This window comes from Drosophila gunungcola, assembly GCF_025200985.1.
Source record: "Drosophila gunungcola strain Sukarami chromosome 2L unlocalized genomic scaffold, Dgunungcola_SK_2 000007F, whole genome shotgun sequence".
NCBI classification, from domain to species: Eukaryota; Metazoa; Arthropoda; class Insecta; order Diptera; family Drosophilidae; genus Drosophila; species Drosophila gunungcola.
In genome coordinates, this window is record NW_026453162.1 from 2,307,501 (window position 1) to 2,364,882 (window position 57,382).

The 57,382-nt window shown below is 35.9% G+C and overlaps 3 protein-coding genes and 1 pseudogene across 3 annotated transcripts; 2 read left to right on the forward strand and 2 right to left on the reverse strand.

Moving 5' to 3' along the window:
• Positions 1-6,259, reverse strand: part of LOC128253209 (pickpocket protein 19-like) — a 22,342-nt pseudogene extending 16,083 nt beyond the window's left edge.
• Positions 6,260-10,127: 3,868 nt separating this feature from the next.
• On the reverse strand, positions 10,128-14,635 carry LOC128253210 (pickpocket protein 19-like). The gene is made up of 4 exons (XM_052981439.1): positions 14,309-14,635; positions 13,667-14,255; positions 10,324-10,912; positions 10,128-10,252 (listed from the first exon to the last, which is right to left on the reverse strand). The coding sequence occupies exons 1-4, from the start codon at positions 14,626-14,628 to the stop codon at positions 10,128-10,130; spliced, it is 1,623 nt and encodes a 540-aa protein (XP_052837399.1). The 5' UTR covers positions 14,629-14,635.
• Positions 14,636-17,345: 2,710 nt separating this feature from the next.
• On the forward strand, positions 17,346-39,261 carry LOC128253216 (pickpocket protein 19). Its single transcript, XM_052981446.1, has 5 exons — positions 17,346-18,530; positions 18,611-18,743; positions 18,811-18,864; positions 18,927-19,169; positions 38,920-39,261. Exons 1-5 carry the CDS (start codon positions 17,577-17,579, stop codon positions 39,243-39,245), a joined length of 1,710 nt encoding a protein of 569 aa, XP_052837406.1. The 5' UTR covers positions 17,346-17,576; the 3' UTR covers positions 39,246-39,261.
• An 8,393-nt stretch (positions 39,262-47,654) lies between these two features.
• Positions 47,655-49,276, forward strand: LOC128253217 (uncharacterized). Its single transcript, XM_052981447.1, has 3 exons — positions 47,655-48,154; positions 48,210-48,684; positions 48,761-49,276. Exons 1-3 carry the CDS (start codon positions 47,787-47,789, stop codon positions 49,172-49,174), a joined length of 1,257 nt encoding a protein of 418 aa, XP_052837407.1. The 5' UTR covers positions 47,655-47,786; the 3' UTR covers positions 49,175-49,276.
• Positions 49,277-57,382: the final 8,106 nt, after the last annotated feature.

Consider the following 57,382-nt stretch of genomic DNA (forward strand, 5'->3'; position numbering starts at 1 on the left):
CAAATCATCATTGCTTCAATGCTTTTAAACATATACGCAAGTTAATCATAATTTTAATGTTTCAAGAACAAAATAGCTGCAATGGTATATGAACATCGGCTTGCCGAAGTTTGCTTCCTTTCTTGAATAATTATTGAGATTGAAATGATTGAGGTGTCGTTGTATACGTATTTGGACTTTTATCGGCACAATAGCTCCAATATTCGAAACATTTTCTCGCATTTAAGCCACTATTTCTCCTGAATCAATTGACTTTCTAAAAGTCTTAGTATGCAGAGACTCTTATAAAATAGATGCCTTTTTATTTGTTAAGTTCGGACTGTTCCATGCTGATTCCGACTAGTTTTCGAGTTTTCCGACTATTAGATACCCGTTACTCAGCCAACAAACTTCCAACTAAGTATTTCCCCTACAAAACAATCGAAGTTTAGGTGTCGCCAACTGTCGAAATGCATATGCAAAACTAGAAGCTAAGATCGTGCAGCACCCCCACCCCACAAAAAAATATACAGTCCACTTTTTGTAGTCGAAAAAAAAAATATGTATGTTATTTATGTAATTCATATTAAGGATGTTTAAAAGAACACAAATAATCATAAAGTATTATGAGCTCTGGGAATATCACGTTAATCGATCTAGAGCCATAATTTATGACCTTTTACTCAACCAAGACAAGTTTTTTGTTTTTATAACAATAATCCCAGAAGGCCATTATATATTTTAACACGCCACACAAAAATGTTCCTTATCGTGTATGATATGAGGAGTGTTGCAAAGATCCCAAATCTTCGAGTATTTGGTGCTCTCTTTCCAGAGCAGGTCACTTATCAGTATTCTGGTGACTTTAAAGGCGGAGCCCGTGTCTATCACGGCCAATAATCCACAGGTCCGTCGGGTGCCGTAAAAAAAAAGCAAGACAAGGGTGCAGTGCTTAGCACTTGTAATCTTTATTTGCAGTCCACTTGAGCTATCAAATATTATCGCTTAAGATGTGTCTTACACACTGCACCAAGGGGCCTGTGCGGGTAGGCGACAGATAAGACTAGAATAAAAATCTTGAAAAATATTTGGAAAAATAAAACAGTTTTAATTCAGAACTCAATGTAAAAGGTTGTTTTAAAGGTTGTTTATTTGGCATCCCTAACATCCATCGATCACGTATTGCATGAGTGCATTATTATCCGCAATGCCACATGAAACCACTACTTTTATTTTAAGCAAATACTTTAATTTGTTTTCATTCATTAACTCCTTTATTAATGCTTTTTTTCAACATGTGCTAGTTTCTGACTCCACGTTCACGTTCCCTCATAATGTACATCTTAGCAAGACCCTTGAGAGACCGTTTTGCAAAAATTAATTTTTGAAGATTATCCCAATACATTATAGAAGCCATGTCAGCGAGGGTGTCAACTCCACGAAATGGTCGGATAGAATTTTCAACGTCACGAAAATTTACAGAGAATCGCGGCAAAGCCATGCTAAAACTCTTTACTGAAACGGAATCGTTAGTTTCGGAAGCCACTGTATACGCCTTCCTGTTGTTTTTGTTCCGCAACTCCATTTGCTTTACTGTGCTGCCTCGCACGAACTGAAATTCCCCTTCTTCATCGCTTGAAGTTTTCACGTTCTGCACCTCCTCTTCGTCTTCATCATTCTTCATCTATTTCATCAACTTCGGCGTCCTCTTTTTCCACATCCTTTAGCAGATTTCCCGTACGCAAATTTCGGTAAACAATTAGCACTTAATCGTTTTCGTCCGCAATAAGTTGGAAATTATTGCAAGGTGATTGTTGGACAGATTTTTGGCAACATAAGACACTTTTTCGTTAAACAGATCATACCTTTCAGAAAAATCGAATCCCTCGAAAGCTCGAAACCATTGTCTATTCTGTCGGTCTCCGTCGCACTCGTATGCGAACTTATGTAGCAACATTATTTTTCTTCCCCGTTTTAAAGGTTTGCAAAACTGAGTCAAAATCAGCAATCTGCGACATGGCTTAGGCAAAAAAGACAACAAATTTTGGCAACTTCTGTATTTAATTCATCGTCGATCTCTTCCTTTTCGTAGTTCTTGTCATTTTCTTCGTCTTCGTCGTACTCGACGTTTTTTCATACGTTCGCGTAGTTATACATGTACGAATGTAGATCAGGGCTACAACGTCGTTTTTTTCGTACTCGAACTATCTAGAAACTTTTAGATTTCATCTCTTTTATCTTATTTTCATCGTTTTAAAAGTGGTTTGTATATACTTTTTGTCGTTTTCTTTTCACTTTTCACGTAGGTTGAGCGCCAATATATGTGGGATTGGTTCTCTGTTTTAAATTAGATTTCCCACTCTCTTAGTTTTATTATAATATTTAATAGTTTTATTTAAATTCAAAGAAGGGATAATTCGTTAGGGTAACAGATTTTGGGTTTTTAAATCAAACTAATCAAGTTTAAACAGCGATTTTTAATATCTTTTCGTAGTTTTTTAAGTTGTTGTTTTTCCACCTCTCGGTCAATCTTGTTTCGTTTTCTCCCTGCTGACTTCTGAAAATGCTTTTTTGGCATTAGAACGTATTAAAATTAAATCATCGAAAAAGAAATTTAAAACATTTAGAGCTTTGGTTCCCAAGAAAGGGATAAACAAGCCACTTGGTTGGTTATTAGAAATAAGATAATAATCCCAATTATAACATTTTATGGTTATCGTGAATCGATCTAGAGCCAAAATTTACGATCTGTTACTCAACCCACTTGTAATCTATAAGTGCTGCCACTTGAGGCTTTGATTTTTAATTTTATCACTTAAATTGTTGATGCGGTCTCTTCGTAGGCCATAGATAAGACTATTTTACAACTCTCACCAATGATACTTCCTAGAGACTTGATGAATTAAACCAGTTTTGAAATTATAACTCAGCAAATGAAGACGTCTTAAAATTTGGTCGTTATTTTCAGCATTTTAAACCTAAAAGGTCTCAAAGCGGTGAATTGATTACTCCAAAAATGCTAATTGAACACCCAAACCAAGCAGCTGTAGCCTTCTGTAAATTGTCCAACGGGTAAATAGGACTTGTCTACTTCCCAAAAAGTGGAAAAAATCCGTTATCATAATGATAACGAAACCTGGCAAAGATCATATACAACCAGCTTTGTACAGACAAATTCTCAACCGAACCCGTCTACAACGCAATGATTTTTCAGATCAGCAACAGTTATTAGAGCCTTAATCTTTCGTCAGTAATTTTGCTTTTTAATTTAAGGTTTAATACATATGTCGTTAGTCTGCCCAAGCAGAAGATTACATAAATAAATTGTAAATGTAAAAAAATAAAACGCTTCCAATATAGTTGTAGTATTTTTAAAAATGCCTCCAACAGAAACTGAATGGTGAAAAAGTAGTGTACTTTTGTGGAAGGCCAAGCAAGGTAGGTCTTTCAGTCGACAGGCGGAAATATCAGATGGCGGATAAAACAGGTCCAGGGAGCAGTTGCAGTATCGTAGTAGGTACCGCTGCTGGCACTGAGCCTGACAGTTCTCCAGCATGTACTTCTGGCCTTCCAGAGTCTGAAAGTGCTCGCTGTTCTGCTCATAGTCCATTACACAACGCCGCCACCGCGACGGCAGTCTTAATGTGCTTTCGTCGAAGTAGTGATATACCTTTGTAACGGCAACATTGGCGCGGGTGTGAGGCAACAAACCGAACCACACCGAAGCCTATACCACTGTCAACTGTTTTCTTTGGGGTCTAAAAACGCAGGCAACTTTTAATATTTGTGATGAATTTTGCGATATATGTATACTCTTGCGGAAAATATTTTAGTTTTAGTCAGAAGTTTTCAAAGTTTTTCTGGAGACAGTTCCGACCTTATAATATAAATTTTCTTAATCAGGATTATCAGCCAAATCGGTCTAGTCATGGCCGTATAGTCATGTCCGTCTGTCTGTTTCTACGCAAACTAGTCTCTCCGTTTAAAAGCTATTTGGATGAAACTTTTTAAAAATGCTTCTTTCTATTCCAAGGTTTTTACTTCACAGTTTTTCAGTTTATCTGGTTATTTTTCGAGATGTAGTATTAATTCAAAAACATGGTTTAAACTTTTTTAAAATTGTGAAAAGACTGTTAAGCGAATCCACTGCTTTCGTATGACAAACTTTGGTCGCTTAGATACTTGAATGTATATCTGCCTTTGACTGGTCCGAGCTTTATTCAGCACTAACATGGCTGAGGCTATTAATATCTTTTATAATGCATTGAACTCCGTCTTCCAAAAGTGTGTTCCGTTACTCTATCCGTCTAACTCCAGTACACCAGTGCCATCACGGGCATATAAGACGCTGGTCTACGAGGACAAACCTCTTGGAACTAACGTCTTTCGTTTTAAATGGCTTCAGAAATAACCATCAGACTGACGTTGTTAAAACCGATTTTAGTCAAGCGTTTGATTTTGTAAATCACTCTCTTCTTGTACGGAAGGTAGACATATTAGGGTTTTTTAATGATCTTCTAACATTGATTTTGAGTTATCTTAGTGGTAGGACACAACGAGTCCCCTTAAAAGGCTCTGTCTCTAAAATGATTTAAGTAACTTCAGGCGTCCCAAAAGGAAACCACCTTGGCCCACTTCTGTTTACCTTATTTATTAACGATCTCCCTTTTGTTTTGACAAAGTCGCGTGTCCTCATGTACGTAGGTGTCGTTAAGTTATGCATGCAACATAGCGATATTTTCCTCTGTTTAGATTTACATGAGGACCCTAATGCTATTCAAACCTGGCGTTTTGTTAATCTATTGGACTTAAATAGCACTAAATGCAAAGTAATGACATGTTATTGGGTGAACTCTCAATATGCCACGAATAAGTTCGGTGGTTGTGAGCTGAATAGAACTAGACGTATTGATGACCTTGGCGTCCCTTTGCACCCAATACTTATGTTTTCTGTCCATATTACTATCATGGTAAATAAAACCAGGGGAGTGCCTTAATTGGGATGCAACCTAATCTTACTATCTTACCCTAGCAGACATCTTCTAATTAATTTACCAATTTTAGCTAATCGTAGAACGATGCTTGGTATAACTTCTATTCTTATTCTTATTCTTATTCTTATTCACGGAGTCCTGAGTTACTGGGTCGACTAAATTTCTCTGCGCCTATTAGAACTACCGAAACTATATTCCTCTTATTTTAAGCCACTGCCGATCAAACCATGATAAGCATGAACCTTCTAGAGTAATATGCAATGACTTTAACAAACGCTATCACATTATTTCTACTACCGACTCTTTACCGATTTTGAAAGCATTAATCTTTTTTAACTTAGCACGAGTAGTATAGTTCTATATAGTATGTTTCGTATTGTTCTCTTTCTTTCACCCCTCGCGTTCTCGTTTTGAACACTCCTGGGGCTCGCGCGTAACAAGCATTACTTAGTGTCGTAAGGGCAACTTCTTTGTACTGACCATAAAGCATCAACGCCCAAAAAATCGGACAACGATATCGTATAGCTGCCATAGGAACGACCGAAAAATTAATCGGAAAATCGACTTAGCTTTATTGTTTTTAAACATACGCAAATGACAATATTAAATTTTGGAAATAGCTGCAAAGGGTATATAAACTTCGGATTGCCCAAGTTGAAGGGTTTAGTTTGGCTTTAAAAAATATCCGTTTTACCCTGCAATGATCTACTACCCTTTTGATCCTGGATTGTCCGGGAATGATGTGCTTCTTGTAGTAACAGTTTCAGAAGCAGTCCCTTGTTATTCGTTGTCTCTGGACCCCTTCGCTGATTAAGCTCGTTGAATGGCAGACAACGTAGGCATCTGGGTCAAAAAAGCTTTCAGCAATTAGGAGGCGCTGTCTCCCAAAAACAGTCACCGAGAACTTCGGAACATCTCTAGGACATCTCAGTATCTATTTGCGTAAAGTTCAAGTGATTAAGATCGTCCAGGAGCTCCCCTGGAAAGGATCGAATACGTTAGATTTATCAAAACTTAAACCTTAAACTTTAAACACGATCAAAAAGTCTCTCTTGGGTCTCTGTGGTTGAATATATATTTCTGTTTTCAAGTAGTCGAGAACAGTTTAGTTGGTTCTTGTTGCAAATGATGACCACTGGAAAGGAGATATAATGAATGGCTATAGTTGGCTTAAGCTGCTTGTTTTGGTAACACTTCCTCAACAAATAGCTAACGTATAAAGGCGATGAACCACAGAATAATAAAATGATTCAGGACTTAGTCTTAACCAGTAAGTCTCACCGCATGCGTTGTATGTTGGTTCTATGCAGTAGGGGTGGTAAAACAATCGATAGCACTTACGATACTATCGATGGTCGGAAAACTTAGCAAACATCGATAGATAGGGCAAATCATCTTTACTATCGCTCTATAAAAAATTTTTATGATGGTATATTTGCAGAATATTTGGAGTATATTGCGGTATATTTCTAAGAACTTGGCGGAATTTTTAACTTTCAGGTCACACTGCATTTCCAAATAGTTCTTAAAGAATCAAGTTAGAATAAGAAGATACATGAAACGTAGTGAGACAGTGGGCTTGCCTGGTAAAGCGTTATATGACAATAGCCAAAACTTTCGATAGTGCACACTGTCGATGTTTTACCAATCACACTATGCTGCAGGAGCATAGCTTTTATAGCCATACTTGAAGAGTTCCAAATCTTTGAGGGTTTTGATTTTACACCGAAAAATATCGGCAAAGAACTCTTTATTTTGACATCATTTGGTTTGATTAAGGATACTTTTAGTCTACGATTTTGTTTTTCGAATATTATTGTTCTATAATGTTTTGTATTTGGATTTAAACCTGTATTACTTATTGAACAAATTATAAAAACTAAAAAATGGAAAAATGGCAGAAGAAAGCTTTTTATTTGCAACATAAAACTAAAAACTGAGTTCATGTATTTCAAAAAGCGGCAGAGAGAAAAGAACAAGCGGGTGTGCTGCTCGCTTTCGCTCCATGATGGAGCTACCTAAAACCCACTTTTCTGGTGGAATTTATATTTTAACATTGGGTAAATAGGTTAAAACGGCCTAATAGTCGGGGCGTTCCTTTTTATTTTTATCTGTTTATATTTTATCGAAGAAATTAATTTATATTTTTACAAAAAATAATATGCATAGAATATGTGTGATAGAAAGTTATATGATACAAATTTCTCAAACTAGAGCGTTTAAAATAGTAAATAGAGTTTTCAATCGCGTTTCAAATTTCAAAATAAATAGAGGTTTAGCGGGCGCCATCTGACGAACTACATTGACAAACCTACAAGCAAAGAACGAGCAGCACCCCGCACACCGATAACAGCGGCCCTTTGTATTGCTGTAGCTGAGAGACGGCAGAGAACGACACGAGGAGTATGAAACCGCTGTCGGCACACATACATTGGCAAGTTTTCCCGTGTCCTATAGACCAATCTGGCTGCTGGACACCATAGACAATGTCAAGGAGCAGCGGATCGGGCTGGAAACAGTTTTACAAGCAAAGGAACATGGACACGGGCTGGGAAGCAACTGACAATCAACAAGGGCTGGTGGTCGTGGAGGAGAAGCGGATCAGAGCTGGGCAAGACATTGGATCTGGTTGCGTCATCGTGCGAGCGTGCAGGATCTTGTGAGCTGAGGTCTGGTGCCGCAAACAAAGGCATCTAAAAGGTTCCAGTTGAGTTTGGAAGACGGAAGACGACGAACACAGGCGACATCTGTGAACGAGATCCAGTACTTTTAGCTAAGTTTTAAGTTTTTTGCAAGCAGTTGGGGTAAAATAGCAAGTGTTGCAAGCTGTGTTTCAGTTGTTTTTCTATTTACATTTTGAGTTGCGATTTAAATTTAAAAAAAAACTTTGTATTAAACTCAATATTTAGCAGCTTAACGTTATAAAATGGAAAGTAACGAGATCTTGGCATTGCGAGTTGAAGAGTTACGTCGGAAGTTGTCGGAGTTGCACTTGGGTACGACTGGATTGAAAGCGGAATTGAAACAGAGATTATTGACCAACTTCGGAATAAATAACGAGGGTGAGTCAGGGATGAATGATAATAGTGAAGATGGTGAATCAGTGTTGTCCCCAGAAACCACTTTAAGTCCGCAAACTACCGCAGGCTGGCGTATAGGAATGGGATTCGAAAGGCAGGGAAGATAGTGGCTTACTTTGAAAGATGTAAACCAATTGTTAGAAGAGTTAGAAGATTGCGCAGCTACAGTTGAGTGGAACCAATAAAACAATTGCTGAGTGGAGCAGCGAAGATGTTAGTGCGCAACCAGAGGAACGTTAAGGACTGGAAAAGTTTAAAGTTGGCCTTGCCTGAGGAAGTCCATCGCAGGTAGGAAAAACGACAGCAGCACGAATTCTTGTATGGAAGAAAAAAGCTTAATCGAGTATTATATTTCGTACAGGGAATCTCGGACACTAGGTCCAATAAGACCATTTTGTTAAAGCTACAAATTGACAAATGTCTCGTGGTTCATCCAAGGAAACAAGTAAGGCTCGCAGAGCGGCAATATGAAGAAAGACTGTCCGGTAAAGGAGAAATGTTTTAAGTGCGGTTAGCGCAGTGTATAGCAGCAGGACTAGATAAGACAGAGAGAGCAACAAATATCGTTCAGGATGAAAAAGTCATTTCAATGCCATCGCGTGCATCCTTTTCTTCGAACCTGGAATTAAAATCTGTGATTTGTATGAATGCAGCGTGTGTTCATGAAACTAGGTGTTGGAGTTGGTAGTTTGATGGGTCGACAGAGTATCTTAACAGGAATTGTTGCAAGTCAGGTGCTAACGTTTGGCAGTTTTATTAAAAAGGTGAAGACTAACATGTCGGTCGAGTTTCATGTTATTCCTGATAGGGACATGAAGTTTGAAGCAATTTTAGGCACAACAATCTTAAACAACGTTGATATGATGGTAGCCAAATCACCAGACTTTACATATTTCCTTTTCTATATTTTCGCCATATTATTGAAAGTTCTTGTGTGCAGCTAATTACCGAGTTTGAGAGCTTGTGCATGGTAAGTTCGGTGGACTGTAAGGCAGGGTCTGAAGTTGAATTGACACATTTGAGTCATAATGTAGCGTCAGAAGGCGAGTGTATGATTGAGGACTACAAGCCAAAGAGAAATCTGACTTTGCCAGTAGGTGGAGAGGTTTTCACAACGTTAGATTTGACTAATGGTTTCTTTCACGTGCCTCTTTCGGCAGAATCAAAACTAAGAGTGTCCTGTTTGTACCTTTCGGTATAAAAACTTCTCCAGCAGTGTTTACCCGACTCATCATAGCAGATCGATGCGTTCGTATACATAGATGACATGATAATTGCAAGAATTGAGATTCTGGAAGTGGTGCAAAGAAATGGCTTGCGTATAAATTGGAGGAAATGTCAGGTTCTCAAGCGGAAGGGTAATTTTCTGGGCTATGTAGTTAAGAATGGAAGCACCTAGCCAGGACTCGAGCAGTACACGATTCTTCAATTCCCCGCAATAGAAGGGAAGCCAGAGTGAATATTCAGAGCTTTCAAGCTGAGAATAAGAAAGGGATAGTAGAAAAGAAGTTTCACATCAACGATTTAGTAGCCATGATACTGGGTTAAAATTGAAGGGCAAGTACTTAGGGCCGTACAAAATAGTCAAATAGTCACATCACATCTGTTCTATGTAGCACAGGGTGGGCGGAGGTTGCGGATACTAAGACTTATGCGAAAAGCCACTTACCGCCTGTGCGCACTGCTAAAACAAAAAAAAGCGACAAAAATCAAAGTCATCCAACAGTTGAAACACCTTAACTTACCCGACTGCTACTTCCGACGACTTCCGAAAGTTGAAGCATGATGCAGCTCCGACTTACGCTCATAGCTGAAAGCAGCAGCATACCGGCAGGCAAAGAAACGGAAAACAGCGACTGTTGCTGCCTCCGATTTTTTTCGCTTTATGATTTTTGCATTTGCTTCGATTGCGACTTCTACTTTTTAGGAACAGAAGCAGAAGCAAAATCATTTGACAGTAAACTGTTTTGTCCTATAGAACCAAGCGGTGATCCGATTGGCTTAAACCAATTTGTTTGTTTTACCAACCCTATTATGTAAATATTTTTGTTATTTTTTTTTTTTTAACATATTTTTAATTTGTGTTCATAAAACGCTTCCAATATAGTTGTGGTACCCTGAAAAATGCGAAGAACATAAACTCGATGAGACTAATAATAGAGCATCCCAAGCAAAGTTGAAAAATTCCTCCAAAAGAAACTGAAATATTAAAGGATAATGTACTTTAGCCTTTTGGACATTTTAAGAAAATCACATAACATCTGACATACCAATCAGGTCCACCCAGGTGTAAATTAAGTTTGTTTTGTAGACCAGCATGGATGGTTTCTTGAAGTACACGTTAAGCCACATGCTTTCGCTAATGTTTGAGTTGGGTTTCAGCCAGGGCTGCTGGACGTTCTTGCGCAAATCAGTAATCAGGGTCAGGGACCTGCAGTTATGGAGGCAGTCGCAAAGCAGGCCAGACTCTTCCCTGTGCACATAAGGATGCTCTCCAGGCTGCTCGAAGTTTTGTAGCAGGCGGTTGTGGGACGCCAGGCAAGGTAGGTCTTTCAGTCGACAGGCGGCAAATTCAGATGGCGGATAAAACAGGTCCAGGGAGCAGTTGCAGTATCGTAGTAGGTACCGCTGCTGGCACTGAGCCTGACAGTTCTCCAGCATGTACTTCTGCCCTTCCAGAGTCTGAAAGTGCTCGCTGTCCTGCTCATAGTCCATTACACAACGCCGCCACCGCGTCGGCAGTCTTAATGTGCTTTCGTCGAAGTAGTGATATACCGCTGTAACGGCAACATTGGTGCGGGTGTGAGGCACCAGATCGATTGGGAACCCGAACCACACCGAGGCTTCCACCACCGTCAACTGTGAAATTACGCTTTTCTTTAGGGTCTAAAATCGCATGCGACTTTTTATAACTCTTGCAGAAAATATTTTAGTTTTAGTCATAATTAATTAACTAATTATAAATAGATTCCTAATCAGGATAATCAGGCAAATCGATCTAGGCATGTCCGTCTATCCGTCTTTCTGGATGAAACTTAAAAAAATGTGTGTGTTGCAGATAGAAGTTTTGCAGATAGATTTTAAAAAGCACTGCGACGGGTCGACTAAACCTCAAATCTACTATAGAAACGATGGCAACATTAATTGAAAAATCTCCATTACTGCTTACTATTCCCCAAAATATACAACAAAAATGAAAAAAAAGTGTTTCCAACCATATTAAATATATATATGTAATAAATCTAGCCAAATATGTCAGCCTGTCTGTCTGAAAGTCGACTAGGCTATTGTTCCTAAAAAAGATAATTTAATTTAATTTATAATTTAATTTCCGTTTTTGAATCACTTGAAATATAGTAATTTTATACAATTTTGTAACATGTTTTAAACTTAAAAGAACATGACTACTATAACTAAAGTTGCCATAGGAACGGCCAGTATACGAATATAGTTGATATATATAATATATTCATGATACATTTTTGGGATAGCCGTATACAAATTTCGGCTTCCCTTTTGTTTATAGCTTTGCAGAGAGCACTACAATTTTAATATAGAGAAAGAGATATTTCTGACCTTAAAAACTATGTACATGAAACTGATTTCAAAGGGGATTATTAATATAAATTCCCCGTTACTGTTTTCTAATCCATAAAGTATACAATAGGTACACCCAAAAAAAAAACTGAAAGTTAAGTATAAAAAAGTGTGTCTTGAAAATGAACTTCAGGCAATGTTAAAGTATAAATTAAAGTCCTCCCTGACCCTACTTGAATCAGCAAACAAGTATATTTTTTAAAATAGAGATAGAGTTCAAGTTCACAAGTTGCAAGCATAGACGTTTTTTTTTCTTGACATTGTTGATCAAACTCTTGTTTAAAACAATCGAGTGATAGAGTACAGAGAGTAAAGTTTTCAAGTCAAGTGAGTGATTCCTACTTGTTAAAGAAATTATTGAAAGTGCTTTCAGCAACTTCCTCCGAAATTTTAAAGCCTTGCCAAAAATATTATGATAATGATCTTTTGTAAGGCTTAACCCTTAAAATCGCGAAAAATGGATTCGCGAGCTATTAATGACGTATGAAATAGTCAATATTGCTGCGGTACCGCAACTAGGCGACTTTCAAAAACTTGCGGTCCATCAAATATCTTTACAAATATAAATATAAACATTTATGTTCTGGAAACTGTAAGTGCTCAAAAGACTTATAAGACATGTGATAGGAGTAACTTAAAATTACTTGTAATTGGTACAACTCGGACTTAATTGTTTCAAGTAATAGAATGTTGTTTGACTTAAAATTCGATGGCTTACTCGACTTGATTTTTTTTTCAAGTTGAAGTGAGTAAACATTTTAAGTAAACTTATAAGTTCTCACTTAGAAGTTCACTTGTGCAGGACTCTAGTATAAGTAGTAAGTCAATACTAAATAATATAACCCCTAAAATTTTTAGTTTTATTTCTATATCGAAAAGTCTGAAACTGTTGCCTAGTACTCATTTAATTATCATCTTATTGACAATTATTTTATACACAATAGTTTAAAATTTATGTTACAATAGTTTATTTTCTGTTTTTCAGCATCTACTAATGAGCAATCAGCCATGTCCGTCTGTCGCTCCGTTAAAAGGCTATTTGGATGCAACTTTTTTTAAAAGCCTTCTTTCCTTTGCAGGTTAATAATTTCACTGGTTTTCAGTTCTGGTGGTTATTTTAATTTTTTATTACTATTTTAAAAATATGGTTTAAATTGTATTTAAATCGGACAATGATACTATGTATATATCTGTTGTTTTTAAACATATACAAACAAGAATATTTAATTTTGGAAATAGCTGCAAAGGGTATATAAACATCGAATTGCCGAAGTTAAAGGCTTTAAATACAAGAAAGGAAGCAAACTTCGGCAAGCCGAAATTCATATACCCTTCCAGCAATTGCAAAAATTAAATATTCTTTAAGACATTAAAATTATGATTTACTTGCGTGTATGTTTAAAAGCATCGAAGCTATGTTGAATTGCAGCTCAATTATTTGAGTTCCTATGGCAGCTATATGATATCCTTTTCCGCTTTTAATAAAATTAAAAGCGTATTTCTGAACTGTCAAATAATTAAATAATCAAAGAGAATTTCTAAAAAAAAAATACAAAATAAAAAAGTTAATTTTTTTTAATTTTATTTTTTTTATATTTTTATTGTTCCTATGGGAGCTTTGTGTTATAGTCGTCCGATTTTGATGAAACTTAAGCCGTAATTCTAAAATATTTTACTATTACTAAATGTCGAAAAACTAAAAAAAAATTAAAAAGCAGCAAAGTTATAATTTTTTTCATTTATTTTTCCGATATATCCTATGGGATACCCCTTATATACTACCTGCAATAGAAATACAACTTTTGGGAAAGTTTCATAACTGAGGGACTAGTTTGCGTTGAAACGGACGGACGGACATGGCTAGATCGACTCTACTAGTGATGCTGATCAAGAATATATATACTTTATAGGGTCGGAGACGTCTCCTTCACTGCGATGCAAACTTCTGACTGAAATTATAATACCTTCTGCAAGGGTATAAAGATCCGTTTGACCCTGCAAAGATCTACTACCCACCAAAAAGCCTTTAGATTCCGGATTATCCGGAGCATGATGAGCTTTTTGAAGTAACAGCCTCAGAAGCAGCCCCGTGTTAATGCCAGTCTCTGTGCCCCTTCGCTGCTCTAGCTCGTTGAATGCCAGACAATACCCAAGGGGTAGGCGTCGGGGACGAAAAAGCTTACAGCAATTTCGAGGCGCTGTTTGCCAGACACAGTCAGCGAGGATTTCGTCACATCTCCAGGACATCTCAGTAACAATTTGTGTGAAGTTCAAGTGATTGAGATCGTCCAGGTGTTCTCCATGCAAGGAATCGAATACGTTGAATTCATGAAAACTTAAACCGTCGTAGGCGGTAAGAATTCGATCAAAAAGTTTCTCTTGGGGCTCTGTAATCTTATATCTCTTTCTGATTTCAGGCAGTCGAGACCAGTTAAGTCGGTTCTTGTTGCAGATGATAACTACTGGAAAGGAGATATGATGAATGGAGGCATGCGAATGGGCTACAATTGTCTTAAACTGCTTGTTTTGGTAACGCTCCCCCAGCAAATAGCTAACGTAGAGTAGTACACTGCAGGCGCAGATCATAGCTATGGACCACAGAATCCTATCAAAAACAATAAAATGATTCAGAACTTAGTCTTAACTAGTAAGTCTCACCGCATACGTTTCCGCATCGTCGGCAAAAGGAGCAAATACAATCCGTGTATGTGTGATCTGGTTATGTAGCAGTTGAGCAGGACCATCCAACCGGCTTCATTGCTTGATTTTAAATTGTTTGACTTTAAAGCGCACCGACTCTCCCTCCGTGTACCAACTGGCACAACTCGCTTGACTTTACCATTTGGACGCGAAAACATTTTATGATTAATTCTGTGCAGCAGGAGCATAGCTTTTATAGCCAGGCTCGATGAATTATTGGTTGTATTGGTTAACACACCGAAAAAAAATCGGCAATAGAACTTTTTTTTTTTTGACATAATTTGGTTTGATTAAAGATACTTTTTATGTTGTAAATATTTTGTATTTGCACCACTTAAACTTAGATTGTTTTGTAAGGGAAATACTTAGTTTGAAGTTGGTTGGCTTAATTACGGGTATCTAATAGTCGGGAAACTTGACTATAACTTTCTCTCTTGTTTATTTAATGTCTAAATTTTTTGATTTTGATTTTTGATAATCAAAACTGGAATTTTCTGTCATATTATTATTCCACAAAAAAATTCAAGCTTGACCAAATCGATGGACCTCCCCTTAAAACTCACTTTCTAGCTAAAATCTATTATTTTCTTCTTTTTTTTTTGGCCTTACAAAATTTTTGTCAGTATTTTCCACAAAGTGCCTTGTATGATACCGAATATATAAAACGATATTTATATTAAAATTATAACATTGGGAATGTATGTGAGTATTATTAAAATAAACTTATCATTTTCAGGGATTTGTATGACTATTGACAATTATTTAGTAACCGATTTTTATCACTTATTAAAAGCGACTCACATGTTTTCTTTTGGTGTACGTTAATAAACAGTCAGTCATTGAATCGGAAAGACTAATCAATTCTATCATTGAGGGCAACTTCAATCAGAGGATATTTATTTAAAAAGGCTTACTTCGGCAAGCCAGTATAAATGTACCCTAATTTTTATGAAAAAATTATTAATATTCACGAATTTCTTTAATATTGAATAACAACGAGGTCACGCTAATTTAAGATTGTCATAAACTCGTTCGGTTTTTATGAACTTGAAAATTGGGGCTGGCAACATAACTATTTTGATTGCTTTGGCTAAAATTTTGTGTTTCGATATAATACAAATTTTTATTTAAACTCCGGAATTTTATTTGTAATATTTTTCAAATGGAGGCATATATAAAAATATATTAGTAAAAATAAATGTTGTATTGTATAAAGCATTTGGATGACTTAAAACTTTGATATATTACAAAATCAAGTTTTAAATTACTGGGCTGTTATTTTAATATTAAATACTGTTTTAAATTTTATAAAAAAAAATACGACCATATAAACAGCTGCCATAGAAAAAATTGCTTAGTTTATCGAAAAACCGCTTTGAACATAACATGTTTGATTTGGCTGAAAGGGTATACAAATTTAGCCTTACCGAAGTTTTCCTTTCTCATTTGGGTGTTTCGCAGGGGATTCTTTGGCCGCATACCCACAACCTTTCTTCATTCTAATCCATTGTGAGTAATTTTTAATCACTGTGTGCAAATCAATTGTGATTGCTTGCATTCAATTGAATTGCGTGATTTATTTTGATGCTAATTAGCTTTATGACTTATGGGTAAGTTTCCGTTCAGCCAAAATAAAAACTGTTTATATTTTTTTTTTATTTTTAATTTTTGTTTATGATATTGAGATACTTTCGGATACAGGATTAAAAGGTCCTGTAAAAAAACTTACCTACTACTTACTCTGCTTTATACAAATTTAAAATCGGTTTTCTCGAAACCACTAACGCCCTTTAGAACCAAGCAGTGATCCGGTTGGCTTAAACGAAAGCGAATTAATTTTAAAAGTTTTTTTTTTAATCCATTCTCGAAAACACCAAAAAATCAGGAAAGGAAGCAAACTTCTGCAAGCCGAAGTTCATATACCCTTGCAGCTATTGCAAAAATTAATTATTCTTAAAATCATTAAAATTATGGTTTACTTGCGTATATGTTGAAGCTATGTTCAATGCTCAATTAATCGATAATTCCTTTTGATTATGTTACAGAAAAAAAGTTCTTAAAATCTAAGGCGAAAGAAAACAAATATTATTTTCTTCATTTAAGAAGAGCGTACAAATTTCCTTTAATTTATTCCCCATCATACCCTCTTTAAAGCTATTTTACTTTCGGGTATAGGGGTATAGTAATAAATTTTTTCATGTGACGCATTTCGTTGCAACCTCTTTTAACTCTCTGTAAATAGAATGAAAAGAAAACAACATTTCGATAAACTTTAATATAAATAAAATGGAAAAGAAATTAATTATTTTTCCGATCAAGACAATACAACCTTGATTCGAGCCGAGGTTCTTTGGATTCGAAGCCCCATAAGCAGATTGCGCCAAGCAGTCAAAACAATCCGTTTACAATCAAATAGCTTAATTTAACAAGTCTTTAAATCTAGTCATAGGTTTAAGCCCGGGACTTTAATAGTTACGCAATGTTTGATGTTCCAAAACATTTACCCCCTTGACCATCCGTTAAGAAAATTAATTTCTTATTTTAAAAAGAGTAAAAGCGATATTTCTTGTAAAATGAAAAATTATAGAGAATGATTAGAAAAAAACGTATATATAAAAGTATTTTCTAAAAAATCTTTTTTTAGAAAACTTGTTTTTAATAAAATATTTTTTTTATTTAGCTTATTAGATATAGAAAAAAAATGTTTATATCTTAGAAAAATATTTTTGAGTGTATCAGACACAATTTTTTAATGTACGATTAAAAAAGTCGTGTTACTTTACTAGCTCCTTTAACTGAATCTGCTTTCGGAATCTTTTTAAATTTTGGAAAGGCTGTAACCCGAAAATATCCACAGTTAAAAAAATGCTTTTTTGACCTGGTACCCACATTAATTTAAATAATTACAAATATGCATAGAAAAAAAATATATTTTCATTAGAAACAAAACGGTGTAAATTGTAAATTTTGAGGATTTCGGCCGGGAATTCCCCCTTTAGCTGGTTATCAGCCGCAAATCGCGTTAAATCTTTTGGGAATAAGCTATCGATTTACTTGACCTTTTGTTGACAGTTCGGCTAATAAGGGGCAACACGTCAACCGCGTTTTGTGACACTTAAAGGCGTAAACGGCCCCTAGTTACCATTGCATTTCAGCACGCACACGTTTGAAGTGGTATAAAATCGTGGCCTGTTTACCGTCCAGGCTCAGTGACTCCTATGCCGACATGACACTCGCTTACTTTCCTCCGCCAAAGGCACAGCCATCGCTTTCCAGTAGCCTTGCACAGTCCGCTTGGCAGTTGGCTATGCGATTCGGCAAACGCACTACCATACATGGCCTAGATAGGCTTCTCAGTGCCAGAGCCAGTAGGTGGGAGCGCTTAGTCTGGCTTTGCACCTTTGTAATGGCGTTCTTGGGGGCTGTTTACGTGTGCCTGATACTCTCGGCCCGCTACAACGCCGCCCACTTTCAGACGGTGGTGGACAGCACGCGGTACCCGGTGTACCGCATACCCTTTCCGGTGATTACGATCTGCAACCGCAACCGCCTCAACTGGCATCGTCTGTCTCAGGCGAAGTCAAGGTTCATGTCGAACGTCAGCGACATTGTGCAACTGTCCCTCTTTGAACGAATCGTTGGCAGCTACGACGATGCCTACTTTGGCCACTTTCAGTCCTTTGAACGGTTGCGCAACCAGCCAACGGAGCTGCTAAACTACATCAATTTTAGTCAAGTGGTGGACTTTATGACCTGGCGGTGCGATGAATTGCTCACAGACTGCCTGTGGCGGCACTACGCATACAACTGCTGCGACATCTTTTCGAAGCGGCGCAGCAAGAACGGACTGTGCTGGGCGTTCAACTCCCTAGAGACGGACGAGGGGAGAAGAATGCAGCTCATCGATCCCATGTGGCCTTGGCGCACAGGATCGGCGGGACCCATGAGCGCACTATCAGTGAGGGTCGTTATTCATGCCTCTAAGCACTGGCCCGGAACAAACGGTAAGGATTCATTGAAGGGCATCGATGTCATGGTAACCGAACCGTTTGTGTGGCACAACAATCCATTTTACATTCCCGCTAATACGGAAACGACTCTGGAGATCGAGCCCATCATCTACTTCTATGATAATGACACACGAGGCGTTCGCTCCGACCAGCGCCAGTGTGTGTTCGACGTGAGTTGAAGGCAACTGTTACTTGATCAAGTCAGTCCCTAACAAGCAGTTAATTCTTCCCTTTTTTCGAATACCCAAAGGATGAGCACCTCAGCAAAGACTTCAAGTCCCTGCAGGGCTACGTATACATGATTGAGAATTGCCAGTCCGAGTGCCATCAGGAGTACCTTGTCCGTTACTGTAATTGCACAATGGACTTGCTTTTTCCACCGGGTGAGCACGTTTCGCCAACCACTATACAAATTTTCCTACCATTTCTATAATTGTTATTTCTGTCTAGGCCAATATCGGTCGTGCCGGGCGCAGGATTTGCTTTGCTTGGCGGAGCACAACGGTAGGTACAAATTGATTGTTATCCTCCAAGCCCCTCTTCTGACCCAGAGTCTTCACCGAAAGACCTGCTTCTTTACTCTCACCAGCCTGGTGAAAAGGACTTTGTGCGCAACCACTTCGAGGGTATGTCCTGCAAGTGCTTTCGCAACTGCTACTCTCTGAACTACATCAGCGATGTTCGCCCCGCATTTTTACCACCGGACGTTTATGCTAATTCCTCATATGTGGATTTGGATGTGCATTACCGCTTCGAGACCATCATGGTATATCGCACAAGCCTTGTCTTTGGCTGGGTAGACTTAATGGGTTAGTATACCAAACAAAAATTGTTATTGTTGTAGTCCAATAGAAAGTTTTCAAGTTTTCATTTTTCAATTCTAAAAGCACTAACTGATAACCTAGCCCTAATCTTCAAAGTCATGTTGTGGTTTTGACTTTTACTCACAAATTCTTATTCCTAGTCAATGAATTTGTTCATGTGCACCGTTTTTTAAAAGAAGGGTTTCAAAGGGATAAGCTAACAATATTAATAGAAATTAAGTCATTTGGATCAATATATCCGGAGATATTAATTTAGAGAGTATTTATTTTCGACATATTTTCTTTAACTTTAAGACTAGGAATAGTTATGCCTGCGCAGTGCAAGCTTATTGCAAAACTTTGCTCGATCTTAGCTTATAGTTTTTGCACAGCCAAATTCCTGGTATGCTTATTTTGAAATTGGTTAACGGAGTAATGGGTACTGAGTTGGAACACTCGGCTATAGCTTTTCTTTTTATTTGTGTTCTTTATTAGAGCCACGGTAGGGCCTTGGCTTCGGTACGAGAGTTCGGCTCAACAGAACAAACGAAACGGTCTGTTAAAAACAACCCTGTAAGACAGCTTTGATTAGTTGCTCAGAGCAAAACGGTGTTTTTTTTCTTTAGTATTACCGTGCTCAGTAGTAGGCCGAGAGCGAATTTACTGAAATCAAGAAGAAGTTTTCTTAGATCGAGAATGCTTGTTTGAGACGGAGCTTTCTCGATTTGAGAATGAGTACTTTAACAAATTTTATAGTTGTTTACAATTTTTTTAAGATTGTAGGTTATTGTAGGGGAAATTTAGCTATTTAGCTTTCATAATCTTTTTGAGTTTTTCGATTTCAGCCACTCATTCGACCGGAATATTTTTAGCAGTTTGATACTTTTTTAGAAAGTTTAAACATTCGAAATACGCTTTATTTATTCACCAACAAATTAAAACTTTTCACATAACACTGGCTTAAGATGAATAAGAATTGTATTACAAATTATTATTTATACACTGAGAAAATTAGAGAAAGAAAAAACCAAGAGCAAATCTGCTCTATTTCAGTATTTTTTCTTCTCACTTTATTGAGAAGAAACGTTGTTGAAATCAAGGCGAGAATGGATCTTTTTGTTCTGGATTTCGCTTATCGAGAAGAAAATCTTGAACTCGAGAAAAAAAGATATTGGACTCGAGATGAAATTAGTCTAAAACTTAAAAAAAATGTAAGGATATAAAAATTGGGAGAGAAGTTCTCTCTCAAATTGTTCGGAAAATTACCGAAGTATACTTCGGGCCTCATCGTTTCCCTTTAAAAATTTCGACCGCGACGCGCAGTAAAGTCTATGATTGATTGAGTGTTAAAGTGGAAGCATGGAGATCGAAAAAGATGAACGGTTGTTCGACCTATTGGTCGCATTTAATTTGTTTGAGGCCCAGCGATATTTGCACAGTAAGTAAATAATATTTTATAAAATGAAAACTAAATATATTATTATTATTATTTACATTTATGTGCAAATATAACTTAATATAATAATTTTCATTTAATTTAAGCACATGTGATTGTATTAGTTTATTTGTGAACAAAAAAAACCTGTTTCAAATGTTTAAATTTATTATTTAACACGTTCTTTAGTAAAACGAAGGATTTATTTGTAAAAGGTGTTTCGTACATACATAAATGGACTGCAGAAGCGTCACTTGCTATGTATTTCACAACTCGTGTTAAATCCTTCGCTTTATTTAAGCACGTGTTAAATAGTAAATTTAAATATATACTTTTTTGTAGCAGCGCCACGCTTCAAATTTTTTTAAACAATTTTGTTTTTAGACAAGTTTTGAAATTCGAATATAAAAATTGTTACACTGTTTAATTATTTTTTTCAAGGTGTTGGTGCTAATTTCTAATGCCTTGAATTTATCACCGCAGAGAAAATAAGAGTTCTTTTCGGGGAAAAGCTATTCGCTTGGAGGAAAACGAAGGTAAGACATTATTTCACCTCTTTCCAAATTTCTTATTAACTTTCTATGTTTATTAAAAATATAGTTTGCTCAAAAAATATCTCCACAATCATCGCCTCTTCATATGTATGTTTTAAAAAATGATAAGAAAACTATAAGATTAAAAAATATATTTAGCTATATAATTTCGAATGTAGATGTATAAAAAAAATAGATAAAAGAATAATTTAAAAAAAACACATAATTGAAAAAGTTTTTGGGATCTGGCATTTTTACTAAAAACAACCGTTCTCAACAGTCGCAATTTCAGGACGAATATACCGAAATCAAAAAGATATTTTCTCAGATCAAGACTGCTTTTTAAGACTGAATACTCTGGATTTGAGAATAAATGTTCCTAGATTTGAGAACGAATAGGTTCTTGAGTCTTAGCATAGGCGTTCTTGTTTTCAAGAGTGAATCATGTTTGATTATGAAAAGTCGAGAAGACCTATTCTGAATTCGAGTATGTTCAGTCTTAAAAAAGCAATCTTGATCTAAGAAAATGTCTCCTTGATTTAGGTAAATACATTCTTGGCGCACTATTAAGCACGGAAATACTGAAATTGAGACAGTTGAGAACGGTTTTTTTTCTCGGTGTACGTATATGTAAATAATAATTATATATTATAATTTTCATCTCATAAAATATTATTATCTTACTGCTTAAGTAGGGCTGCGCGTCTTCCAAATTGAGCTTTTTAACACAGAATCAATCAAAGAATAAAAAGCTTCACTCCGCGAAAGAAAATTTTAAAGGGAATCGAAGAGGCACGAAGTATACTTCGGTAAGTTTCCAAAAAATTTGAGGGAGAAGTTTTCTCGCATTTTTTATCTCTTTCAATTTTTTTAACTTTGAGACTAATTTCTTCTCGATTTTGAGAACTTTTCTTCTCGATAAGCAAAATGTTTTCTCAAAAAACAAAGTCAAGATTAATTTGACAAATTTCTTCTCGAAACAAATGAGAACGCTATAGTAGAGTTTCTCGACTATTATATACCCGTTACTAAGCCAACATACTTCAAACTAAGTATTCCCCCTACAAAACAATCGAAGTTTAGGTGGCGCCATCTGTCGAACTGCATAGCCAACACTAGAAGCTAAGAGCGTGCAGCACCCCCACCCCCCGCTAGCAATGCTGTCGATCTCTCTCTCTCTCTCTCTATCTCTCTCTCTCATCTTCTACCACCAGTGGATGAGCAGCGGCAGAGTGGTAGCAAAGGAGCGGCAGAGCGAAACACACACACAGAAACCAACACCTACTTTCTAGCATGACTCAGAGTGCAAGTCCAAACTTTAACGATTTGTGGGCGTGAAAGTGGGCTTGGCCGCGTTTCAGTGTCTTAAAGAAGGGGAACTCGACTTTAGCGTTCCATCTTTGTTTCATAAAAAACTCGGGCAGCTAGTTCAGACTTCTTACTGTTGAAATTAGTGAATAAAAGCATAAAATAATCTTCAAGCCAACATTAGGAATCAATTTTATAATACAAAAATTAATTTTTTTTTTATTCCACTTTGTAATGGTGGGTGAAATAAACATTCTCTTGTGTTCACCAGGAGGTGTTTTGTCAGCTTGAATGAAAATTTTATGACTTTTACTACATCATCGAACATAGAAGTGGCAGCAAAATGAGGTACCTATATGCCTTAAGTCGTGTTACATTTCTGATTTTGGAATTCACACTGTACCATGAGCTGCGGGAAACTTAGTCTCAAGTGAGTGTTAATATAAATTATAAATTATTTTTTTTTAATTTTTTGTTTAATTTACATTGAATTTATTTCTTAGTAAGCTGTATTACAGTCAAGATGACTGACGTAAGATAAAGGGGCTCTAATAACTTTTGCTGAACTGGACCTTGTAGTCCTGGCAGAGGGGAGAACGAGCAATTGGATTTTAGTTTTAGATGTATTTTTCCAGCTTCGATGTGTCTCCGCCATGTAAGACGCCTGTCAAGGTGGAAGCTTGTGGAAGCTGCATATTATTCAGGAATGGTGGGAGACACGCCTGTCTATTGAGAGTGAACGTTTTATGCTTGCACTTTTGCTCATTTTTTTTATGCGCAAATCTGACAACCACTGCTCCAATACCACGAGGTATTGGGTATCTGGACCGAGTAATGATTTCGGTATCGTTTGCGAATGTAGATGCTGTTAGACGCTAGCTCGTGGGAATATCCACTGTGTATAGAACGCACAGAATTGGACTAAGGGAGCTCCCTTGAGGAACTCAATCGTCTATAACGCAGTCGTCTAATATTGAATCTCATTGAGAAGACTCTATTGTAGATGTACGATTTAAGTAACTTGCAAGTGTATTCAGGCAAGATCGTTTTAATTTTATTCATTACACAATCAATCCAAGCTCGTTCGAAAGCCTGTGCAACGTCAACGAATATTTCCCTGTTGTATTTCCGATATTGCTGTACGTTTCGTTTTGTATTTTTGATGTTATTCTGCTGACTTGTGGTTGAATGACTTTCTCGAAAGCAAAACAGATGTGCCGGAATAACATTGTGCGCTTTCAGATATGGAATTATGCGCATTTTTCGAATAGTTTTGAACGACACGTTCACTAGGCTTCGGTATCATTGTGACAACGAATTTTTTTCACTTTTCTGGGAAGTTTCCAAGACTTGGGGAGTTAAGGAGATCAATCGCTCTTTGATAACCTTAGCAAATTCGTTTGGCTGAAACATAATTAACTCCGTTTTGGTTTCAGTACGAAGTGGAAGTGAATGACATGAAGGCAATCATACTTTGTTGATCATCACAGTTTCGATACTGCTCTGTGGCTGTCCCAAGGCCTGCTGGATGTTTTCAAATCTCGGCTTAGCGTGAGTTGTTCTAAGAGCACTGGCATAGAAGATACCGTTGGTGGTGATTAAAGGGCCAAACGTACCCAGAAGTCTCAGAAGCCGAACGTAGGCTCCCAACCGATCGACGATTGCATATTTCTCTTTCTACTTTCCGAAAAGCACCGAAGAGTACAAAAAATCGGATTCTCCCGCACCTTCAGCTTGCAGAACAACCCTTGGCACTCTCAGTCGCCAATTACTCCGCAAGAAATCGCCAAAACAATGCAAGTAAGCATAAGCAAGTCAACTGGGTCATCATCAACCAGCTTTGTTACAACGGTGAGTTCCGCCCTCACAACAACAACTACAACAAGCCCACCTACAAATGCCGGCTTAAGCATATTGGTACTGTCATTACAAACGGAAAATGCATCAAACCGCCCTATGCTACAAACTGGTATGGATACGTATGTAAATGTAAAGCGTAAGCTTAGCCCGCAACCAAAAAAAAAACGAAAACGTTTCTGAATTGGCCAAGATCAAAATCAATGACGACGTAATAGAGCCCCAACAAGTCCCCATACCAAGCCGCCTCTCATTTACTTACGTAAAACAGTACACATTGATAATGTAACTGCCAAGGGCAACCTAAAAGAATTCCGTCACACGAAATCCAATTGCACCCTGCGCTCAGTGTGAGTTCAATGTGAAGACCCACATGCCACAGCATCATGCAAAGCCAATAATGACGACGCAACGGTGGAAACCATACTGCCAACTATAGAGGATGCCCGGTATACAAGACCTTAAAAGAACGTTTGCAATTCCTGGAATTCTGGAATAAAAATAATCGGCCTTTGATTTCTAACACTACCCCTGCGGTCTCACCTGTACCCTCCATTTAGGGCCAGTACCAGAAGCAAACAGCGATACAATAGATCAAAGAACAAATACTTCAAAAACGTTCAATGACCTCATGAGCTTCTTGACATTCCTGCAGACAACATTGTCTGGGCTAATGAGAAATCAAAATCCAAATACTTACCAAACAACATAATTCTAACGGAATTTCCCAGCACAAGCTAGAGCTGTCGCAGTTTCTCCAGTTAATCTCAGAAACGCATCTAACAAGCAAAAACAATTTCTACACTAATAATAATATATTCTATGGCACGAAAAAAGTTGGTAAAAAATCGTATAAAACACAATCAGCTTCTAGCGTACGAAAGAAAATACAGGCTACAACAATAAGCATAACTACAAACTGTGGTATGACCTTACTTGCCACAGTTTACCGTCCTCCTCGATTTCCTGTCACCGAAAGCCAATTTTTGCACTTCTTTAATTCATAAGGAGACCGGTTCCTGGCAGCAGGCGACTTGCGGAGCACACTCACTGGGACCTGGCCTTCTTAACACGAAAGGCAGACAACCTAGCAATTTACAACAAAGCAATAAGCTGGACTTCGACTCGCCAGTTAGACAAACTTACTGGCCATCTGACCCAAACAAACAGCCAAATTTAATTGACCGCAAGCAGAATTCACGGTAGTCTCAACGATGCTGAAAGTCCATCTAATTTATCATTCTACCACACGCCTGTACTTATGCACCTCTATTAGCGCCCTTAGCTATCCAAAAACTCACAGTTCTTAACAACTAATAGAACGAACTGGCTAAATAAAAAAGGACGTCAGTTCACACATCAACCTAGATTCAATCATCAACAGCACTAAGAAAATAGATGACACAGTTAAAAACCTGGAAACACTGCTTGTTTCTGCTGCAAGGAATTCAACACCAAAAAGTTCAATATCAGGTCCCAGAAACCACACAAACAGTTATATTGAGCAATTAGTCAGGCAAAAGAAAGCCAACAGATCACCATCTGCACACGAAAAACTAATAGCTGCCACTCGCAAGCTTTTTAGAATACTGAGGCAAGAAAAAAAGCAGGCCCAAGAAACTTATATTCAAAAATTACAAACTACAAACACAAGATTTCCCATCTGGAAAGCTCATCCTAAAATAAACCCACCGATTCCAGCTGAAACAACGTTGCGAGACCAAGATGGCTCTTGGACTAACAGATGCAGAAAAAATGGAAGGTTTCGCAAAACACCTTTACAACTTTTTTAAGCCAACTGAAGCTGCAGACACTTTCACAATACCTCTGTATATGTCTCTTTCCAGAATACTGGGATCTTCAAGGTACTCAAGGAGCATCTAAAGTGAATTGAATCTCCTGTGCTTGAAAAAATCACACCCAAAATGGTAACACAACTCCCAACTTGCGTAATAGGTTACATCAAAAAACTTTTTAATGCTATAAAGAAATAGGGTCACTTTCCGCACAGTGGAAAAAAATATATTATAATTACTATTCCGAAGTCAAGAAAAAATAAGCTTCCTCTTATGCCTATCCAAGCTCTTGTAAAAACTAATTCATCAACACATTATGCTACATTTGACAGAACGCAGCATCATCCCTGATCATTAATTTGGATTTAGAGAAAAGCATGGTACTACTGAACAAGTCAAAAGAATCACCTCCGAAATTCTAACTGCTTTTGAACACAGGGAGTACTTCTCTGTTATCTTCCCAAACGTCTCTCAGTCTTTTGACATAGTAAGGCTGGAAGGTCTTGTCTATAAGATTAAGCTCCTACTGCAAAACGTTCACAAGTTGCTTGAATCGCACCTTTTAAGCCGACTCTTCATAGTAAGATACAAAAGTTAACTAAAAAGGTTGACGTCACGGAAGGAATTGCATTGTCTTAGAACTGCCTCTAACATTCTATTGCTTCTCCTGACACACATACTTATTTCTTTAACTGGACTACTAACATAGATTTGTACGGAATCAGCGAATAGATGCACTTCACATTCGGACAGGACACTGGGTAAATCGTTTACATAAATTGCGTACAACAGAGGCCCTAGTACGGATCCCTGTGCAATTCCTCTTGACACATGCTTAAAATTGAAAATATTATTTCCCGCGGATACGGCTTGAAGTCTGTTGAACAAAAAGGACCTAATCAACCTGACTGCAGAGCTTGAAAAATTGAAAAGTTTTCTTAGTTTAGTACTAAGAATGTTCTGATTCAAAGAGTCGAAGGCCTTGCTATGATTTAGAAGAGTCAGGAAGATTTGCTGGCGAATATCCTCTACAATGTCATTTATGGCCGTGATACAACTTCTTCTTTTACGAAACCCTGACTGTTTATTGTGCAGTAAAGAGTTGCTTTCTAGGAAACATTGTATCTGTACAAACATAAGGTTTTCAATAACTTTAAAAAAAAAAAGGTGAGATGGAAATTGGTCTATAGTCATTGTTGGCCTTTGGTATCGGAATTATTTTTGGTCTTTTCCATACCGTCGGAAAAGAAGAAGTAGTTAAAGAAGTGTTAAATATGACGGTTATATACGGCAACATAAACGGTAATAATATTTTTAAAAACTTTGGGCTTTGGTCTAGACCTTCAGCACTGGACTTTACTTTAAGAATACAAGCAAGGACATTACATTGACTAATGAACATAAAGCTTAAACTATTATCACAATGTGTTCTGGAATTCAGGTTTATGTTAAGTTATGTTCTTCAACATTGACAGTTTGATCAGTTTTTTGTGTAGCTTTACCTATTCCTAAGCTATTCAATTCTTTCCATTAATGTTTAATGGAGGGACAGTTGTTAAATTTGTTTTTATAATGATGCCTTTTAGCTGAGCGTATCTTCTTGATGACCGTTTCTCTAGCCATCTTAAACTGTTTATGAAAATCGTCAGTAAGGTATCGCTTCCATTTAAATAAGCGGTATCGCGCTGATAAATAATGTTTTTAATTAGATGATTAAACCAAGGGTTATTCCTTGGCCTTGTGCCTTTAGTTTTTAATGGCACAAACTTCTCAAATAGATACTTTATGTTACTATTCAAAACATTTAATTTAATGTTTACTGTCACATTGTTATTACGATAAATAGTAGACCAGTCACATACATTTAATTATAGTTCCAGAAATCGATAGTCAATATTTTTATAGTTAGGGACTATTTAAAAAAATGAGTTTTATAGTCTAAATAAAGGTCATAAATAAGAAATATAAGGTCATGTTTTGAGAAAGCTGGTACTGAGACCTGGTCATAATGTAAAATCTGGTTTGGGTCATTTATGAGGAATATGCTTAAATGTGTGGGTATCGTTACGTTTACAGGAAAAAGTCCTATAGGCTCAAAATCATCAAGTAAATTATTTTCCTTTAAGAGGTTGCTGTTGAAGTCACCTGCTAGGATAATTACAGCTGATAAATCCGCAATGGAATCAAGGACGAATTCATATGGTATTGTACTATTCGGTCGATAAATACAGCCAATCAATGTTTTCGTATTACATATGCCAGATATTTCCACTATTAAAAATTCTATTGGACTATCATTTGAATTTTTCGACTTTATTTTACATTTAAGTTTGTTATTAACATAGATCGCGACACCACCAGCATGTCTAGCACGCTCAGCACGATAAACATCATAGCCATCACACATAATTGACAAATCGCACATATCATATATCACATATCCACATTTGACTGAATAAAAATTGACCTAAACTCATCAATTTTTTTTAATAAGCTTTGTGCATTGAAATGAGCAACTTTTAATTCATTTTTCAAATTGCTAATTACTTTTATCAAGCTACCAGTTATGAAACCACCTGTATCATTTGACATTTTGATAATTAAGGATTATTAGGGTCGCAAGCTCATTTTAGATTTTTTAAAATGTTTTCAAGGAAAAGAAAAAGAAAATTAATATTAAATTATAATAATGATATCTTAACTAGAGATTTGAAGAGAGTGTATTCACAGTAATTAAGAGCGAAAGCTATCATCTGCAGATAAGGTGATCTCTCCCTACAAAAGCGTATGAATTAGCAGCTTTTGAAGAGATTAGCTTAGTTGACTTTTTCTCTCGCGCTTTGGTTGTACCGCCCAATTTTTGAAAGCAGTGATAAATTCTCCCGGACGTTTTCAAATTTGATAATAATTACCGGATCGTAGTGCGAGTCATTGCGCAAAAAATGACTCGTTCACGTGGCGGCGGAGTCAGCTGGAGATTAAAGCACAGCTTGTGGTACAGAGCTCGTAAGTTTTCCCCGTCCACATGTGGCACACCATGCATATGCACATCGCAAGAGCTGATTGCAATGTTTTGGGCAGACAGCTTCGCTTCTAGTCGCTTCTAATCCACACACAACACACAGCGGCTGTGAAAATAACTTTAAACAGTTCTTTTGTTTAAAATATTGTTTTAAATTGGGGATTTCGCTGTTTTATAGATAGTTGCAGTGTTATGTAAAGTTTTGACCGTTAAGGTGTTTCATGCGAATAAAATATCGATTATATGGAAAAATTTTACGAGAGAGCAATTAAATATTCGTCTGCTCACAGTAAATTCACTCTCTCTATTCTATTCCTTGAAGAAAAAGGAAAAGGCGACGTAAAATTGAAGACAGAGATATGTACATTAGCCCTGTGCTGTACGTTCCAAAAATGTATGGAAATTGTATGTCCGTTAGCAGTGAGGTGAAAAGCAGGTGCTTGGTGAGATATGATCACCTTAATTTCTCTGAAAGCTCAGTAAGATCCACTTACAGCCGTTTCTAGCAGCCACCTCAAACAGAGCCAAAGAGTTGTTGGAGCTGAGGGTACGTTTCCCACACAATCGCTGGTGGGATCAAAGTATTTCCTGTTTCTCCTTGACGACAAGTCCAGGACGATTTTCGTGTACTTTTTGCGTAGGAACGATGAAGTGCTGTCGAAACTCAGGGAGTTCAAAAGTTTTGTTGAGCAGCAAACTGATAGAAAGCTGAAATGTCTTCGTAACGACAACGGGGGAGAATTCGTCAACAAAGAATTCGATGACTTTCTGAGGCACAACGGGATCGCTAAGCAGCTTACTGTAGCATACACTCCACCGGAAAAATGGAGTTGCTGAAAGGGCTAACAGAAAATTAGTGGAAATGTCAAGATGCCTTCTCGTAGAGTCAGGATTAGGTGAATCCTTTTGGACTGAGGCTCTTAACACAGCTGTTTACTTGCGAATCGGTCTACAACAATCGCTGTCAATTGCATGACCCCCATGGAAGCATGGACCGGTAAGAAGCCATATATTAACCATTTAAAGGTTTTTGGCTCAATTGCAGTTGCCCTGAACAAGACGGTATTCATCAAGCAACCGGAGGGTTTAACCGATTAGAGACATCCAAAAAAGAGTTTGTTTCTCAAGAAGGCGATATATGGTTTGAAGCAGTCAGGAAGAGCATGAAACTCAAAGCTCGATAGTGTCCTGGTTAAGCTCGGCTTCGTTGCTTGTGAGAACGAACCCTTCCTGCAAAATGGAAAAGGTAATCTCTCGCCAAGCCTTGTTAATGTAGACGACATTCATTAGCCTGTCAGTCAACAGAGGACCTGGTCAGGTTTAAATCCATCATCTCGAAGTCCTTTGCAGGATTCCAGTTGATTTGCAACCTTATATCAATCTGCTGTGGGGGAGCTAATGTGGCTTGCTCTTACAACACACCCAGACATTTTGCATTCTGTTTCCAAACTGGCTCAGCGAAATCAGGATCCGCTGGCATCAAGCCTGTGTTAAGGTATCTCGCATCAACGGTGGACATGAAGCTACACTACAGGCAGTGTGGTCAACCCTTTATTTCCTGCCTGGAGGACCGATTTCTTGGCGTTCCGAAAAGCAACGGAGTGTCGCCCTTAGCAGTACCGAGGCGGAGTACATGGCGCTATTAGCAACTTACAATGACGCTATATAGATGCGGAGACTTATAACCGAAAACAACTAATTAGGCAAAGCCTGCATGTATATGTAAAGATTATAGTGTTAGCGAATATGAACACAGGGAATGTCTGTCAAATCTTCTCCTTAGTTCAGTTGCAAATAAAAACTCTTTGCGAATGCACGCACAGCGGCTTCTTTTTTTCCGATTGCCAGCTCAATATATACTTCATAGCAGGTGTGCTATGCTTTACGGCCGCATGTGGATTTTTTCGATACCATTTCATGACTTCCGTTATGAAACTATGGCAACAGTTTCTGAGAATTCATCAGTCAAAAGAATTGGAACTAATTGCCTTAAAATTTATTTTCAAAACATATCTGGAATGAGAACTAAAACTCAATCTGTCTTCATGAGCACTTCCAACAGTGGTTACGACATAATAATATTGGTTGAAACCTGGCTCAACCTCAACTTCAACTGAGTTCTTCGATACTAATTTATTCCATGTCTATCGCAAGGATAGAGACTTCAGCAGAATGAAGTGCGAGAGAGGTGGAGGCGTCATCGCGGCTGTCCGCCGTACCTTCTCCTGCTGCGCAGCTGTACTTTCAAACGAGGACTCTCTTCTGGACCAGTTGGCTGTTGAGGTATCTGGATTGTCTTGGAAGACTGTAATAGTTGCTTCTTATATTCCCCCTGAAAGTGACTTTACGCTTTATCAGGCGCATATGAATAACATTGCCTGCCTACATGCCAGCATAGATGACTCTGTTGGTCTTGTTGTGACAGGAGATTTTAATTTGGGATCTGTTGTATGGTCATGCGATCCGCAATCCCTTGCTATGGTGCCTGGCAATGTACACCAGCCACATGAAATTATTGTTATCGATGATTGTTATAGTATGGGCCTCACCCAGATAAATTACATCTTTAATGATTTGCATAGGATACTAGATTTAATATTCATCAATTCTATTGTTCATTCCTCGGTAAGCCTTTCTGAATTTAGTATTTCTAGTTGTGATGTTCATGATAAGCCCTTATGCTTTAATATTGAATTTTATAATTTCTTACCAGTTGTTAACTTTATTCCTATGTATAATTTTGATCATGCCAGCTTGGTTGCCGTAAGTGATTGCCTCACGTCTATGGATTGGGTTTCCTTGCTATCAAATGTTTGCATTGAGACCAATTACAATAACTTTCTTGTCGCTTTAAAAAATATTCTTGACAGCACGTGTTCAATAAAGGTACGGGGTTCCTATAGACTTTGGTGTACAAAAGGTCTCCAGAAATATAAAAATCTAAGAAATAAGTTCTACAAACGGTTCATTAGATGGGGTAATCCATTGGATCGTGATAGATATAGACAGCATAAGCGGTAATTTGAGTTTCTTAATTAATTTCTTTATAATCAATACATTTCCGACATTGAAAATAGCTTAAAGTCAAATACAAATGTGTTCTGGCTTTTTATTAATTCAAAGAAATCTTACTCTTCCATACCGTCAACTGTGTCATATAACAATACTACGGCTAATTCTGGGACAAATATTGCAAACTTATTTGCTTCCTTTTTTTCGGCCAATTTTGAGCCAGCTTGTGACTGGAATGACCAGCATTTTCTAAATAACATTCCAGAAATGTGTAATATTGGTTCCCTTTAAATTAATGATGATGACATTTCTGAAGATATTTCACAATGTGACGACTCCATTAAACCTGACATTGATGGAGTTTCTTCATTTTTTCTTAAAAAATTGTATCACAGTCTTCTTCAACCCCTTAAGATGATCTTCTCGTCTTCGCTACTTCAGGTTAAATTTATTTCTAGATGGAAAATTGCCAAAATTTTACCGGTTCATAAAGGCGAAAGCAAGTCTGAGGTTTCTAATTACAGGCCGATTGCTAAAATAAGCAATATTGCCAAGCTATTCGAGAGAATTGTAGTTAAAAAATTATCCTTCCTGATACATACTTATATTGACCCTAATCAGCACGGGTTCATGCCTGGTCGTTATACTACCTCGAATTTAGCTATTTTCGCTAAACATTGCTTACAAGCCTTTGAGTTACATTCCCAAGTGGACACAGTTTATACTGATTTCGCCAAGGCTTTTGATAAGGTTTCTCACTCTGCCTTGCAAGCAAAACTTTTTAAGCTTGGTATTCACGGCTCTTTTCTAAATTGGATCTCTTCTTACTTGGCAAACCGATCCTATCATGTTGAAGTCAGCGGGTTTGTTTCTAACCTCTTTGAAGCAACCTCTGGTCTTCCTCAAGGCAGTTCTCTTGATACTTTGCTTTTCATTATTTTCATTAATGATATTTGTTTCTGCATTCAATCTGCCAAGTATCTTCTTTATGCGGATGACCTTAAAATATACATGCGAGTGAATTCCTTAAATGACAGTTATTTGCTACAATCGGACTTGAACAAAATTAGTTTATGGTGTATTCAGAACTACTTACCTCTCAACCTAAATAAATGTTATGTTGCTCGCTATAGTAAATGTATCTTAAATATTCTTTCTACATATGTTATCAATAACCATTCACTCTCTGCACTTACTGAGATTATAGATCTTGGGGTTCTTTTCGACAGTTTGTTTTTGTTTAATAACCATATGAACCATGTTCTGCCGAAGGCATATGCAATGTTCGGATTTGTCAAAAGAAACTCCATACTTTTTAAGGACCCATACTCACGACTGACAGTGTTCTCAGCTTTTGTGCGTTCAAGAGTGGAATATGCTTCCTTTATTTGGAACCCGTCAAGTGTTGTCCATATCAATAGAATTGAGAGGCTGCAGAAAAAGTACCTCAAATTTGCACTTCAGCCGTTAAACTTTTCGGAACCTTTGCCAGCTTACTCTAGCCAATGTTGCCTTCTGCATACCTGCAGTCTAGAAGATCGCCGTTCGATAGCGAGCTTGCTCTTTATTAATGATGTTATAATTGGTAATATAGAATAGACCACGAGAGAGAAATAGACGCACTTTTGTGAAGCTCCGCTTTAAACACCGAAAAAACACCTTAAACTCGGCTTAAAAAATTAAAAACTGCTTACGGCAGCATCATTAATAAGAGTACAACACGTTAAAGTTCTTGTTGCCCGGAATAAATCGGTTTTAAGCAGTAAATCGCTTCTTAATAAATTCACACTTAAGTGCAACAACAATCCAATAAAGAAACAGTGCATAGCAAACCACAAGAGCACAGAGACAAAACACTCAGCACATCAAAACACTCAACACATCAAAACACTCAACCCTCTCGGCACCAACACAATAATGTCTTCAGCAGCAAAGCGACTTAGGAAGGAAACTCACTCCGATCTGAAGGGAGCCCGTGACTCCGATGCTCAACTGCTTCACACGATCGACCTCAGATTTTCCGAGCTAAAGGAAAGTCTTGCAGGGGAGATCCGTGATGGCGAGGCACGTATAACCGGCACTCTGGAAGAAAAATTTAAGTTAATAGCAGCTGACTGCAACAAACTCACACTGAGAGTCGCTCAATTGGAGAGCGAGGTGAGAGAGATGGGGATGCTGAGGCAGCGGGTCCAGGAGCTGGAGGCGAAACTTTTTAAAAACTGCCAGGATCAGCGCGTTGACGAGTTGGAGGCAAAGTGGGTGGCCTCCTGCAACGCACAGGCGGCGTCTGAAGTCGCCTGTGACTTGCGTTGGCATGGGGTCCCACAAGTCCAGGGGGAAAATGTGAAAGCACTTTTTCACGCACTGTGCTTCTCTCTCAAACTGACCCCGCCGCTTAAAGTACGTACGATTTTTCGAACGCGACCGCGAAAATCGACCCGTACAGTAGTGGATCCAATTATAATTATTAAAATGGAACACGTGCACGATAAGGCGACACTGCTGCGTGCGATCGGGGCATACCGAAAAGAAAACAAAACGCAACTGAGCTTAAAGCTCATCGGCCTAGACTCGCCAGCGTTTATATATATAAACGAACAGCTGACCAAAACAAAACATGAAATTTTCAAGCGGGCGATGCATCTCAAGAGGCTGAAGCGCCTAACAGCTGTTTTCTCTCGCCGTGGAGATATCTTCGTAAAGGAGAGAGAGGGAGGGGAGGCCATTTGCGTGCAAAGCCTGGGCGAACTGGCTCAAATGGAGATTTGCACCTCCGAGGAATTAGCTGCGCTGGAAGCTGCTAGTTCTGGGACATTAAAAGATAATTCATTTCGCACCTAAGAGGCGCTTATATTAATATACCATTGTTGTGAAATTATCAGTAGTTTTATTATATTTATTTAGGATTAGTATCAGTCGCATTAATTTTATTTTGTTTCTTGGTGTGGTGTGTCTTTATGTCATAAATATTTATAGACTGCGAGCGCAGCTAATATTACAATTAAATAATTAAAAATGGGTGACAGCAACAACAATAACATAAACATAAATCCAAATCGATCAAATAGCCATGCGATGTTAAGGGTTCTCGGAGAGAAGAGAGCTGGTCTTAATGTGTGTCATATAAATGCTCAAAGCCTCACACGAAAAATTGAAGAATTTAGATACCTCTTTATCAATTCGAGTGTAGATGTTATATGTGTTTCTGAAACTTGGTTTGTTCCTAATTTATGTGATGTTTTAGTTGAATGTGATGGTTATAATTTGCATCGCTCTGATCGTGATAGTCATGGGGGTGGGGTTGCAATATATGTTAGTAAAAAGTTATGTTCCACGTTTATATGTAAGCACTCAACCAGTAGTGCAATTGAATACGTATTTATAGAAATTAGATGCCAAAGATATGCTGATAAGCTACTAATTGGGTGTGTATACCGACCTAACTGCCGTATTGACTATGAACAATTTTTAAACATCATTCCTGACGTGTCAATTAATTATTCAGACGTCATTATAACAGGCGATTTTAATAGCGATATTTTAAGGGATTCCCACCTTGCAGAGGACATGAAATCGCTGGGGATGAAGTTGGTTAACTTTGTGTCCCCTACGCATTTTACCAAAACCCGCAACTCGCTTTTAGACTTATTTTTTGTGTCTAATACAGACAAAGTAGCTACATATGACCAACTTATTGTCCCATCGTTCTCAAAACATGACCTCATATACTTGACTTACGCACTTGACCTACAATACCTTGACCATCCAATAGTTTTTAGGGACTTTAGAAATATCAACTATGACCTTTTGGACTCCACCTTTAATTTGTGCAATTGGAATGACATATATTCCCTTTCCGAAGTAGACGAACAAGTTAATCTTTTACAAAACAATATTTGTTATTTATATAATTGTGTCGTACCTGTTCGTAGCAAAGTTATTCGTTTTTCTGAAAAACCATGGTTCCAATGAAACATCAAAGACGCAATATTACAGCGTGACGGGGCGTACAATAAGTGGAGAAGGTACAGGACACCTCAAGCTTACGCAGTGTTCAAGTCATTGAGAAAAAAAGTGACCAAACTTACTGACACCGCCAAGGCAAATTTCTATTCCCATAAATTTAACAACGCATCTTCCACTGCTCAGACATGGAAAATAATTAAAAACCTGGGAATATGCAAAGTTAAACCAAGAGTTGAACAAGACATTAATGTAAATGAACTTAATAAAAAGTTCTTAAGCTGCAAAGTACCTGAAATCACTGAAAATAAATATCTGAACCCACGATTTGTATCTGAAACTGTCAGTGATATTAGATTTAGGTTTTTGTGTGTTAATCAGTGTGATGTCCTACAAAGTATACTAAGAATTAAGAGTGACGCCACTGGGTCTGACAACATAAACCCTAAATTCATAAAAATTCTGCTGCCAAAAATCCTGCCATACATAACCTATACCTTTAATACTGTACTGACAAAATCTACTTATCCGGACTGTTGGAAAGCGGCAAAAATAATTCCGATTCCTAAATCAAATAATGAGTACAGACCCATCTCCATTTTACCATACCTATCAAAGGTATTTGAGAATCTCATGGCTGATCAAATTAATAAATTTATGTCCGACAATGCAATGCTTACTAATAATCAGTCTGGTTTTAGGAAAAACAGAAGCTGTACCTCAGCTATTATAAAAATTGCAGACGACATAAGGGAACAAATAGACGAAAACAATGTTACACTCTTAGTTTTACTGGACTATAGTAAGGCCTTCGATACAGCAAACCATAATGTCCTTTGTGCAAAACTACGTAATATGTTTATGTTTTCTAAAACTTCTGTCAAACTTGTGTCTTCGTACCTACAAAATCGTCGTCAATCTGTTGTACTGTCTAGCGTTTCGTCCTCATATGAAAATGTTAATCGTGGTGTACCCCAAGGGTCTGTGCTTGGTCCCTTATTGTTTACCTTATATGTTAATGACCTTCCCAATGCGTTATCTGAATGTAATGTACACTTGTATGCTGATGATGTCCAAATGTATGTGAGTCGTCCTTTAAACAGAATAAATGAATGTATAGATGTTTGTAACAGAGAACTTGAAACGTGTAAATGATTGGGCCGGCAACAATGGACTTGGGATCAACCCATCAAAATCAAAATGTCTTGTCATAAGTAAAAGAAAGATAATTTTTAACAATTTGCAGCCACTGAGTATGAATAGCACGCCACTTAGGTTTTACATTTAACAGAACTCTTACCTGGAATGATCATATTAAAAAGTCTGTAGGGAAAACATATGGCATAATAAGGACATTATCCGTAACTAAAAATTGCCTGCCCACCCATATACGTTTACTAATAGCTAAAACCTGCATTGTTCCAGCGCTATTTTATGGAGTAGAAGTTTTTTCAAACTGTGACACTACCAGTAAGAACAAAATTAAAGTTCTATTTAATTGCATAGCCAGGTATATATTCAACCAACCACATACAGATCACGAATCCGAATTTTCGCTGAAAATATTCGATATCCCGCTAAATGAATGGATAAAGATGCGGAACTTAATTTTTTCTGCAAAAAATTATTTTCCAAAAAGAACCTTTGTATCTTTTCGAAAAACTTCAATCTACATCCTCTAGAAGAGCAAACAATCTTACTTGCATAAGACCTAGATCATTGACATCCGAAAGACAATTTTTAATTAATGCTATTCGATCATGGAATCAGCTCCCAAACCATCTTAAAAATATTAGCAGTGCCACGCCATTCAAGATAAAATTATTCACACACCTTAAAAACACTATTACGTAAATTAAAGTAAAAATAGAAGGCGACTTAGGTTAGTTTTTATGAAAATTAACTATGCGCGTAATGAGCCAATCTTAAGAGCTTTAAGACTTTTTAACTCTTTGCCACTAAGTATTCGATTGGTTTGGGGTCCAAGAAGGATGTGCTTAGGCAATTACTTAGAGAATATTTTTTAATAAATACTTAGTTTTAAGTTAAGTTAGCTGATAGCCAGATAAGGATATATCCATTGGCGAATAAATGAATAAATAAATAAACAATGCAAATAACGAAGTCAGTGTAAAGCAGGGATGCCCACGCGTATCGACAATAAGCCAAATTGTTTTTGTAAGTTCACATAGCTTAGGGAGATGTGAGGGCCGGCACTATAGGTAAGCCTGCTGCTATAAACTAACAGTTTTTTCGTTTCTTTCTTGCGGTCCAATTCCTTGTTGATAAGATCAACAACAATTTAATTTTTTTTTTTTTTTGGATGGTTATTTGATTCAACAATTCAAATTTGTTTCTTTTCTTTTTCACGGCTCGAGACGGAATTCGCTACTTGTGTTCGTGAACTTTTTTAGATGTGTAAGTAAAATCACTGCCATAACGCAGTATTGAGCACCTTGGTGTAGAGTCAAGGAAGAACAAAAAGAAATTGGCGATCCAAAAAAAAAGTTGTTGCCTAATAGTAAGAAAATGATCCGCAAGGAGAAATCAAAAAATTGTTAGTGTATACGATGTGCAATTACAATTACAAAAATATTCAAATTAGAAAAAGGAACAAAATAATTTTAAAAACACTACGCCTTCCTTAATAACCAGAGTTCAAATTTATATGTTGAGTTCAAATTGTAATGTATTATAAAAACTTATCATGAAGGCATTTTTAGCTTTATGTGGAAAGGACCATTCGATCATATTGTGAAATATTTTATTTAAAGTTTTTTGCTTACTGTTTAGGTGTATTCTAAAACTAAGCTCAACATTTTTCTTTCAGTTAGCTTTGGTGGGATTGCCGGCTTGTTTCTTGGCTGCTCCTTAATCAGTGGCATGGAGTTGGCCTACTTTTTGTGTATTGAGGTGCCGGCCTTTGGAATCGATGGCCTGCATCGATACTGGCAGACCCGACGGCAGATGAATATGGAAACAACCGTCCCCTCTTCGAGGTTAAACATTCAACAAAATACCCCTAGTCAGCTAATGGAGAACTACATTTTGCAACTAAAGGCGGAGCAGGCACAACAAGAGGAGCTCAAACAGAGAGCAAACTTTCAAAATTGGCAACGATTAACATTTGCAAAAAAGTATGGTTATAAAAAATGAATAATGTGAGCTAATAAAAAATATATATGCAAGAACTTATTGCCAAGCGAACAGTGGGTTAGTAAAAAACTGTCCCAATAACTTAACGAACCATTCGACCCATTTTTCACACCCACAATTCACGCAGCCCTTGCCGTAGATTGCCATCTTCATTCGTTGTTAATCAAAATTGAGGTCATGCTCCCAAAGTCGCTTGCTTCTGATAAAAGAAATTATGCGAGCCCATTAAACACAAACTCGGGTTCACCGCACTTTATCGATAACGGATTTAACGCAATAACTAAGAATGATCGTTTACAAGCTAAAGTCAGAAAATAGCGGTTTTTGGTTATACCCGTTACTCGAAGAGTAAAAGGGTAACTGTATTCGTTGAAAAGTCTGTAACATGTAAAAGGAAGCGTATCCTACCTATCCTACCCTATAAAGAATAAATATTCTTGATCAGAATCAATAGCCGAGTCTAACTGTCTGTCCGTAACGTCGAGATCTGGGACATAACATGAAGATTCTACTTGTGCCTACGAAGTGCAATGTTTTTTTTCAATATATGGCCAAGTCCACTCTAACGGGCCCAAACGGCGAAACTTTCCAACGTCACTCTGAGTCTCCATTGTTATTGTGCTGTGTATCAGAGTACAAGTCTAATCGTTTAAAATGCGGTGCTGGTGTTACTTCCTTTTTTTTGCTCTATTCTTATGCCGCGAAGCCAAATACAAAATCCTATTTCACATAGAAGAATGACAAAATGCTAGAAAAAGTTTGAAGCTTACAGTTGTTTTTGCTTATTTAAGGGGTTGTTTTTGCTTACAAGGTGTAAGCGGTGGGCGGTCACAAGTCTAAAAAGTCTACCATAGCAATAGGTGCAGCTAATTAATCATAGATACAACGCAGAAAAAAACGAGTAAAAATACTGCATCATTTTTTAACAAAATACATTGCGTGTAATGTGTGCATTGCAGAGGTGCACAAATTCAGAAATCTGCTGTATGTGTGTCGTTTCGGTCGGCTTATATCGGATTAGATTTTTTCCCGTTAAATGTTCCTTTTATGTTGTTAAGCTTTCCCCGTTTTTTTGAATTGTCGCAAGTCAAAGGAAATTAATTAAAAATTATGAATATGAGCAAGTTTAAGGATATCTTTAGTGCTCAGCAGGTCATCCATAATGCTATCGAGGCATTTGCCAACTTGGGCGACAAGAAAGGGAAGCTTACAATTTTGCTCATTCATTGAAGTTGACGACAAAGCGGAATAAGAAAGCGATTTGAATTTAACGTTAAAAAGGCAGTGTGACCGTGAACTTATTACCAAAAAATCTGAAGCAGTATCCATATAGTTGTCTCTGTCTCTGAGCTTCAATGAATCCGAAAATTAATGAGGCGACCAATATAGTTTCGTACCGTATGAATAGTGATCAATTAATATTGCTTAAATATTATTTTGAATTGGATGGAAACAATTATATTTGGATTCGAAATATACACACGGATTTAAATTATATACACGAACGCGTGGAAACTTTAATAGGGCCCCGCCCAAGTCTGGAAACTGAATCGATATACATTGAACAAAATGAAAATAAATAATAAAGGGCATTTCTGAGTGAAACCGTCGTTATTATAGCAGGCCTAGCAAATAACAGTTTACCGTATTTCCATCTCCAAGAACAAGTTGCACCTTAGGACCCTTTGACTAAAATGTCAGAACTGCACCGTTCACATAGCTCAGTGAGCCAAACAATCTTTGCTCATCAAACAACCGATTTTTTCGTTTCAGTTGCTTATTGACCGTTTGACAAGATTAAAAAATAAGAAAGCCAGTCAGAAGTTTGCAACGCAGTAAAGAAGACATCTCCGAACCTATAAAGTATATATATTCTTCATCAGCATCACTAGGCGAGTCGATGTCTAAACATTCCCAAAAGTTGTCTTTCTATTGCAGGTAGTATATAAGTCGGAACGAGCCGGATCGGACGACTATAGCATATAGATCCCATAGGAACAATCGGAAAAATAAATAAAAAAAAATTATAACTTTGCTCTTTTTTTATTTTTTTTTTCAGTTCTTCGACATATAGTAATGGTTAAATATTTCAGAATTACGGTTTAAATTTTATCAACGGACGACTATAGCATATAGCTTCCATAGGAACAATCGAAAAATAAATAAAAAAAATTATAACTTTTCTGTTTTTTAATTTTTTTATTAGTTCTTGGACATATAGTAATGGTTAAATATTTCAGAATTACGGTTTAAATTCCATCAAAATCGGACGACTATATCATATAGCTCCCATAGAAATAATAAAAATATATAAAATAACTATCTAATAATTGAGCTGCAAATCATCATAGCTTCAATGTTTTTAAACATATACGCAAGTAAATCATAATATTAATGTTTTCAAAAATATTTTATTCTTGCAATAGCTGCAAGGGTATATGAACTTCGGCTTGCCGAAATTTGCTTCCTTTCTTGTTCATTGTTGTTTTCTAATAATTATTATGATGCATGCCAAAATGTGTCTGTAAGCAACATTTATATCCTTGATCACCAGAGGGTGATTTCTGCATACTTCTTTAGCGTACAAGGCCGAATTCCCCGTTATTGCGAACCTGATTAACATTTTTTTGACGTCCAATACATCAATCTGACTAACGATCTTTTCTTCTTAATGCTAATTTTTTACAGTTATTTGACGACATGAAGCGACATGTCGCCACACCCAGAAAAGATAGTGTATATCCAAAAAATTTGGTTAGATACAAGAAGTATTTCCGGTGGTCTTGAAAAATATTGTGTATAACAAAAAATCAAAAAACTTGTATTTTTCATTTGTTCTTTATTTTTTTTTTTTTCTCAAACCAGATGACAAAATTGTTGATAAGACAAGGGAAAGACCCATTGAGCTGAGTATTTCTTTTATTGCCCATCTTCTGATTCTCAACATGTGAGCATTAAATCCAAGCGCTCTGTTTAAGTTGTTATTGAAAACATTAAACTAGTGGTTATGTTCTGTCATTAACCTTAAAGGAAAAACGGTGAACTGTTATTTGCGAGCTCTGCATTATTGTCATTGACGAAATATGTGGTGAAAATGTAGTAGGGTGGAATAAACTGGAAAGAAGTTCGATTAGCATACTTATACATATTTATCCGATTCTTTCCTCAGCTTTGCAACTAGAAAACTTTATGGATAATTACCATTACAGAAAAATCACTTACTGACGGCTCATATTTAACTAATCTAGTCCCAACCAATTCCTTTAATGAGTGCAAGAAAACTCCTTATGAAATGTGGCATAATAAAAAGCCATGTCTCATGCCTGTATTTGAGAATTTTCAACTGTTTACATCCACAAGATAATTAGAAATAGAACGTTCGATGAGAAATCTTTCATGACAAAACAAAAACTTTTTGACTTTTAAAGCGAACCGTGGTTTTTTTTGGATTCAATAATAAACCCATGGTGTAACATAAATACTATAATTACGTTCGTGAAAACTAACTGATTAGTTATAAATACTTACAAAACTTCAAGTAATTAAGAACCACAACAAGAAATAGAACCGGCACAAAACCAGTTGCCTGCATAGTTCCCCTTTTTAAAGGGAGGAAAGTGACATGTTCACATATTCCGTTATGTACCAAGAAAAAAGAATTTGCAGTGTAGGCGATCCCACGCTCAACCAATGTAAGCAATCACTAAGTGCTCCACCCTGAGTGGCGCTCTTACTCTCAAATTATTGTATACAATTAATATTCCAAGCGGGCGATTCCGCTCCCAAACTTATGTGCAATTACAATTTGTAAACAAAGGGCAGCACAAGTCAAATTTTTGTCACAAGAATATAGTCTTAAGCTGAGAACAATCAAATAAAGACATGAAACTAATTTTTCGTTTACTTATTCCTCTTATCGTTGTCCCTAGTCAATTGACAGGACATTAGTTCGACTCAATTAATAAATACCCTTTTACTCTACGAGTATCGGGTATAATTATCAGGGAAAGTTGGGGGAGCTTTGACTAGGTTTCTTATTGTCGGATAAGTTCCGGGCGAGTGAACACCGCCAGTGGTTTTTTTCCCAAGACGTTCTGGAGGAAGCTCTCTTAACGGCTTATGCTTCAATATTTCTGAGTGAAAAAATTACCCTTAATTTTGCAGTTATTGCAAAAATTAAATATTCTTTGTAACCTTTAATATATATATATATAAACATATGTTTAAAAACATTGAAGCTATAATGATTTCGAAATCAATTATCGGATCGTTCCTATGGTGCTATTTAATATCGTTTTCCGGTTTGAATAAAATTTAAAGCGTAAATCTAAACTATTAAATTATTTCTAAGTCCACAAGAATTAAAAAAAAAGTTTAGAGAACAAGAAAGGAAGCAAACTTCGGCAAGCCGAAGTTCATATGCCCTTGCAGCTATTGCAAAATGTAAATATTCTTAAAAACATTAAAATTATGATTTACTTGCGTACATGCTTAAAAACATTGATGATTAATTCTTTGATAGTTCCTGTGGCAGCTATATGATATTGTTTGTATTAAAAGCGTATTTCTGAATTGTCAAATTATTAATAAGTCAAAAAAATTTTTTTTTTAAATAATTACCAAATATATTATTGTTTTCATGGGAGCTTTATGATATAGTCGTCCGATTTTGATGAAATTTAAACCGTAATTCTGAAATATTTAACCATTACTTTATGTCGAAGAACTAAAAACAAGAAAGAAAGCAAACTTTGGAAAGCCGAAGTTAATATACCCTTCCAGCTATTGCAAAAATTAAATATTCTTGAAAACATTAAAATTATGATTGACATGCGTGTATGTTTACATTGAATCTATGATGATGTGCAGCTCAATTATTTGATAGTTCCTATGGCAGCTATATGATATCGTTTTCCGATTTTAATAAAATTAAAAGCGTAATTCTGAACTGTCAAATTATTAATTAATCAAAAAGAATTTCTAAAAAAAAAATACAAAATAAAAAGATTAATTTTTAAAAATTTAGTTTGTGTAGAAATCACAATTTCAGTCAGAAGTTAGCTACGCAGTGAAGGAGACATTTCCGACCCAATAAGGTATGTTAATTCTTGATCAGCATCATCCGTCTGTCCGATTTTCCGTCTGTCCGTTTCTACGCAAACTAGTCCCTCAGTTTTAAAGCTATCTGCATGAAATTTTCCCAAAAGTTGTCTTTCTAATGCAGGTAGTACATAAGTCGGAATGAGCCGGATCGGACTATAGCATATATCTCTCATAGGAACAATCGGACAAATAAATGAAAATAAATTATAAGTTTGCTGTTTTTTAATTTATTTTATTTCTTTATTTCTTCGACGTATAATAATGGTTAAATATTTCAGAATTACGGTTTAAATTTCATCAAAATTGGACGATTATAACATAAAACTCCCATGGAAACAATCAAAATATAAAAAAAAGACTTTTTTATTTTGAATAAACGTATTTAATTTTATTAAAAATCGGGAAAACGATATCACATAGCTGCAAATTATCATAGATTCAACGTTTTTAAACATATACGCAAGTAAACCATAATTTTAATGTTTTGGACCACCTACAGATTTCTCATTTATCAAAAATAAAAATAATTAAATTTGCCAACTTTAACATATATTTAAGTAGCACGTGTCTTTCGGTGCTCGCACAGCGATTTCCCATACAAAAGTTAAAAAAGCCGCTCAAGCAAGACGGTACACAACTTTTTTTGTTGTTGTGAACCCAAAAATTAAAAAGTTCCATGAAAGTTTGATCTTTTAGTTAAAGTTGGAAGTCAAGAAATAAGCCTAAGAGATCCACCTAAATTTTACTAGAACCAAATAATTTTCCAAAAGTCTGGGTATGCAATCCCTTTTCTCTTAGCGATTCTCTTTACGATCGGACTAACACAGCATATTTTCAATTCTTCAATATATAGTAGGCTCCTATCACGTGCTTTGATTTAATTATTTTCGTAATTGACATAGGGCTTAAATATGTTTTCTACTTAAATCAAAGATTTTTATAATTACTTATGAATATATTATGTGATATGAGTTAGACAAATTTTTGATTTCAGTATGCGTTTTTTTATCATAAACAAATCTAGCGACTATACCATAAATAGCTGAATAGCGTAATAGCTAAATAGCATAAAATCGAACAAAATTTATTGTTATTAAACACATATGTAGAAGCTTTTAGCTGAAATAAAAACTTCGGTAAAGGGTGTATACCAGTGTAACTTTTTTTTTTAAATCTATTTTTTACAATGTCAAAACAAGAAACAACGCTGAAGTCCAGTTCCCCGACTATTAGACACCCTTTACTCAACTCAGCTCACCTATTTCAAAGCAAATACCAGAAAACAACTATGGGGCCAACGACCACATTTTTGGCCAAAACCCATTTTTTAAAAGTCGTTAAATATATTTTTTTTATCACGATGGATAGGAATAACCCTAATCTTAAATGTTGCAAACACAAAATTTTAAATTTAAATTTACACTAAAAAAGAAGAAAAAAAACCAATTCAAGTGCAATTTTTTGGCATGCAGTTCAACAATAGTGGTTTGTAATATGTGTTTGTAAACGTGAATTGTAGTTATCGATTGTGGTGTCCCTGTAAGTAATAACCCCAAAAAAATTAAAAGCTTGTAGTGATTTGTTATTTTTAAATAGAGCTACAAAGTGATTCAAGCAATTTCAAACTCTAAAACTTGTTACATGTTGTAGATTATTCAATTACTTTTCTATTCTGTTAATATAAAAGTGCACTTTTGCGCACTTATTCTGAAATTAAACTTTTTAGGTTTTAACCTCAAATTTGCAAACTCCGAGTTTTTTAACATATGGAAAGCAGAGGCGACAAAGAGTGCAAAGGAGATTGCCATTTTCGAATTTATGAAACCGTCAATACGTGGACCTCGTTCAAAGCAAGTTAAGGCAATTTTGGTTAAAAAAAGGCAAAGCCTTTGCTTCAATATAACACAGAAGTGGGCAAAGTGCAAAAAAAAACTTAAATCTATTCAACTAAAGGCATTCTTCTTGCCTTAGCTCGAATTCAAATAATAGATTACTAATTCAAGCTGCAAGTGCAGCTGCTCGTAAGCGCGCTCAGCCCGACCATGCCTATATTTTGAAAATTTTAATTATTTATTAAAACGAAATTACTGCGTTTACTCTAAAAATAACTTCTCCCAAAAGAAAAAAACCTGTTATATCCTAAAAAAAAAAAAGGCCACGCCCATTTTTTTTCCAAACTTGTATTTTTTCAACATAATCTTCTGAATTAAAAAAAAAATGTTTTATTTAGTATTTAGCAATAAAAAAAACCTTAAAAAAGGGCGTAACCCCGCCCATTTTTTTTATAAAACCTTGCTTTCCGTATCATAGACTTAATTTAAAAAACAAAAACCGAGAAAGTTTCTTCGTTTGCCCCATAGTGCTTTGTTTTTTAAGTGGCGCCGTCTGTCGAACTGCATTGACAACACTGTAGGTCGCTACTGCATTTAATAGTATGCGTGCTCACCGCTACTCTCCGCTGCTCTTCAAGCTCGAACTCCGTTCTCCAAATACGCAGAAACGTCATGGCCAAACTTAATTGCCAATAAGTTCTAAACTTAAAGATTGGTTCTAAAAATGTTTGTGTCTACCGATAGATATGGCGGACATACACAAAACTAATACCTACGGTCTAATATGTCTAAGAGTAACATACCTTCACGATTTGTGGGCGTTATAATAGGCGTGGCTCCGTTTTGAAATAAATAGAATATGCATGCAACTTCACTATGCTTTAGCTTTTATAGTTTTGGAGATCTCGACGTTCATACTGACGGACAGACAAACGGACATGCCTAGATCAACTCGGCTGATCAAGAATATATACTTTTTAGGGTCGGAAATGCTTCCTTCTACCTGCTACATACTTCTAAACGAATACAATTTATCCTTTTACTCTATGAGTAACGAAAATAAATACCCTTTAAAAGTATTATTAGTACTCTCTTTAAAAATTTGACTCCTTTTTGTGGTATGCTGGTATAGCCCTTTAACGAAACAAAGCTACTGGAGATAGCTGGCTAGTTATTTCATACAACTTTTTTTTAATACTGCTCTTCTACCCTGCGCTAACAGATTGCAAATAATTAGTTTCCTAACTGATTGCCTAATCATAACATTTGTGGATTAATCGTCAATCGTCTAGTTGCAAACAAAATACTTCCCGACCGCAGTATAAAGGACATTTAAATTTACCTATATCCATATCTCACAAATGACTTCATTTATTTAAAAAAATGCTAATATTAGTAATCAACGACCAGCTTTATTTGTTCTTCAATCGCTAGGCCGCTATGCTGCGAAAAAATCACTTCTATTAAGGCAATTGAAGAAGGTTCAGACAGAGATGCGCCCCATGTGCCCTGTTTATTAAGATCAATTAGAAAGCAGATGCGGTATCGACAACCCCTCCTCGAAACTTTTCATAAAACGCCAACAACCGCAGTTGCACATTGAATCATGATGTCAGACTCAGCGGACAAGCCTCCAATCTACCTAACCCCGCAGTTCTTTAGGCGCACACTGGAGCATGGCTTGCAGCAGCTCAACCTGCAGGTCCTCGGCGTGCAGCTGACGAATCTGACGCGTGGCGGAGAGAACTACTGCAGCAACATCTACCGAGCCCATATTCGGTATCGCAATGCCAATAACAGTGTCCTGGAGACATCGTTGATCGTTAAGTCCATGCCTGACGAGAAACAGGCCATTCTGGCCCGCCTTAACATTTACAACAAGGAAACCGTCTTCTACATGAATATCAAGCCGAAGTTGGAGGCGCTCATGTGGATAGCACACGATGTTTCTAGTCCCTGGACGTTGGCTGCCAAGTAGGTGTATTAAAAGCTACTAACTTTGCATTATTAAATATTTTCCTTGTGAAAGGCACTACTACTCTACTACTCAGCCGGAGCAGACCATTGTCTTCGAGGACCTGTGCTCCGAGGGCTACCAGTTAAAGTGCCGCCAGTTGGGACTGGATTTCGACCACGCGTCTCTGGTAATGCGGAAGTTGGCCGAGTACCATGCCCTTACTATGGTTATGGCCGAACACGAACCGGAAACGATCGTAGACCGGTATCCTTTCGGCCTGCTGCACATGGACGCCATAAAGTCGGAGCCTTTCAAGCTGCTTTTCGGGACCCAACTCCTAAAGCTGGCCGCTCTAGTGGGTGATTGTGAGGGGTTTGGTGTGATCGCCACAAAACTCTACCGGTACCATGAGCACTTTACAGAACGCGTCTTAAAGGCAGTGTACCCGCTGCATGGAAGATATAATGTGCTCAATCACGGTGACCTTTGGGTGAACAACATATTTTTCAAGTACGATTTGCACTACAAGGTGCAGCAGGTAAAATTTGTAAGTATATGTATGTATAAATATTAACGTGACTGATATATTTTAATTATTTATTTATTTATAATTGCTTGTTCAGATCGACTTTCAGCTTTGTTTCAACGGCAGTCTGGGCTTTGACATCAACTACTTTCTTAACACTAGCTTGGAGCTGGAGGTGTTACGTGACCGGCGGCAAGAGCTTATCGACATATACTACAAGATTCTGGTGGACAGCCTACAGCAGCTGCCCTGGGCTAAGCCGCTGCCCAACTATGACGGCATCATGGACGAAATCCGGAAACGTGAGGCCTACGGTTTCTTTGTTGCCTTTGGCTTTTTTCCGTTGATGAGCATGATCGGAATAGATTCAGAGGACAACTCGTTGAAGAACTTCCACAACGAGACATTCGCCAGGCAGAAAGTCCAGCTCATGTTTGAAGGTAACACACGAACCCTGGAGAGCTTGAAATGCACATTAAAGCGTCTGGACGATTTAAAACTGTTCGACTAATCACATAATACAAAATTTGTGTTTACAAATAAAACACATACAGCCATTAAGTGCCGTTTAATAAAACATTTTCATCTGTTGTTGTCCCGGCAAAACCTGCGTTGTATTTGGGTTAAGGCCGGCTAGCGCTCTTTTCACGGCGTTTATTCTCTAACCCTGCCCTCAAGTAGATATATCCATATAAAAACGGTATGTGATCTATTATATGAAAGGTATTGCGTCATAGCTCACAGATATTTTTTGATTTTTGTAATAAAATACACCAATTGGTTCAAACATTTTTGGTCAAATTTTATTTGTCAACTTAAAAAAAAAAATTGAAATAGAAATTGAAATAGAAATAGAAATTAAAAATAACTCTTCATTTTTAATGAAAGTTGAAATTGAAATATAACTTCAAATTTGTTTTTAAAAAATTATACTTTTTCCGGTCCCTCACCGAGAAAATTCCAATGTTCAAAAATTGTGAATTTGAATTATCAACTTGAGGATATACTCATTTTGAGTACAGATTTTGCATAAGAACTCACATTGGGAATACTCCTCTCATTAAAAGAAAAAATACTTCAATTGATGATACATTTACGGTCAAAATAATTGTGGTGCCACCGCTCCTCATCTTTAAATGTGTGTAATCGTTATAGTTCTTGCCAAATCTAGCCATGATTGACTATTTAATTAGACTAGACTATATATAGTTGAAAACAAAAGAAATCCGGACCATTTTGCAGTTAATTTTATGGAAATCAGCCATTATCTGAAATTGGGATTAATAATCGGCCGGTCAAAATAATAGTAGTGAAGACGATTAATTCAATAAAATTAAAAAAATCGATAAGTTTTATATTTCTAAATTATTTTATAAGCAAAAAATCCTTTTTTCTGTAACAATGTTGTAATTTGGAAAATATAATTTTGTTCTGGATTTAAGAAAAATTCACAGTCCTCTTTGTCATAGTTTTTCGAAAAAGTAATGAAAATGAAAAAAAAAACCGAGACCGAATAAAATTTTGATAATTCATAATTAATTGCAGTAATAAATCTGAGCTAAAAATCTAAATTTATACGACGCGTGAGCTTCTTAGTAAATATATAATATAAGTATTAAAAGATTACCTTAGTTGATGAGGTAATAATATGAAATATACTCAAATTAAAAATTTTCACAGATACGAAAAAAAAAGTTTGCAGACAATATAGCATACAGTTTTTTTTGCAGAGCCAGAACACCGATAGAAGCAGAGCTAGGATAAAGACTATTATATTCAAGGCTATGCTTATTTAGTGTAATGGTCTTTAATAATTAAAAATACACTGTCGCAGATATTTTCAAGCCATTTCCATGTCATAGTTAACCCCTTTTCGTGGTATTGGCTCAGTGTTCGTATAGGTGATTTTTTTGTACCTCATAAAATGTTACTTCATTTATAAAGGCGTTGGTTTGGAATATTTCTGAGTACTATACGGTAAAATACAATTAATTTATAGTTGTTATAGTTCAAATTCCAGAAAAGTTACAAAGTAAATATGTAAGAGGTCCATAAATTTTATTATTAAAAACTCATGAAAATTTAACTTTGAGTCATTCGAAGGTCTTGAGTCTGGTAAGTAACCCACAGTATTTTGTTATTTAACTTCTAACAAATTCAGAAACAGCCACATCTCAAACATTTATTGCCCCAATTGTTACATATGTGACCTCTTTTGACTTAAATGACGTTCAGAGGTTTCTTGACCACATAGAATATTTATTTATTACATTAAAGTTAGCCAACATAAACATAGCATCCAACTCACATTAGGTGGGAGGGGGCAAGGGCATGTGAGTTAGGATGTTTGAATGAATAGAGCATTCAGAAAATATTACAAAAATACAGTTCATTACATTGCGAACATTAAACACGAAATGGATCATGTACCTCGAAATTCGTCTTACGAATATTATATATTTTTATTGTTTCCATGGGAGCTATATGATATAGTCGGCCGATTTTGATGAAAATTAAATCGTAATTCTGAAATATTTAACCATTACTATATGTCGAAAAACTAAATAAAAAAATTAAAAATCAGCAAAGTTATAATTTTTTTTTATTTATTTATCCGATTGTTCCTATGGGAGCTATATGCTATAAATGTCCGATCCGTCTCGTTCCGACTTATGTACTACCTTGAATAGAATGCTAGTTTTTGGTAAAGTTTCATGCAGATAGCTTTAAAACTGAGAGACTAGTTTGCGTAGAAACGGACGGACAGACGGACATGGGTAGATCGACTCTCTAGTAATGCTGATCAAGAATATATATACTTTATATACTGCAAGGGTATAAAAAAATGTGTTCCCATAATTGTACAATACAAGAAATATATGTAAAAAAATATAAAATGGAAAAATAAATGTAAATAAATTGAAATCAAATTTATTTTCTGTGTTTTATTACTTAAGCAGATCATTTACAGCTATCCATGAGTTGTGGCTGAAATCAAAACTGCTCCTCTTTACGAACACTTTTCTTCTTTCTTATAAGTATTCTTTTTTCTTATAAGTATTTTCTCCACCAGGTAAGCATTTTTGTCCTTTACTTTTTGAAGTTCCACTTATAAAACGACCCTTCAATAGGAACGCTCATATAATCTTATATATCGTAAGTTACTTGGTCTGTTGACTTAACTTTTATATCTTTAAAAACTTCGGTGTATGAATTGGGTTCATATCCCTTCATAAATACTTTCCTGTATTTACTTATTCTAACGAAATCCCCTACAGAAAATTTATGTTTTGGGAATATTTTGGGAATATTATAAACTGATTTTAAAACGAACTCCTCAATTTTAGGCCATGCATCTATAGGTTTCATTTTTATAGTTCGATGGTAAGAATTATTGTCTGATCTACAAGAAATTAGATTTAATGAACCCATTTGTATTTACCCTGAATACTAAATATTTTCCACATAAGACCTTTTCGGTTTCTATTAAACCACTCACATACAGAAGCCTGTAGATGGAATTATAAAATTCTTTTCCTTGATCTGAATTTTAAGTTTTATAAAAAGAGTTTTTTTTACCACAGTTTTCATTGCATCTGCTACATCCGGTGCAGACTTTGTCTTAACTGGTTCGGCGAACGCATAATTTGAAATCGTATCAATAACGGTCAGTAAATATCTAAAACCTCCCTTTTCTTTACTAAACGGTATCATTTCGACTAAATCAATTTGCCAAGTATCATTTATCCTTTTTTAAACAAATTTTCGGCTTCTAAAGTGTTTCCGAGCGCGCTTATGGCTTTATTAGAACACAATGATTGCTTAGTTAAATCTAAATCAGATAGTTGAATATCTAATCTTTCCAAAGATGCACACTTATTAATTATATGATTATGATAAAGATATGTAGCTTTCTGTCGTAATATGGAATTCCAACATAAAAATGTTTTAAAAAATATACCCAATCGTATATAAAGGCGAAAGCCCTTGCAAACTCACACTCAGTTGATTAAAAAAAACTCAATCAATCATGAACACTGCAAGTCGAAATTCAAGCATTATAGTAGATTTTCAATATTTACCCGGAAACAATAAACCAGTTTTTATTAAGGAACTAGCTTTCACACCTAATTTCTTTCATTTTAAAACGCCGTTTAACATCAAAGAATTGAATATTGAGCAACAACACAATATAAATGGATTGGATTGGTCAGCTGGTTATTTACCGTACACATGTCTTGAATATATACTTTCACCACTTAACAAGTATCAAACAGTTGTTGTTCGGGGTGAAATAAAGAAAAGCTTTTTAGCCAAATATTTATCAACTAACATAATCGATATAGACACTGGAAAAAGTTTAACTGAATTACCCAATTTTTTCACTAATTGTAGAATAAATAAGAAAAAAATTCCAATTCTATGTTCATTCAAAAATTTGTTTAAGCTTTTTGTGTTCTTAAAAAACTCTATAGTAACATACGTTTAAGATTTAGTAGAAAATAACTAGTTGACCCAACCTGATCGTTAACTATGGATTCCTTAAAAAATTTTTTTGGAAATGATCCCCATAAATACATGCACCTTATATATTGTAATTATTGCGCATCTGATACTAAATTCGAGAATAACTACGCCAAGAAACACGATCAAGAAAAGCATAAAAAAGCTAAGTGTAGTTTAAAAAATATAATATCCTATTATAAACAAAAATTAAGTAAAACACTTTTATATTAATCTTGAATAATATAATTTTTAAAAAATATATATATATACCTAAAACTAAAAAAAATTTTACACAATTTACATCCATTCACAATGTTAATTTGCGGGCCCTCTGGATCAGGAAAAACAAAATTTTTAGAAAACCTGATTTCCAAGAAGAATGATGTTTTTAATATTTTAATTGATCGAAATATTTGGTGTTATGTGGAGGAAAGTGCTGAGCCAAATTTTAATAATACTTTAAAGAAGTTCCTGAAACAATCGACAACAAAACTAATGAGCCTATTCTGTTGATACTAGACGACTTGATGATGGGTGCCTTTAACAAAAATGTATGTGAACTGTTTACAAAAGGATCACACCACCGGAATTTATCAGTTGTTGTGGTTACTCAAAATAAATTTCATAAATCATCGCATACCCGTGAAATTTCCCTAAATACCAAATATACAATAGCTTTTAATAATGTCCGAGTTTTAATTTCAATGTTTGGCAAAATTTCCAGAAAACCCAACAGATTTATTTAGAATATATAAAGAAGTAATAGAGCAACTCCACGGATATATACTTATTGATCTCACTCAGGTATTAACGATCTCTTCCGGTTTAAATCAGACATTTTTAACTATGAGTATACGGTGTGCTATTCCGACGAAAATGGTTTACAAAAAGAATCTAAGTCGCTTGAAAGCGAACAAAGATATTTGTTCCCAAAAGGGCTAGCAATAAACTACGAAAGGCAATAATAAACCATAGCAATAGTGAACTGCTAAAAACAATAGTGGAAATCGTTTTATTTTAGTCATTATCATTTCATATGCATAACAGGGCGAAAAAAGTTGTCTAGATCGGTTCGAACTAAGCCGGTGCAAATAAGGAAAAACTATTTTTTGGATATCTTATCAATAACAGAATTTTCAATGTATAGATGTGTTATTCAAAGGAGTTCTTTGTCACATTGCTTAGTAATGATTTAATGAATGTATTGCCTGATAATGTAAAATGTGCATTTACAAATATTGTAAATATAACATAAGACATAAAAAAATACTGGGAGGTAGGCATTACGGACATATATCTGAATGATTACATTTAAAAAACAACTAGTAAAGAAGGAAATATAAAGACTGCAACATTTAGGTATTCAAATGTTCCGGCAGAATCTAAAATACCTGAAAATGGATTGATTTTGATGTATACTAACTAACTAACTTTGACTACTACTAACTACTGATCATTCAAATTCCACTGTATGCCCAAATTTGATGTCACAAGGCACTATACGAATCGAAGGAAGATTTTCAGAATCCCTAAGTGAAGCAGTTACTTGTCTGGTATACTGTGAATATGATTCCATGATTGATATTGATAAACATAGAAATATTCGGAAGCTTTTTTAAAATGCATACATTACAAATTCAACAATTGCTTTCCAAACATGCCAAAACACAATCAATTTTTAAAATAGAGTTTTCCCTTGGGACCAGCTACACAAAACCATTTTTAAATATCCTGCTCTAATTATTGCGAATACCGACACTTCAAATCAGCCCGGAAGTCATTGTATTGCATTTTATTTTGATAGTCGCCATAGCCCCAGAAAAAAGAAATTGTAACATTTTTAAGATCAAAAACTTATTAAAACTTTTGTAATAAGCAACAACTACAGGGATATTTTTCTAAACCCTGCGGTCATTATTGCATGATTAATGGCCTTTTTAAAAGTAAAAACAAATCACTTAAAAATTTCTTAAAATATTTCAAGAAAAATTGCTTCTTATACAATGACAAAACAATACTTAAAATGTTTAAGTCCAACTTAAAAAAAATTCTAGTTTACATGTTCCAGTACGATACAATCGTCGGCTTAACTTATAATATCTAAGCATAAGACTAAGGGCTTCTTTTTTTAGTACAGGCAGCATATGACACTGGCAAGTCATCATCATCATCGCTCCAGGGACACAGTTTGTAATGATATCAAAATTTAGAATGAATTAGCTCCTTTTCCTCCAAATTCTCCACAGTAGCCTTTAGGTATTTAAGCCCCTCCAAGTGTTTTTTGAAAAGCATGTCTTCAAATTGCAGCAAGAGCACTTCAATTTGTTGAGCGTACATTTTAAAGGCGAAATTGTTCGTTTTTTACGTTTGCTTTAAGACTAATGTTGGATTTAGAAACTCAGGCCTTTATATTATAATATATTACATATATTATATATTATACGAGTAATTCCGTTCTCATTTAATTTCCTATAAGGGTTCTTAGTACAAAATTTGTTTACATAACTTTTAGGTTAAATTATCCAAACATCTTTGTTGTTTTTGTCTGTTAAATAAAGAGCTTGCATCCGGTGATCTTTTACTCGAGCCCAATACATAGATTTTAAATTTTGTATAACCAATCACAGGCTTCAATTCGTTCAGAGTCTCTAAGAAGTCCTAAGAAATCAACAAAATGACTTTAAGATTTATTTATCGTCAATATTTATGCATACCATTTTTGAACAGCGCTAGATTTGATTTGATGTGCTCTAGTACCTTACAGCTTACAGTGTACTAATTGATTTACCTAAGACTACTTGAAAAATATGACGATATATTTTTTCTCTTTTATACATACATATATACACAAACACAATAAAACAAAATCACATAACTATGCAATATTTTCATATATACTATATATATACTACAAAAACACATAACTATGCAATAGTTTCATATATACTATATTATAGAAATCTCTATCTTTAAGAAATAGTTACAAAAAATTTACCTATGTCCCTTTATAAGAAAACATGCAATGCTATAAATAAGTAAATAGTTAGAATAAATTTTCCAATGACCCTATATAAGACAACATTTTTTAAGAAAACTCAGTTTATATTTTTATACCCTTGCAGAAAGTATTATAATTTAATTCAGAAGTTTGCAACGCAGTGAAGGAGACATTTCCGACCCTATAAAGTATATATATTTTTGAGCAGCATCACTAGGCGAGTCGATCTAGCCATGTTCGTCTGTCCGTCCGTCTGTTCTTCCGATTCTACGCAAACTAGTCTCTCAGTTTACCAAAAGTTGTCTTTCTATTGCAGGTAGTCGGGAACGAGCCGGATCGGACGACTATAGCATATAGCTCCCATAGGAACAATCGAAAAAAATAAATTTAAAAAAATTATAACTATGATGATTTTTAATTTTTTTTAGTTCTTCGACATATGGTAATAGTTAAATATTTCAGAATTACGGTCTAAATTTCATCGAAATCGGACGACTATATCATATAGCTCCCATAGAAATAACAAAAATATATAAAATAACTATCTTTTTAAACATATACGCAAGTAAATCATAATTTTAACGATTTCAAAAATATTTAATTCTTGCAATAGCTCTTGTTACAGAATTACTTTTAGGAAACAAAGCGTTCAGATATTTTTTTTTAAGAGTGCATATACTTACGCCGCTGCTGTTCATTAAGAAAACCAAAATAAATTGGTTTCCTATTTTTTGTTCGTTCCGAAACAAGACTGCTTCTTGCGTTCTTTAGTAAGCGAGAATACATAAACAATGCTATTTTATAGCATGCATAAAAGAAGCTTGCTTTATTGGAATGCGTTCTCTAACTTCCGACTGAGAAATACAAGCTTGCTACTGCCTTTTTAACCCGAATTCGTACACCAGTAGTCAAAAATCGATCTAAAAATTTTTGTTCAGAGTTTTGAAGTTTTCTCAAATGGAAAAACATATTTACAAGCCAACAAAAAAATTGGTTTGCTAGTATTAAATGAAACATTAATTCATAATTATAACAGGTTTCTATATTTTGTATATTGCTAAATGTAGCATGTACAATATTAAGATATAGGAATAGTATTCATGCTGGCATCAATCCTTTGAATATAAACAGCATGTCACAAGTTCGACAAGACCCTTAGAAAGAGCTGCCAATGCAAAACAAAGGAAACAGCGATCGAGCTCAGAAGAAAACTAA

Excerpts from the sequence above, each read along its gene's own strand:
- LOC128253210 (XM_052981439.1), bottom strand. The coding sequence starts at position 14,628 with ATGTCAAAAAAAAAAAAGTTCTATTGCCGATTTTTTTTCGGTGTGTTA. Across the intron at positions 10,913-13,666 it reads CGGAATCTAAAGGCTTTTTG|TTGACGGTGGTGGAAGCCTC; the intron begins GTGGGTAGTAGA and ends GTAATTTCACAG. Across the intron at positions 10,253-10,323 it reads CACCTGGGTGGACCTGATTG|TTTCTTTTGGAGGAATTTTT; the intron begins GTATGTCAGATG and ends TTAATATTTCAG.
- LOC128253216 (XM_052981446.1), top strand. The coding sequence starts at position 17,577 with ATGACACTCGCTTACTTTCCTCCGCCAAAGGCACAGCCATCGCTTTCC. Across the intron at positions 18,865-18,926 it reads TTGCTTGGCGGAGCACAACG|ACCTGCTTCTTTACTCTCAC; the intron begins GTAGGTACAAAT and ends CTTCACCGAAAG. Across the intron at positions 19,170-38,919 it reads TGGCTGGGTAGACTTAATGG|TTAGCTTTGGTGGGATTGCC; the intron begins GTTAGTATACCA and ends TTTTTCTTTCAG.
- LOC128253217 (XM_052981447.1), top strand. The coding sequence starts at position 47,787 with ATGATGTCAGACTCAGCGGACAAGCCTCCAATCTACCTAACCCCGCAG. Across the intron at positions 48,155-48,209 it reads CCCTGGACGTTGGCTGCCAA|GCACTACTACTCTACTACTC; the intron begins GTAGGTGTATTA and ends TCCTTGTGAAAG. Across the intron at positions 48,685-48,760 it reads AGGTGCAGCAGGTAAAATTT|ATCGACTTTCAGCTTTGTTT; the intron begins GTAAGTATATGT and ends TTGCTTGTTCAG.